General features: G+C 33.8%; 6 protein-coding genes and 1 pseudogene across 8 annotated transcripts in view; 5 read left to right on the top strand and 2 right to left on the bottom strand.

The window, feature by feature from the left end:
* The window catches only part of LOC108813310 (protein DOWNY MILDEW RESISTANCE 6), a 5,911-nt gene extending 5,764 nt beyond the window's left edge, over positions 1-147 (bottom strand). Inside the window, exon 1 of the mRNA XM_018585837.2 lies at positions 1-147. This exon is cut by the window's left edge and continues 151 nt beyond it. Coding sequence (XP_018441339.1) covers positions 1-47 — 47 coding nt within the window. The 5' untranslated portion in view covers positions 48-147.
* A 27,504-nt stretch (positions 148-27,651) lies between these two features.
* On the top strand, positions 27,652-29,127 carry LOC108806012 (uncharacterized). Its single transcript, XM_018578023.2, has 3 exons — positions 27,652-28,497; positions 28,768-28,841; positions 28,926-29,127. Exons 1-3 carry the CDS (start codon positions 27,784-27,786, stop codon positions 29,008-29,010), a joined length of 873 nt encoding a protein of 290 aa, XP_018433525.1. The 5' UTR covers positions 27,652-27,783; the 3' UTR covers positions 29,011-29,127.
* A 6,598-nt stretch (positions 29,128-35,725) lies between these two features.
* LOC108807301 (two-component response regulator-like APRR5) lies at positions 35,726-38,432 on the top strand (annotated as a pseudogene).
* Positions 38,433-42,761: 4,329 nt separating this feature from the next.
* On the top strand, positions 42,762-47,321 carry LOC130497023 (probable disease resistance protein At1g58390). Of its 2 annotated transcripts, none has more exons than XM_056989848.1 (5): positions 42,762-42,874; positions 43,251-44,131; positions 44,211-44,357; positions 44,475-46,943; positions 47,085-47,321. In XM_056989848.1, the coding sequence occupies exons 2-4, from the start codon at positions 43,258-43,260 to the stop codon at positions 46,898-46,900; spliced, it is 3,447 nt and encodes a 1,148-aa protein (XP_056845828.1). In that variant the 5' UTR covers positions 42,762-42,874; positions 43,251-43,257; the 3' UTR covers positions 46,901-46,943; positions 47,085-47,321. The 2 variants fall into 2 exon arrangements, with proteins under 2 accessions (XP_056845828.1, XP_056845829.1); XM_056989849.1 differs by lacking the exon at positions 47,085-47,321 and having other exon boundaries at positions 44,475-46,105; positions 46,218-46,882.
* A 144-nt stretch (positions 47,322-47,465) lies between these two features.
* Positions 47,466-48,415, top strand: LOC130497024 (two-component response regulator-like APRR5). Its single transcript, XM_056989850.1, has 2 exons — positions 47,466-47,758; positions 47,827-48,415. Exons 1-2 carry the CDS (start codon positions 47,742-47,744, stop codon positions 48,089-48,091), a joined length of 282 nt encoding a protein of 93 aa, XP_056845830.1. The 5' UTR covers positions 47,466-47,741; the 3' UTR covers positions 48,092-48,415.
* A 176-nt stretch (positions 48,416-48,591) lies between these two features.
* LOC130494404 (uncharacterized) lies at positions 48,592-52,641 on the bottom strand. 2 transcript variants are annotated; one of them, XM_056990003.1, is made up of 15 exons: positions 52,486-52,641; positions 52,140-52,298; positions 51,799-52,036; positions 51,602-51,691; positions 51,416-51,506; positions 51,124-51,190; positions 50,988-51,030; positions 50,694-50,865; positions 50,514-50,612; positions 50,255-50,323; positions 49,883-50,021; positions 49,481-49,682; positions 49,274-49,380; positions 49,140-49,182; positions 48,592-49,032 (listed from the first exon to the last, which is right to left on the bottom strand). In XM_056990003.1, the coding sequence occupies exons 2-15, from the start codon at positions 52,272-52,274 to the stop codon at positions 48,830-48,832; spliced, it is 1,698 nt and encodes a 565-aa protein (XP_056845983.1). In that variant the 5' UTR covers positions 52,275-52,298; positions 52,486-52,641; the 3' UTR covers positions 48,592-48,829. The 2 variants fall into 2 exon arrangements, with proteins under 2 accessions (XP_056845983.1, XP_056845984.1); XM_056990004.1 differs by having other exon boundaries at positions 52,140-52,317; positions 52,486-52,625.
* A 7,964-nt stretch (positions 52,642-60,605) lies between these two features.
* LOC108811601 (probable disease resistance protein RF9) lies at positions 60,606-66,392 on the top strand. The gene is given in 6 exon segments (XM_018583661.2): positions 60,606-60,756; positions 62,229-62,727; positions 62,729-63,119; positions 63,210-63,356; positions 63,465-65,972; positions 66,096-66,392. Coding segments are annotated over 4 exon segments (3,468 nt in total). The 5' UTR covers positions 60,606-60,756; positions 62,229-62,235; the 3' UTR covers positions 65,903-65,972; positions 66,096-66,392.
* The last annotated feature ends 5,697 nt before the right edge of the window (positions 66,393-72,089 follow it).

Below are 72,089 nucleotides of genomic sequence, written 5' to 3'. Positions count from 1 at the left end.
GGCAAAGTAGTATGACGGAAACCGGTGGATATTAGCTTTGCCGCCATGTTATGATATCGGAGATGAAAGAAGTTGTAAAGGGGTCTTATCAAAAAAAAATGTTGTAAAGGGAAAGAGATAAAGGAAGGCTTGCCTTTGAGTATGTATGTAATGTGTACATATATATATATAAATAACTCAAGAATTGGTGACTTTTTTTATTTCAATATGTATATTATTAAGTTATTAACATGTTATTTAGTGGGGTGTACGTGGTTTAACAGTTTAATAAGGGAATTTCGAAAATGACAAATGTTGTTTTAACCATAGAAAAGTATACGATAGAAATCTGTTTGCACGATATCTTTCGGTAAAGCTAACTTTAAAAGAGTAATTGTATCATCTTCAAACTGAAATTCTATTCTATCGTGATGTCTAGTAACATTTCTGCCAACTTCTTACATAGTAATATTTTATGAAAATATCAATTTTATATTCTATATAGGTTAAAATTGATTGAAATGCATTTCTATTTATTAACTAATATATCGCTAATAATATTTACATTTAATAATTTTATAATTAATATATTTTATAATTAGTACTAAACTTAAAATAAGTACAAATTATTAAAGAATTCTAAAATATACTCTTTATATTAGAAAAATATATTAAAATAAACTTATTTACAAAACAGAAAAAAATATTAGAAGCTGTTTGTATATAAGTATAAATACTAAATTATTTTCAACCGAGTATGTTTTAAAACAAATAAGGGATAAAATAGCCAAACTCTTACACCAGAGAAAATAAAAATAAAATAGCAAAACTCTATTGTTGGCGTCTTTGCGAATTGATTATATAATGACATGGCGTTATTCCAGCGTCATAGCAGTGACGTCATGAGTGATTTATTGCCTGAGCGCTGACATTACTACTCACTCTGAATTCCGGAAAAGTTCAAAAAAGAAATTATCGACTCTTGTAGGAGAAACTAGTGAAAATAGTTATTTCACAATTATTTACCTTTTATTTACCTTTTTAAATTATTTTGAAAATTTGACAAAAACTTTTGTTTCCAAATAGCTAGTTCATGATAGGTGAAGAACTAATAAGTTCCATTATTCCGATATTAACAAAACGTGTGATAGTCTAGTAATAGTAAAAGAGTGGTCTTTTGGTGCTTTGATTTCAAACTCCAAAAATATTATTTTAAATTATAATTTTCAAAAGTTAACTTCTTATTATTAGAGAGTGTTATAGGTTGAATGTCAGAAAATTTCCACATTTTAAAAATGCAGTATTCTTTTTAAGAAAGATAACACCCAGTACATAATAACTATCGGAGCTAATTTAGCAAAAAAAAAAAAAAAACAATCGGAGCTAGAGGAAGATCGTTTTCAAAAAGATTTAAATATGGATAAAACAATAAACAACGGTAACCAAATTAATTGCGAATCTTATCATAAAAAAACTAGAAAATAAATGTGGGGCTGGGGCAGGCTATAGGTGGCTTTCAAACGGCGTTTAATGACTTCATTTTTTGTATTTGCTTCGGCTATTCTTTTTCTTCTTTTTCGCCTAATAAGATTTTGGTCAGAATAATTTTTATTAGGCCAGAACAAAGGCAATTTAGCCTCTTGGTCTCTCTACCAAATATCAGGACCAGCATGAAAAAGTAAAGCGGTTGAAAAAAACCTGAATTAAAAAAACTTAAGAGCAAAAAAGTTATAAATTATGATTTAAAACTTAAAATTTTTAGATATACTACTTAATTTAAATTTTATAATTTCAAAACATCAAATATACAAAATTAAAGTTATAAATTTTTAAAACTACTTATATAATGAAATATACCACTAATTTTTCTTGAACAGCCCCGTAAATAGTTTGAGACGGTATTGCAAATATCAATTACCATACTTGAACCCAAAGGAAGAAGAAGAAAAGTCATCCCCGGATATATAAGAAAGAACTCATTGTCGATACCAGGGGCCAGTCACCCATTCTCTAAGGTTTATGCCACAAATTTATATATATATATTTTTTTTTTTTTGAATAATCAGGAGGTGATCCGGCGGCCGTGGCCAACCGACTAATCCCCCTGAGCCCGGAATCAGCCTGCGTCTGTACCCTCAAGGGACCTAAATCATTTCGTGGCCAGCGCGTATCGAATCCGGATCCGTATTGAACCACAAATTTATATTAGTTTTAAGGTTACAATTTTTTATGCTTTCTTAATACTAATGGTTGTGTAACGTTTTAATCTCTTAGCTATCTTAAACTTGATTTTTTCATCATCTAATTTCTATTTTTATTTACTTTTGATATCCTTTAAATGATTTTATATTTTGCTACCATGATTCCATAATAATTTTTTGATTAATGTATATTTTTTTTGTTTAAAACAGAGAGTTATGATTTATAATGGTTCGACCGTTCCCTACCCTTTTTATCGGTCCATGAGTACACCACTCGACTAATATTTTGTATGTAGAGCTTCCTAATATCTATTTACTTATCTTACAATTACAATATAGTTTTCTATTAATCAAATTTTCAAAAAAAAAAAATAGTTTTCTACTTGTTTTGATCTTACTTTTATGTTATTGTAAATCATCTAGCGATGATCACATATTCTCTGGTTATTTAACTTTAGAATTTTTTTCTGAATATGTAATTTAAAATAGAGAAATTAGGTCTAATAACCAAAAAAAAACTATAATTAACTAGCTAACCATAAACCCATTATTTCTCATACTTTCTCTTCCTATCTGTCTATTTTTTTCCAAAATCTAATTATCTTTCTATTCTCTCTCCCAAAATCTAAACCCTTTAAAATATAAGTAGTTTTTGATGAGACATATGGTCTTAGGATAAAGAATCAATGAAAACAGGTATTGTTTGGATTTAAACTGGAGAAAAGAATTATCACATGCCAAGGCACCGAAGTATAAGAATCAGTCGCCTTACCTCTGATGGCAGAGGCACTCGCTGTAAGATCAGCACTAATCGAGACAGTTTCACTGGAGATATCAAATATTCGGATGCTATCTGACTTTTCAACGCTCATCTGAGCTATTACCACGAAACGACAGAAAAAGAGATCTTCGGAATCATCTTGGATATTCAGCAAATCATCTTTGTGCTTCACTCTATCTCTTACGATTTTTTATAGGGTTCAGAACTTGCAAGCTGACCGCTTAGCAAAAGAAGTCCTCCGTTTGTCTTTCAATACTGTAACTGAACCTTATCGCCTGATTTTGTTCACTCTCCGGTGAAACAAATCCATTTTTCGTTTGTAACTATTTTCCCAGAATTTTATTTTTGAATCATTTTCAACATTAGGGTTCATACGCGTTTCATATTTTGTTCAAGCTCAGGTCTTGATTCAGTCTAAGAGACGAGATAACGTTGTTGCAAAGCACTATCGATCTTACGGGATACGTCCAGTCCCTCCAGACGGTCATGACCAGAGCCGCTCCTGCTCTTACTGAAGTTGCCAGGCATGACTCCACATCAGAGTTGGCTGGTGCTGAGGATGTTGATTTTTCACACATCCCCTTTGTCTGTCATTTTGGTTTGTAATTGCTGTCAAATAACCGTCTAATATACTTATTATCTTGTACGTTTATTTTCTTAGCCCTCTAATGTCCCCTTTAGTCGTCTAATATTTCTTTTTGCCGTCCAATATCTCTTTTAGTCGTCTAATGTTACAGATAGTCAACACACTCGTTATCAAATTCACCTATATAACATGTCTCTATATAACCAGAATCAAAATGTTTTATATTGTATAAAACAAGATTAGCCGGCCATTCTAACATATGTATTTTAAAACAGCTATCAGTATGCGACCAAATTCCTAAAAATAATATAATTATAACTTAGAGACTTCACTAATCTTCGCACAACGAATCGTAAGCAGCTGATAATTATTCACTAACTTCCTCATAACAACCTTCAACTTTTGTGGTTGGCGATGAACTCATTGGGTTAAGCAAGCCCACACAAGGACTTTGGATACATCTAACAATGTAAGTGTCTAAATATTCGCTAACTAGTTGGCATTTTTACTACCGGCTAACAATACCTATAGACATGAAATTTATTAAATATCCTGCTAACTATAAACATTATTTTTTTGTAGGTACATGTTACAACTGTTTAGGTAGCCACACATTTGTGTACTTTCGATATAATAGTTTAATTATCCGTATATTTTAAGATATATATACTAGAAAACTTAGCCATATTATGTATCTTAATTTCACATGAATAAATACATTAAGATTGAGTAATTTAAATCAAATAGCCGTATTAAACTGTTAAATATCCTGCTCTGTTGAAAATTAGCAACCTAACATATATATTACACTCATCAAATTCTAGGCATGGAAGTTAAGTATTTTAAATTTATGGCTATATACTCAGGTAGCCACACATTTGTGTAGATTACCGGATAATAACCAAAAAACGGTATAGGTAACTACAACTATTATAGACACACATGTGTTATCAATAAAGACACATGCATATTATATTAATGGAGACAAAAGATAACCGACCACTAATTTGAATAACCATTAACTATTAGAAATAACTGACCACTAATTTAAATAACCAGCGACTATTGTCTCTTAAATTATAGTATTTCAAATATAGATATCATCTAAAATATAAAATATCCATATAAATTATAAAATAACCGGCTAATTTACGAATGATCCAAGAAAATCACATTATAACCGGCTAACTTACATATCAACTATATGAATAGTACATATATATGTCAGTTTGTGTTACGGCTATTTGATCTATTGAAAAGAAATGTTTATTATTGTAACGGACAAGTGTTTTAAGTGATGGATATATGAAGCATTAGTGAGCTATATCTACTTCAACATCAAGATATAAGTTTGTTGACATTAAATTTGAAGTGTTGTTGTCGTTACTCATCATAACCGGCCGGTATGTCAGTTGTTGTCATAACGTTTATCAGTAGATATCTTATTCATAATGGACTAAGGATCCACGCTAACCCTACCCAAACTATAAGCAAATAAGATGAATTCGTAAACATATATCTGATAGCTGAATAAACTAAAAAATATACTGTGTGAAACGATTCGACTCAAATACATAAAAATATTTTTTTAGCCGACTAAACTTACTAATGTTAACAAATGTTAGCTGGCTAAACTAACAAATACGTAAACATTAATAATTCATGTTATCTGGATAATTATTATATTATCTTTGCGCGACGAACGGTCTCCATGAGAACTACAGTTTTTTTGTTGCGCAGTCGCTGTGAAGTTTCTGGTGTCGATGAGCTTTTTTTTGGGATGGTTGTTCTCCGGGACATCTCCCTCTTAGACGCTGAAGGGTTTGTGTGCGGTGCTGTAGGATGTGTGGGACGGCGAGGCAGCAACTGAACTTGGCGGAAGAAGTTTGAGGGTCGGATCTCTTGTAGATTCCGGTGGTCGGGGCCGCGGGGAAACTCTGGGGATGGCTCTTTTTGGTGAATATTAATCGTGGATGGATCGATGTCTGGTTTCGAACACACCAGTTACCGAGAAGGTGCGAGTTCATCCGATCCAATACCCATTCGCATTTGTTGAAGCTGTAAAAATAGCTCTTCTGTTTTCTCTCCCTCGTTAAAACTATAGAGATTTGAAAAGTGTGTGTGAATTTGTGGTAATGAATATAAGAATAATAAAAAATTTTAACATAAAGGATCAGTGATTTGTGAAAATAAGATGTATTTGTGGTTGACGGAGAAAACAGAGAAAGAGAATAGATGAGTGTATTTTTTTGATAGATGCATAATTTACAGCAAAAAATTTTCTTTTTTTTGATGCGTCGTGAGTGGTCAGAATTAATGGCTACTCGAACAACGAGATACACAAATATAAGTTTGATTGTGTGTATAGATTTTCTAATGATTACATGATGTACTTGTTACACAAATCTTTCAGCTTCTCACGTATTTGAAATAGAGAATAGGGTCTTCTCGGTCATTTACTTTCCTCAAAACTTAGGTTTCAGGGTTGGGCTTTCCTTTTTTCCACTGCCGCAAATTTCTCTATCTTTTTAGAATTTCCATGGAAATGGCCCAAAATTTAACACACATTAGGATATACATAAATTAAAATAATTATTTTATTTCGTATGATAAAACACATCCTTTTTGCTTTAGGCCACTAAAATGATCAAGACGGCACTTGTCGACACCAGACACCGACCAAAGGATTACTAACTGGTGATGACTATGAAAAAGGCCACAGGAATTACTATAAAAGTCACACACGTGCTTTTTAACGATCTGAATTGCATTTATATTAATACTAGATCATGACCCGCTCGACCAAGCGGGAATCAATTTTTTTTTTACTAAATGTTATACATACTCGCAATGTGTATTAATATAAAATTTTGATAAATAACAATGTGTATTAATGCGTTTAAATAAGCAATGTGTTTAATTACTAAATTTGATTTTTAAATTTTATGATAACGTAAAGTAATTTTTCTATATTATTTAAAATATATAGTGCTATATATTTTGTATTTTCAACATTTATCACACAAAACTTACATTGGAGTATTATTTATATGAAAATATGTGTAACATAATATATATTTATATATTATATAAACATATGCACACCCGCACGGATTTTATTTTTAAAATGTATTCTATATTGTTTAGTTTTATGTAGCATCGAGTTTGTATAATTCAATTTTATGTTTAAAGAACAATATCAAAACTGTCTTTCGTATGTAAAAATAACATTTTGCAAGCGCGAGTTGTGTCTTTTTATTGTAATACAAAATTTTATATAAAACTCATGTTTTTTGTACATTACGAAATTTAATTTTTAAATAATATTACGTAATTTCAAAGTGAATTTTATCTCTAAGGTCTAATATATTTTGTGTGTAATGGTTCAAAGCATTTTCGATATATATTATATTTCAGTTTGGTTTGTTTTTAGTATTAATGTATAAATATAATACTATACAATATTACTATATTCTATACAATATATGAAGCTATGTGTTATTTGTTTTAGAAAGTAGATTAGGCCCAATGTAGTTATAAGAATAGTCATATCTTTATGTATGCGGCTATGACTTATCTACCTAATGTTATTCGTACTAATAAAATTAATATGGCCAATGAAAGTATACTGATCAATTTAAAATGAATTGTATATGGTAATTATAGAACGATTAATATTTTTAGTATTCTTAGTATATATCTTATTTAAATCGACATGTAATAAATGTAAAAATCATATATGGAATATGGACAAAAAGAAGAACTGTATTTAAGGAAATACATCAATGCAAAGTTAGACTATGTTACATATTATATATAAAGAATAAGACATTTAATTTAAATATATGAAGTCCACTTTTAAAAATCTATCTAGAAGAAGTTGTAATGTTCCTGTTTTAATAAGATAGATAGAAGCTGAGTACAAACATGAATACTTCACTAAGGGGAGGTTATTTGCTTAAGAATTTTAAAGGAATTATAAAATTTTGAAAGTTTATTGTTATTGGTTTATAGATTTTAAAAGTTTTACCAAAATCCATTGTTATTGGTATGAAGACTTTTAAATTCTATTCAAATACTATTCTATTAAATTTTATTGTTACTGGAGGTGAATTTCTTATATTTTATAAGATTAGACTTTGATATTATCTATTCTCGTAAGATTTTGAAATCTGTATAATAACAAAAACATTCACATACTCAATATTCGTATACATGAACACACCAAACAAAACTCAATAAAGATGAAGCAACAAAACTCACATATGATCTGTAATTCATATAAATTATATGTTTTAGTTTCGTATTTGATAAAATAATAGTTTGATTTAACAATGGTAAAATAACCAAACTTACATGATAACAATCGTTTGATTTTAAAATATCTAGAATGGTGTTTAAAAAATCAGTAGAAACAAAATGATTATTATTGTATATGGTCAATAATGGTGGCTAAAAAAAAATCTTATGCAACTGAATATACAAAAAAACTATAAAATAATAGTAAAAAGAAGGTAGAGTACCTGTATGATGCTTGACGAGAAAATTTGTGTCTCAGTGACTTAACTAGATCTTGATCCGTGCGATCGCACGGGTATTAATTTTCAGTTTTAGTTTTTATTTATTTATACTAAATAGTATATTTATAATATTTGATCGTTTTATATTGACTAAGCTAGGAATAGGTATTTGAGTATCCACTCGAATCCGGTTAAAATTTATTCGGGTATGATATTTTCGAGTTTAAAGATTTTATCTCTATTCTGGTATTTAGAAACTTTGGTTCCTGTTTGATTTAGATCTTTGCCGGTTTGATAACTCGTTTAAATTATTTTTAAATTTTCCAAATTTATATATCTTTAAATATCCTTAAGTCTAAAAAATATAACATGCAAATTTGAATAATGTAAGCTAAAGTACCTAAATTAAAAATTAAAATAAATTTAACTTGAATATTTGGATGAAGAATAAATATATATATATTTTTGGTGTTTTGATTATTGTTTATCTACTTTAGATGTTTACTTTTGACTATTTTTTATATTTCAAATCAACTTAAAATAGCTTATATCTTGGATATTAACTCGAAAAATAGCTAACATATTGAAGTATATAAATATGATTTAAATACATTCGAATATCTGAAATATTTCGTTCGGATAAGATTTAGTTATTCTCTAGATACCAAAATGGTAAATCCGTTTGGATATTATCTAGTTTCGGTTTAAATTTGGTAATAATTTTTCGTTCAGATTTGTTCAATGAAGAATTGATATTATAATTTCGATGAATTGTTTGTCTAATAAAAATGTATTTTTTTGAATTTGACATTGATTTAATTGAAAAGTTAATGTAATTTTATAAAATACATTAATGTAAGTGAAAAAGATAAAGCATTAAAATAGAAAGTATTATTTAATTGTGTATTTAATTCAAATTTAATTTTGGAAAACACATTAATCAAAGTGAAAAAGACAACCTTAAAATAGGAAGTATTAGTTAATGTCAGTGGCATGGAAATGTAAATAACACTAAGAACTAAGGGATATTTTATATGTGTACTTCTCTTTTAATAATATAGATGTGTCAATTAGATGATCTTATATAAAATGAAGTGAAATATTACTTCTTATCGGAATTTTTATTATGTCTCATCGCGATTCTTTTTGAAAATTTTTGGAAAGATTTTTGTATATTACCATAGAAAGGGAAATTTTTTTGGAAAAAAATATATTGTGCAAATCTACAATATTCAATAACAATCTCTCGAAATCAATACAAAGTATCTGATTGAAATTTGGAGAATATTTGTTAAATCTATAAAACTTTTAAAAATCTGCCAACTTTTAAAATCACTAAACTCCTTCTAAATCCTGGTTTGAATAACTCCCATAAGACTATCTCTAATGGCAATTCATTTTTCACTTTTTATTTTATTTTTCAAAAAAATTTTGTTCCAATAATTTTTCATTTCTTGCTTTAAAATTAGGAGATGAACATTATTTCTTCATATTCGGATCTTCATTTGCTTATTTTTTTGCCAAAATAAATTATAAAACTACCCAATTAATTTTAAAGATTCAATTATTACTTTCATCTAGTTGAACATTTATATGCAAAAAATCGTAGAAATGTTTATTTCTAAAAACAATTAAATCAACTAAAAACATTCAAAGATATATAAACTTAGTTTTTGATTCAAATTACTTTTGTTAACCACTTACAGAAATATATATATATATATATATATATATATATATTATTTATAAGATATAATGTTTTTTTGTTTATATATGTTATTTAATAGTTTTACAATATGATTATGTTTAATTTATACTAAATAGTAATGGTTCGAGATTATTGTTAAAATAAAATAATTGAATAATATTAATAAAATAAAAAGTTGTTGTAAAAAAATAATGTTATTAATAATTAATGATAAAATATAGATAAAATATACAGTGAATATTTCTTTTACATAAAAATAAAGTAAATTAATAGAGAAATTATTGCTTCACTATTTTTCTTTTCTTCATTTTGAAGAGGTGGATTTTTGAAGATACAAGATGAAACTAACCACAGATGAAACCATACAAACTATCGACTGACGATCCACACCATAAAAAAAGAATCCAAAAAGCTTACTTTAAGAATAACTACGATGATATTATTTAGAGTAGATATTCTGAGGGGTTCGTAGGTTTCGATTTGGCTGATTTGGATTTTAGATATTATATTCATAATCTCATCCAGTTTCACTAAATATCGGATTATGTTTGGTTCGGTTCTTTTTGGATTCGGTTTGGATCGAATTATAACCGATGTATAAATTCGTCCAAAAATATATTTGTAACCTGAAAATTTGAAAATTTATTTTTCAAAATATATAAACAATTCACAAATATAGTTAAAATAAGTTAAGTTTTCTAAAATAACTAAAAGATATTCAAAATAACAAATAAATTAAATTATAAAAATCTTTAGAATACTATAAAATTTCTAAATTATCTTAATAAATACTAAATCTTAGTTTGGATTCGGTTCAAGTTATATCCAGATCTCAAAATACTAAGCTCATAAGTTTCGTTCAGATATTTTTATATAGTGGTTCAGATCCGGTTTTTGTTTTTTTTTTGGATAAATATACCCATACTTAATTTAGAACATTTCCTATTCTATATTTATTATAAAATGGAGTGTACAATAGAGTAATGAATAAGAAAAAAGATTATTATTCTTTTCGAGGAGTAATTATCTTTTTGTTTTTTATTAGTCTATTTCTATTTTCTATTCAATTTTATAGTAAAATATATAGTGAGGTTAGAGATGTTTTAGTATTTACCGCTATGCATGCCTATGTATTCAAAAACATTAACAAAGTTACACGATACAAAAGTTAGCAAGAAAAAGAAGTTATACACGTGTGGATAAAAGATTTCCGTGTATTTTGGTTTAAAAGATTGAGATTGAAAGAAAGAAAGACACGTGTCAAAACAGAGAACCATTGTTTATTATCAAAATAGTAGGCAATTGGGCACGATCCTGTATGGTTGTGACTTGCATGCAAGTCAATCTTGATAAGCACAATGATGAATCTTGTACCGTGTCAAACACTTCTAATTAATGGCTCGTTGTGACACTATCTGCAGTATTATACATATATACATATATGTTGATTTTAACTAAAATTACAACTAATGTGGTCGCGCGGTGGAAACCATGTCTTCCATCAGCATAATAATCAATTACCGATATCTAATCAAGATACCTTTTTTCTGGGAAAAAACATAACCTTTTGAACACACTGCAACCCATAACCTTGCCAAGAAAAAAACACATTCAAGATGCATGTATGTGTGATGTGTAATATATCCGTTTTCTTTTTTTTTATGAATCGTATTCCCCTCGTGATTCATGTGTTAACCTGATTTTTCTTTGCCTTCTCATGTGTTGTTAATTTATCTTATGATCTTCCTATTGATTTTAATATATTATATTTTGGTGTAGCAGTATACAACACTGTTACTTGAATAAACGAGAGAGAGTTTGTTACATGACGATGAACTTTTTTTCTCATTCAAGTTAAAAATGATTGTTACAATGTCTTTCTCTTTATATAACAGAGTAGTTACTTAACCGGAATAAGCCAAGTAGTAAACCAAACTAAACCAATACTCTAATAGTCCCTCTCAAGATGGCGAGAAGATTGAACTTAAAGACATCTTGCCAATGAGACTATGAAAGAGACCGGACTGTAAAGGTTTAGTAAATACATCAGCAACCTGCAAATCAGTACGAATATGCAGAGTCTTGATAAGACCATCATTGATCCTGTCACGGACTTTATGACAATCATTCTCCAAGTGCTTGGTTCGTTCATGAAACACAGCATTATTAGCAATGTGAATTGCTGCTGTTGAATCACAAAAGAAAGCCACAAGATAATTTTGTGGTGCATCAAACTCTCGAAGTAGCTTCACCAGCCATTCAACCTCACGAACCGCAAAGCCCATTGCTCGATATTCGGACTCAGCAGATGAGTGAGAGACAGTAGGTTGTTTAGTAGACTTCCAAGAGATCATATAGTTACCCAAGAACATACAGTAACCTGTAGTAGACCGCCTAGTATCTCTACAAGCACTCCAGTCCGCATCAGTAAACGTCGTTAAGGACAGATCATTGACGCTGGAGTAGAAAACACCACGACCAACAGTGCCCTTAAGATAGTGAACAACTCTGTAAGCAGCCTTTAGATGAGAATTCTTAGGAGCATTACAGAATTGACACAGCCTGTTCACTGCAAAAGTGATATCCGGTCTGGTGATGGTGAGATACATCAGTCTTCCTACAAGTCTTCGGTAAGGAGAAGAATCAGGTAAGACAGGTTCAGGACTATCTTGTACAAGCTTCACATTAGGATCCATAGGGATAGCAGACGGCTTGCAGGCTAGAAGTCCCATGTCTTCAATGATAAATAGAGTATATTTGCGTTGAGAAACAGATATACCAGCAGAAGTTCTTGCAATTTCCAAGCCCACGAAATAACGTAAGGGACCAAGATCACACAACTTGAAAGAACATTGAAGGTCTTTCTTCAGTTGAGTAACATCTGCATCATTATTAGAAGCAATAATGATGTCGTCAACATAAACAAGAACCGTGGTATAGATGCCATTGAATCTCCGAATAAACAGAGTATGATCCGAATGAGATTTCTGAAAGCCAAGTTTGAGAAGACTTTCACTAAACTTAAGAAACCATTGTCGTGAAGCTTGTTTCAAGCCATACAAAGATTTCTTCAGTTTACATACTGCATTAGGAGGTAGAGTAACACCAGGTTTAGGAGTATATCCAGGAGGCAGAGTCATATAAATTTCCTCTGTTAGATCTCCATTCAGAAAAGCATTTGAGACATCTAACTGTGTTAAACTCCATCGCTTGGCTGCAGCAACAACAAGAAGAGTTTTGACTGTAGTCATCTTTGCTACTGGAGAAAAGGTTTCTACAAAGTCAATACCTTCTTGTTGTGTATAGCCTTTGGCTACTAACCGTGCTTTGTATCTCTCAAGTGTACCATCAGCATTCAATTTAACTTTATAAACCCATTTGCAACCAATAGCTCGTTTGTCTGGTGGAAGAGTACAAATATCCCAAGTATGAGTACTTTCCAAGGCTAAGAGCTCATCATTCATTGCCTTAATCCAGACGTCAAATTTCTTGGCTTGAGCAAAGGAGGATGGTTCCGCATGGAGAGATACAGAACAGATATAATCATTGTAGCCTTTTGAAAGCTGATCATAAGAAACAAAAGAAGCCAACGGATAAGGTATTTCTGTTTCAGTCATGTTTACATAGTAATCATGAAGATAGCCTGGTGGCTTCGTTTGTCTCTTAGAAGGTTTATTCTCGGGATCTGCAGAAGAAGAGGCAGTTCTTACTGGAAGATTTTCCACAACTGTAGGACGTTCACTCACTACAGGGATATTCTTCTCAGTAGAAGGGTCACATACAACTGCAGAATCCAACATAGAGAAAAGATCTTTCAAAGCAGTGTCATCAACATAAGGAAATATGTCTTCGTGAAACACTACATTTCTTGAAATGTGTATAGATTGTGTCTCAAGATCAAGGAGTTTATATCCTTTGACGCCAGCAGGATAGCCAAGAAACACGCAAGGACGTGCTCTTGGTTGAAACTTATGGTGACCTTTAGATGATGTTGAACAATAGACAAGACAGCCAAACACGTGCATGTCTCCATAAGTAGGTTGCCTGTTAGTAAGGACCTGATAAAGAGAACGGTTGTTTAGAAGGGGTGTTGGAAGTCTATTGATCAAGAACACTGCAGTGAGAACACAATCTCCCCAGAACTCAAGAGAAAATGAGATTGAAACATCAAAGATCTTGCAACATTCAATATATATTGATGTTTCCGCTCCACTACTGAATTTTGTTGAGGAGTCTCTGGGCATGAATGATAAGATATGATGCCTTTCTTCTTGTATAAAGCATCAAAACGCAACTCAGGTGCATTATCAGCACGAACCACTTTGACTGAAGTCTTGTACTGCGTTTCAACCATAGTTAAGAAGTCAGGGAAGATTGTCAAGACTTCAGATTTGGTCTTCATGAGATAAACCCAGGTAGTTCGTGTGTGATCATCCACAATGGTGAGGAAATAACGATAACCTTCAACTGTGGGAACAGAGAAAGGCCCCCACACATCAATATGCTCAAAAGGGGTTGTCACACAGATTATTGTTAGAGATATAAGGGAGATTCTTTTGTTTGGCAAGAGGACAAATAATGAAATTTCTCTTTATTTCTCTGTTGAATACCAAGTACATCAGTAATGATATCAATCTTATTAAGGGACGGATGCCCAAGTCTGTTATGCCATAAACAAGTGTCAACAATGACATTGATAAAATGATCTTGCTGCGAGGTTCCAGGTTCATTGATCGAAGCTCCATCCATAACGTAGAGGTTAGATATCTGCTCACCCTGACCAATCATCAGCCCCTTGATAGGATCCTGAATCATACATGAAGTTTCATCAAATGTTACTCTGCATTTCAAATCCTTTGTCAGTTGACTGATACTCAGCAAATTTAATCGAAAGTCAGGTATATAAAGAACATTTGTGAGCAGAAGATATTGATTCAAACGAATCTGTCCAATGCCTGCAATTTTAATATTGAGACCAGTAGGGAGAGTAACAGATTTATCCAGAGAATCCGAGATGTTTTCAAATAGAGCTCGATCATGAGAGACATGATGTGTAGCACCACTGTCTACTACCCATGATTTTGAAGATAATGCGTTTCCTGTTACTCTGAGCATTCCAATAAAACCAATAGTAGAGGATGAAAGAGCCATACCCGGTAATGCTGTTATAGTGCCAGTAGAAGTAGAAGCAACCGCTGATTGGTTTTGGTTCAGATGAGTGTTGAAGTAATTGATCATCCCTTGTATCTGATCTTTAGAGAGAGGACTGATCATATCTGCAACACTCTGTGTGTCAGTTGCAGTCACTTGTGCAACAACAGGTTTAGTAGTCGGAGAAGCTTTCCCATCTTGCGGCTTCTTGTGTTTGAAGTTAAGAGGATAGCCATGTATCTTATAACACTTATCAATGGTGTGACCATTGTATCCACAGTGAGAGCATATAGGACGAGAAGGACGTGTGTTATAAGTGGCATTAACAACGGCATGAATGGTTTCTGTACTAGTCACTTGAAAGGCGCTTGCATTCTGTACATAAGTGATGCTTCTCTGATTATAGTCTTGATCAAGAAGGTTGTATACTTCAGATAAATCCGGAACGTGTTTCTTCATAATAATCTGACTTCGAACATGAGAATATGACTCATTTAAACCAGCCAGAAACTTGATAACCTTGGTATGTTCAATCTTTGTTGCAGTGGCTTTGCAACATTCACAAGAAAGACAAGTTTTCACACAATCTGCTCCATCAAGATCATCCCAAAGCGTTTTGAGCTTTGTAAAGTAAGTAGATAGATCAGAGGATCCTTGCTGGAGAGACCAGATTTGTTGTGTTAACTGATAAGACCTCGGTAAGTTGGTGATGTGGAAGCGAGCTGAGAGATCCTTCCATATCTCTGATGCATCGTTGAAGCGAAGAATGCTGCCATAGATCTGTTTTGATACAGAGTTCAATATCCAGGATTTAACCATACTGTTACATCTTGACTAGATCCGAAAATGAGGATGTGATTCAAGAGGTCTCGGTAGAGATCCATCAACAAACGCAATCTTATTCTTAGCATCTAACGCAATAGTGATAGCAATATTCCAGGTGTTATAGTTTGATCCATCCAATACTTCAGTAATCAATGATGTTCCTAGATTATCACCATGAGTTAAGAAATAAGGAGAATATTGAATACCAACGAAGTCAAATCCAAGAGTATTCGGAACAGAGAAGCTCGAGACTGGAGCGATCGGTGACGACGACGGAATAGCCGTTTGATTCTGGAACGAAATGTTTGATGACGACGGAATAGCCGTTGGATTTTGAATCGGAAGAGTAGATGATGACGGATTAGTCGATATGTTCACCGGAATAGGTTGAACAGTTGCAGATCTCGTCGGAGCTGACAATTTAGCTGCAGAAGAAGGACGACCAACACGACGAGTTGAGCGACGAAGAGTAACCATCGTGAAAAGAAGATTCGATCAATCGGAAGGTGATTCCGATCGAATCGGAGGTAGAAGAAGAAGATCGTAGCTCAGGATCGTGATTGTTGAACGTTAGATTCAACGCTCTGATACCATGTTACTTGAATAAACGAGAGAGAGTTTGTTACATGACGATGAAATTTTTTCTCATTCAAGTTAAAAATGATTGTCACAACGTCTTTCTCTTTATATAACAGAGTAGTTACTTAACCGGAATAAGCCAAGTAGTAAACCAAACTAAACCAATACTCTAATAAACACAATCGTACCTAGAGATGACCAAACTGTGATCCACTCTCATACTTGATTCATGTGTTAAACTGTTCTTTCCTATGGTCTACAAAAATAGTTTTTATTATTTTGGTAATTGGCCTAACTTTTTTTGGTAAAAGGTATTTTTACTTCTTTACCGCAAATCCAAACAATGTAAATAGTCGTTTCCAGTGCGAATCGAATTTTGGTGGCATAAATTACAGCTGCAACTCCTTTATCACTAGAGCTGACTCGTTCTCTTAATTGGCCTAACTTATACTCAAAAATTAGATTAGAAGATTAACACATCACTTGTATATTGCATAATAGCATTACTCTATATACGATAGGGTATTTTACAGTTTTAAGATGTGGATGAAAACAGCTCATCTCTAATATTTTGGAAATGCCACAAAAAATCATGTATATATGTTATTGGTAAGAAATATTTATCTGAGAAACTATATATTGGGAAAACCATATACTCTAATATTATATAAGTAATGAGTCTTATCCATACCTAAAAATTATTTTTAAATAAAAGATTGTTACATCACATATGTTGTCCAAAGATTATTATCGCACACAATGAAAGACTTTCTAATACATTAGTAATTGAAAATACTTTCTTTTATAACCTCTAAAACTAAGCTATGTCGACGATAAGATATGCAGTGTAGAATGATTTATACAGTCTGAAGTGGAGAGATTACATTTTAATATCTGATAATATAAAGACCGGCATGAAATTAGATAAGCACTAATTACCTATAATCTATCAGATACAGAAAGCATACAATTCCAAATTAAATTTCAGAACCTAAAATTTTTCAACACGTTCCTTTTAACCTGATCTGTTAACCTGGTGATTTGCTCACCTTGTCTATTTACAATACATATATTATTAATATAATTATTTAGTTATATCTATTTAAAAATGATCTCTAATAATAATATAACTTTTCAAAGTCCTAAAAGTATATGTTTGATTGGCTTGTATTCAGCGGATCTGAATGCTTATGTTAACAAATTCACTAATATGTTAATTTCAGTTTTTATGCTAAACTATAAATTACTTTTGACTATTATTATTTGTTCATAAATGCAGCGCCTATCTGCGGCTGCATATCCGCTAGGTGTGAAGTTTCCGTGGCAATTAAGGAGACACGAATTGTTTATCTCTGAATTTTTGGAAATATTCATAATCCGATGTGTTGTATATGAAATTCGTAACTATTTAGATATTTAGTGTACGATATCTAGAAAATTTTATTTCTTTAACTATATATACAATTTCATCTATGAAAATAAATATATAAAATAAATATCCAAAATAATCTAAAATAATAATATTTTATTGTAAAAATAAAAGTTATGTATTTTTAAAAAATTCTAATAAATGATTTAATAAATTTAGTAGATAAAATACTGTAAAACGTATATGCAATATAATATTTATATAACTTATATTTATATATATATATATATATATATAAATATAAGTTATATAAATGCATATAACAGACCATATTGGATATCCGTCTCTAAATATATTGATATTTGTAATTTTTTTTATTTTTAAGAATATTGTATATTAATATTTATTTGCTTCGTAGAATTACGAAAAATCTTGATTTTTTGTTTGAATCAAAATAGATAACAAATCAAATAAAAATTTATAGATATTTTGTATAGCCTTTGGTTATCAAAAAGTTAGAAACTTAGAATTACTCGATAAAAATAATTACTCGATATAACTTTTTATATTGAGCCGCGGGACCTGAATCTGAAATTGGAGTGAACGTGGGATTCGGGATGAAGAAAATAGAGGAATATCAATGTCAATATACTTACCGTCGTGTCCCTACTCTCTAATTTGGACCCAATGTCATGTCACCCATTTTGTTTCTTGTCGCATTTTTCTTTTGTTGTGTTTTGCTTACAATAAATAACTAGATTTTGACCCGCACATCCGTGCGGGTGTATATTTCAGAAATATATTACTATTTATTTTTCATGTCAATATCAAAGCTGGATAAAAAATTCAAATCTAAAGAATCGAACCGATCACGATCCAAAAAAGTAATACCAAACTCTAACCAAAATTGATTAAATATCTAAACTATCAAAATTTTAATATTTAGACAACCGAAACCATAACCAATACGAACCAAAGTATCTTGGATATTTGTTTTCTATCCGAAAAAAATTTATATACTTATATATATTAATTATTTTTAGTTTTAATGTATATAAAAAATATTCAGAATATATATGATAGTTTTAGGTTGGTTTAAATACTTGAAAATATATAAAAATAGTCAAATATAAATATCTAACATAGTGGAAGTACATTCAAAACAGCAAAAATATTTAAAATAATTTTTGATTTTTGATCCAAAATTTAAACTAAATCAATTTATATGTTAAGTTTAGGTATTCTGACATATGTTATTCAAATTTATATACAATATATTATTTTATTTATAGAATTTAAGAAATTCAAAATATATAGTGAATTTAAAAAAATAATTTAAATGGGTTATCTAAACCCGAACTGAATCCGCAAAGATCTGAATGTAATTCAAACTGAAATTTAAAAATATATGAATGGGACTGAAATTTTTGATCCGAGAAATCCAAAACCCAAACAGATCTGAAACGAACCCAAATGGATATCTGAACGCCCAGTCCTAGTGATAATTCGAACTGAAATTTAGAAATATATGAACGGGGTTGAAATCTTTGACCCCGGAAATCCGAAACTCAAACAGATTTGAAACGAACGGAATGGATACCTGAACGCCCAGCCCTAGTCACTATTATGTATCCTATATATGTCATCATATAATTAATTGTATTGGTCCATCATATAAATAATCATATAATTAATAGTATTTTATATGTATCATCTTATAAATAATCATATATATTATATTCTTCAAGTTTAATGTCAAATATAAAAACTATAATTTAAGTTAGTATATGAAATTAATCTTTTTGTTGTATTTTTCTTATATATATTGAAAACATTTTTTTAATAATGGTTATTGATTGTTTTGATTGTTTTTAATTTATAAAATCATTATAAATTTCTAAACCATTGGTAATTACTGTGTTTTATAAATGATTAAGTGGATCCTTATTGATGACAATTTTGAATCTATATATCAACCCAAATGTTAATCTATTTGTGCAAGTATTACATTGTATATATAAAATATTATGTAATGTAAATGCTATTATTAAAATTAAAAATACAAATGCGGTGACTCACTAACATTTGACAGGTGTTTTTTTAATGTCATGTGTATAATATATAAGATATAAAACTACAATGCACAGGATATTAAATGTACATTTTAAGTTTTTGGTAAGTGATGTCAGAAAAAAAAAAGTTTGGTAAGTAAATCATCCAGCTAAATCTGGCCAAATCATGTTAGATAATAATAGTAATTTAGATTAATTATTTGTTTTAAATGCAGTGGCAGTCTTTTGTAATATTTGAGCAACTTTAAGGGGACATAGTTAAGTGTACTTCAGCCTTAATAGTTTAGAAGGGAAATTGGATTGTACAACCATCAAACAAAAACAAATGTTAATTCACCTCATAGCTAAAATCCCTAGATCATCTATATATCAGCTCTACAATATAAAAAATAGCCATATTATCTCTTAGTTGTGACATGTGTAATCTGCTGAGAAATATATATTAAAATAAATATTAAATAAACAATATAATAAATTGTGGCTATTATTGATACACATCTCTTTTCTTCTTCTTCCTCTTTTCACTAAATCTTTGTTTTTTCTTGGTACGTACAAACACACACCATTTTATCTTAAAGAAAGGAAGAAACAAAGATTCATGACTTACGAAATTGAATTTGGAGGAGAAGATGACACCATAGAGAATGAGGTGACATCATACTTTTTACTATGTTTTTGTTTTTGCCTATACTATGTTTCTGTTTTTATTTTTATATTGTGTTTATGTTTCTGTTTTATACTCTGTTACTGTTACTGTTTCTGTTTTTTACTCTGTTTTTGTTTTTGTTTTTGTTTTAGTGTTCCAATGATGAAAAATAACGACGACGGACCGGTAGAAGAATCGTTGTGTCGGAAAAAAAGAAAGGAGACAAAGATGATCTTTACATGGTAGTGAAGAATAACGACGGTGAACAAAGTGGAGGTGTATCAGCACGTTTGAAAAAAGAAGAATTGAAGAAGATGAACTCGTCGTCTATACTATATTCAGTCAACGAAATAGTATATTATATATTCTTTAGTGAAGTTATTTATACAAGGGTACCATACTATTCGTGACATATTTCTATACTATTTCATAAACATGTAATAATCTGGTTATTATCAATATTTCTCAGCAGAAGAAAATTGTTTATATTTTGGATGTGGGTTGACATTTCCGGGTTAGGGTATAGTTTTATCATCTAAGTTGAGTTTCACTAACTCATCCTGAATTATTAAACGAGTCCGTACACTTTAAAACTACTATACTATATGCACCATGTAGTATAGTATTATGAACCTGGTGAATGTCATTATTCGAAAACGGGAAAAACTGTTTATATCTCGGATTTGGGTTGACTTTTCCAAGTTAGGGTTTAGTGTTATTATCTGGGTGGGGGTTTTACTAACTCACCCTCATTACTCTATTACTTGTATTAGCGATATGAACTCATTTATGTCTTCATGTCAGTCTATTCTATTCAATAATATAGCAGTACAACATCCATATAACCTTGCTACTAAAGTCCTCTGAATTGTTGAACGAGAACTAAAGTTTAGTTCTCCGTACCTCTAAAAATACTATACTATATCTACTATGTAGTATAGTATTATAAACCTGGTGAATGTCATTATTTGAAAACGGAGAAAACTGTTTATATCTCGGATGTGGGTTGATATTTCCAGGTTAGGGTTTAGTGTTATCATCTGGGTGGGGGTTTCACTAACTCACTCTTGTATACTATTTTGTTTATATGGAATAGAACACTCCGGTTGACTGTGTGAAGTATGAATAGTGTACGATAAATATTGGCCACATTTCATTTTGTTGACATCATATGTATGTGCTTAATTTACCATATATTATTTTGCTACATCATCTCCAATAACACAGAAGAGTTTAAGCAAAAAAAAAAGAAAAAAATGGGTTGACTTCATAAACCATCGTGTCACCTCTTTCTTCTTTTGGTACTGGCAACTTGCACATGTAGAAGGTATAACCGGATAACTAGATTTTGATCCGCGCTTTCAAAGCGCGGGTTATTTTCCTTTATTTTTTTTAAATTGACAAATATTTAGTAAATGTCATATTTTTATATTTTTGTTTTTTTTATAAAAGACTTAAGCTTTTTTTTTTATCGTGTTTTATTTTAAAAGAGTATAGGCCAGAACACAATATTCGGACCCAAAGAACCAACCCGAAACCGACCCAAAAATCAGGGTCCCGAACCCGATCAGACCCGGGTAAATATCCGAATGAGTTCTAAATTGCTATATCCGAAGAACCGGTCCCGAATCCGACCCGAACCAAGAACCAAATGAGTACCCAAAGATATCCGAATATATCTAAAAATATATGTTATAATTATATTTATAATTATTTTAATTTTTAAATTAATTTTATAAGTTAACTATAGTAGTTATTTTTGGTAATTTTGAGTATTTTGGATAAAATATGATAGTTTGGATAAAAGTTTACCCAAAAAAACTGTATAAAATGTATATTTTTGGTTACTATTGAATAATTTGGATACAAAAATTTGAACCGAATCAGATACTTTGATTACTTTAAGTACAAATAACCGAACCCGTTAGATACTTTGGTTATTTGGTTATTTTGCAGGTTCTTATGCATGAGAACCGAACCTACCCGGATCCGGAAAGACCCGATTCGAACCCAACCCGAAATTTTATAATACCCGAATGAGGTTTAATTTCAAAACCCGAATGAGGTTTAATTTTAAAACCCGAAAAACTCGATATCCGAAAGAACCAATCTGTACCAGAATGGGTATCCGAACGTCCAGGTCTAATGAGTATTTATGTTTAGAAAATTAAACTTTATTTTTTAATGAATTAAGTTGGTATAACTCTGATATATTAATTTTATTTGTGGTTAATTTTTTAATAAAAAATATATACTTTTAATAAAGATTTATACTTTTCAATGAAAAAATCAATTTTTTATGAATGCTTAAATTATATTAAAAATAAAAACATAATAATTAAGTTATTAATTTTGTTCACTACACAAAATATTAAGAATGGTTGAAAATTAATTATTTGAATTAGAGAAAAAAAATAAGAATTGGATCTGATTTCTTAATCAGCCCAAATGGCCTAAGAGAGATGATGTGGGCAGTGGGCTGGATCCAAAAAAAATGACCCAATAAAAATGTGTTATTAATATTACTTGATTGTCCTTAATAAAATAAGGAATGTGAGTTAAAGAAAGGGCATGTTTAGTAAAAAATCCAAATGTGCTTGTACTTTAATAGTATAGATATGAGACACAAATGATAGTTTCTTAATTATGTCAACATCAATGTCATGCATTTAATTTCCATTATGATTTTGATTATTAATCAAATAAGCCCATAAATAAAAGTAACTTTTTTGGAACATAAATAAAAGTAACTATAACTATTTTTCACACAGAATTTCATAGAATAAATAAATAAATAAGTGCTTTTTACAAAAATAAATAAATGTTGCAATTTCTTATCATATTTGTAGAAAAATAACACAAAAACTATTCAGTATTTTCCCAACTACAAATATATCATATTTATCCCAATAATCTAACTATTATATCTATTATAAATATAGTGTCCGTCCGTGGACATGCAGAGTCGATCCTAATAATCTAAGATGTTTTAACATAAAACTTATAAAATTCCACTCACAGGATTTGAAACTTACAGTTTGGCATTCATAACCAATATATTTAATTAATTAAAAATAGAAAAAATAAGAAAACAGTAAAATCAGGTAAAGAGAATATCTTATCTATAATATCCAGAAAAACTGTGAGATTTCATCTACACATGCTAAGTGAGAAATATTTTACTTCTTCTTCTGTTTCAAATTAATCCATATTTTGGATTTTGCATACTTATTAATAAAATACATTAAAATACTATGTATAGGTTTTTGTGATTAACATTTCCGTAATTTTCAACCAATCGAAATTTAGTAAATACAATTATTTTTTTGGAATCAATAATTTATCATTATTATCTATTAAAATTACATTGAAAAGGTAAAAAATACATATTTAAAAACATTTTTTTTCTAAAGCTTGGATTAATTAAAAACGGAGGGAATACCTTTTATCATTTAAAACATCTGTTTACCAACAAGGACCTTCGTCTAAAGATATGAGATTTTTAAAGACAGGGATTAAAGGCGGATTTTTCCAAAAAAAAATACAAATTATCTTTTTCTTACATTTTAGATTTTAATCCTCAGTCTTTGTAATAACTAATTATAAGCATTAAAATTTTATAAATAAATAATAACTGCACAATAAAAATGCAAAAACATAATATTTATAACACATATATAGATACTTTGGTTTCACTGTTTTAAAAAAACTTTTTAAAAATGCATCAAATAGAGGAAAACGTTACAAATAGTTAAACTACATACACATAATATTTCCATTCTAGCATATTTTATGTATTTTATGTATCAATAATAACATAAATGTAGTCAAAATATATTAATAAAGATTAAAAGTTACACAAAAATTGCTGACAAAAATGTTATACAAAAATTAATACTAATACAATTATATATAATTTACATAAGTAAGACGAAAAGTAAATAGTATTTTAAGAGTTTAAAAGTCTGTTGGAAAGTAAAAAAACTTCAAAATTGTAGGGTTTGAGGACATGTTGTAAATGCTTTAGAATTTAATTTAAAAATATTTATTTAAAATATTAGTTTTATATTTAAGTATATAAGACATCTTACTATTGAAAACTATATGGAAATTTCCAACCCGCTTTATTTTGTAGAACTTATAATAGAGATAATTTTTTTGCTCCAATTTATTTTTTTATAATAAAAAATATAATATTTTATATTATAAAAAATATTGGAGCAAAAATTCAATATACTTTTTTTTATTATAGAAATTTCTAAAGTGTAGATGGCTTGAAAATATTTTGAAAATAACTCTTCAATTTTGATAAACCTCTTCTTTTCCTGAAAAAAAAAAGAGAGAAGAAAAGAAATTGATATCCCCTTCTCAAATCCAATTCCATTGATAATAGCTTCAGTTGAGGGCTAGATCTGCGATTCTTTGTATCTGTAATTACTAATCACGGAAACAAAATTTCGCATGAATCCACACACCATTAGCTAAATGACTAGTATCCAAGAATGTCATTGACTTAAGTCAACTAAAAGAGTAGTACCAAAACATTGTACAACGTTTATACATTAAGTTGACTAAGTCAATGACAACATTCTTGGATTTCTTAGATACCACTAGAGAGATTAGTCTGCATAAATTGATAAAATGTTAGTTCACCATTCTCTTAAAATAGAATCCTATGTATAAAGTTTAATTAAATTAAAGAGGGTTAAATAAAATATGTTGAATATGCATTTGTGAAATTGAGTAAATAACTGTTATCAAGCTACAAAACAAATAAAATCTGTTGTGAATATACATTTTTGAGACTGAGTAAATAACTCTCATCAAGCTATAAAACGTATACAAAAATGATGCATTCCTTTTTCAAAAATGTCGACATAATAAAAGTTGATGAACAAGCATAGGTAGGACTGGACCCATACATTTAAAGGCGTAAAGCAAATTGATTAAATATTGCTTTCAATCATTGTGTGTTTTATGTTATTCCTAGTTTTGGTTATTATTATCCATTTTCATCATCATATCAACGTATTTAAAAATTCATAACTAGAGAATCTAAAAATTGTATACACCGAATTTTGGTTTTATATAAATATTATCTAACTATTAGTAATATTTTATTTTAGTGGTCATGGTTATTTAATCGTGATAGACGATCACTGGCTCACTGCTAAAGTTAATTAAGTCTTCGAATTGCATTTTCTCATATTTTATTTGTGTGTATGTGAGTGTGTCGATTTCCTTTCTTCGCTTTAGTAAAGTAAGTACTAATATGAACACTGATTGTATGGAAACATTAATTTTAAAAAGCTTCTTTTTCTTAAAGGTGCAATTAACAAATGTGATACTATACTATCGTGGTTTCATACACTACTCACTTTATTCCCTATTGCATGTTTATTTTACTCAATTTTATAATCAAGAATATATAAATAGCGGGATTATGGACTCATTGCTTTCGGCTCAGTGGGGTTAGCCTAATGGTACTTGAGAGAGTTTCGACCTTAATACGGTCCTGGATTCGATTTCTACTGGCCACACGGATATGGACCCATTACTTTCGGTTCATTTGAATGTCCAAGAAAAAATCTATCCGTGGGCTGTACCTCCACTCGGAGGTTAGGTTTTTGTCATTATTGACTCGGATTTAACTATTTTCTTTGTCAAAAAAAAGAATATATAAATAGTATAAACATTAGCTTGACCCAAATAATATAACTGAATTATATTTTAATATAAAAAATTTAGTAAAAATCTAAAAGAATGTCTGAACAAGTATTGCATAATATAATAGCTATAAAATATTAAACAAGTAATTCTAGATAGAAACTTTAACAACAAGTAAAATAATACAATTTTTAAAAAAATCTTACAAAAAGAAACAAAGAAAATAGTTAGACTCCATCAATTTCATGATCTATTAAGTTTCATTATCTACATAGTATACTAATACTATATGTATTATCATTGTCCTTATTTCCTCTAAGAGAGTGTACTCTCAGCAAGTTTTTCAATTAAATGAAGATTTCAAAAGATAAGAAATTGGGTTTAAAAGTAGAAAGTCCGTTTAGTATTAAAAAGGTCCACGATCGATACATACAAAGCCCAAACCTCGTAGAAAAGCCCCACGATCTAAAGCTACATCAAAGATAACTGATTAAACCAGAGGGTTTAGCCCAGATACGCACGCCGTCGCCATTGGTCGTACTGATACTTTACAACTTTCTGTCTGAAGAACGAGAAATGATGTGGTCGTGAGGAATCCAAAATCGAATCAAATCATTGACAACTTAGCTTCTGATTCTTTCTCCAGATAGGAAGCCGCTCTCACCTTTCTCTCCACGCCGGAGCCACCTCCAACCACCGCATCGCCGTCGGAAGCTTCCTCGAAAACCACAGCAACCGCATCGACATCCTCTCTTTCGACTCCGATTCCCATGACGATGAGCCCTCTACCTAATCTCTCCTTCGAACATCCTCACCCTCCCACGAAGCTAATGGTCAGCCCTCCCTCTCTCCGCCGCCCCTCCGGTGAATTCCTCCGTCTCTGGGAGATAAACGAAGACTTCTATAATGCTTGATAGATAGTTTGGTAACCAGGATATTGGTTTCTTACCTCTAAATGCATGTTTGATATAAACATCTCTGTATATATGGTTTTGGTAATCATAATAACTCATTTAAAGGATTTAGCTAACCATTTTACTTGATTTCAGACGCAAATGTGAAGTGATGGAAGTTGGATTTAGCTATAGACCCGTAGGTTTTTTTTGGTGCATGCGCATTCTCACTTCTTTGGTCCGCAATGCATCTCTGTATCTATCTCTGATTGTAACCAAAACTTGAATCATTTGATTAACCAAATGCTCTCTGCGTGTGTATAAACCCAAACCAGAATAATATTATTCCGGTTTCCGGTGTCTAGACTTTGTAATTGGAGATTAGTACAATCCACATCTGCTTTTTATATGTTTTCGTTGTTAGCAAAGAACTTCATGTGAAAACCAAATCACTGACAGCCAGTGTCTTATTTTTTTAACGTGAAGTTAAGGTGTCCTAATACGATTAGGGAACATAATTTTAATAATCTCTAACTAGGTTTGTGGATTGTAACACGTTTCCATTAAAATCATAACCAGTAGAAGTTTTCTGTTGCAATGGTCAACTAATTGGTTTTACTAAACCAATGGATAAGTCTCCCGCTTAGACAATTTCAGATTTGTAAACTAATGGGAGAGAAAAAAAAAAAGAACAAGAAGACGACGCGTAGTTGGAGTCGGAACGGCGCACTGTTTTAAATTCACACACCTAGCGAGCGCAAAGTCAAAAACATTTTTTTTTGTTGTTGTAAACATCGTCGACTCCGATGCTGAGCTCCGACAAGCCAATCGCCTCCACTTGGCTTGACCGTCTCCGCATAAGCAAAGGACTCTCCACCACCGAAGACGACGATGCTTCCGGCAATCCTCTCAGCCTCGACGACTTCCTCCGCCGCAACCACCGTACCGACACCTCCGATTCTCCTCCAACTCCCTCGGATCCGGAGCTAACGGATAGTCCGGCGGATCCGAATCCTGGAGAATGGTACGGCGTGATGAGCGATGTGCTCTCGGAGCTTTTCAACTACAGCGGCTCCTCCTCTCGCTCGGGGACGGGGAAGAAGCTTCCGAGGAAACAGTCAAACCCTAAGCATTGCTCTCCTCCTCAACTGGTGGTCTCGATTTTTCTCCCCAGATTCGTCACGGAGAAGAGGAGGAGAAGCGTCGAGGAAGATGATGACGTGGAGGAGGAGGAGGAAGGGGAGAAGGATCTGGTTGGGTTTTCGAGGAGCGAAGTGACGGTGATCGACACGAGCTTCAAGATCTGGAAGTCGGAGAAGGTTGTGTTCCGGAGGAGAAGCGTGTGGAAAGTGAGGGACAAGAAGGGTAACTCGCGTGGTGTTGTCTCGTCGAAGACGAAGAAGAAGAAGACGATCAAGTTGAAGAAGAAGAAGAAGAAGAAGAGGAAATGCGATGTGGATGATGTTGAAAACGTTAGGAAAAGCAAGAAGATGAAGCTTTCAAGATCAGTTTCAGACAACGTGAGTACTCTGTTTTCTTTTTGGTCTGATCTCTTTAGTGTTCGATTCTCCGACCGTAACTGAGCTTAACTAGTGACATTGAGTTTGGTCGAGCTCAACTAAGAGCAAGAGAATTAATTAGATTAGTTCTTTTAATGAAGTTATAGGTTTTGAAACTGAGCTAAGATCCTTGTAAGATTGAAAGTTGTTATTACAAGATCATTGTCTTAAAAACTGAGTTCAAGTAATAATATCCCATGCTTCATACTAAAATTCATACGTTCATTTCAGAGTCCACAATATTTGAGTGAAGAGATTCGTGATGATCCAGAGAGCAGCAATGCGAACCGAACCCTCTTGCGTAGGCAAGTTCAGTTAGCTGTGTTTCTTACGATTCTATGGTTCCTACTTTTTCACTCATTTGTCTCTTCTTCCTTTGTCTTATTCAGATTACCCTCTAAACCAAGAAGCGTACTACACACTAGCAAGAAGAACGGTGAACCAGAGGCTCGTGGACATAGGTCATTGGCTTGATATAGCCACTTATTGCGTTCAATGTATATGATGATTCTGCTGTATGATTATTATGTAACATTCTTGTTTATGAATTGCTATCATCTGAATTAAAGAGGATCAACTGATTAAGTCGTACTTCAGATTTTATTTCTTTTACCTCAAAAAGTGAAATAGAATCATCTACAAAGGGTCTTTTTACCTTTTTTGGTACGTACACTGTTTCCTGAGCCATAACAGAACCCTAGCTCAGTGGTGGCATCTAAAAAGTATATGGTACGGACAAATCCTGTGAAAAGAACGTAACAAATGCATCATCAAGAATCAGTTCTTGAAGATCAGTAAAAACCAATGATAAGGTAAAGTTTGGACCAACCTCTTTGATCAAATCATTTTCTTCTTGTTCTCCCAGACTGGAGTCAGAAACGTGCTCAGCATCTTTTTGCAACCAGCTCAATCACCGGTTCTCTTACCTTTCAGTCTGTTGAAACCTTTCATGTGCCTTCCGTCGTCAGAGTCCTCCTAAAGTACAACATCATGCTTATATGGAAACAATGTTACCTAAAGTACCATAGAAACTAATCAAACTATACGTTTGCTCCTAAGATTACAGTTTAATGGATTTGTACTTTAGATACATAGTTGATTCAATCATCAAATACCAGCAGTATATGGACGTGAAAGGAAGGGTCTGTATATAGAGTTCAAGACTCAATAAATCGACAAGAATGACATGTTTACCTTCCATCTACGGATCCTAGGTCCTTTAACAAACTCTCCTAGTCACCTCCTCTAACAGAGAGTCTTACATAAAGTTGTCTTACGAGATGACTGTGTGTCCGAATGGAACAGCGGGACAAGTGCGGTTCTCCCGACACATGCAGTTCTCCCTACTGCATTCACCATTTACCGTTTTCTGTTTGTAAAAGCAGTTCAAGCGGGAGATCTGTATAGAGTTCAATATTTTTTGTCTCATCCGCTAACATTTGGTGGTGTTGTTCTGCTTTTTTTTGTTTAGTCAATAAATAACTTTGTTACAATACATAACTTTAAAATATATTTATCTAGTCTTATGAATATAATATTTTTACTTTATCTTATTTACAACTTTAACAATACAAAATTATCATTCTCTACTTATTATTTTTTGTCATATAATTTTTACTTTTTAAAATAATCATTTTAATATAATACATATTTCAATATATTATGTATATCTATCGTAATATAGTTTAAATATGTATACTAATATAAGAGATGCGTATTTTGTATCACGCAAATATATAGTAATATAATTTAAATATGTATACTTATGAAGAGAGATGTATATTTCATTTATATATTTAATTATGATATGTATTATGAAAATATATAATAATATAATTGAAATATGAACAATAATGGAAGAGATATATCATTAAATTTTTATTTTAAAATTGTGACATTATGGATTTAGTGCAATAATTTTTGTTATTTATGTACTATATTTATATATTATATACTTTGATATATTTTATTATAATCTTTTAAACATTTAATCTACTTTATTTGGATTTTTCATTTAAAACTATAAGAACTGTTTGTTCTGATTGTTCTGTATTTTTCATGCATGTTCTGTAACTCTTCTGTTTGATCCGCTTGATCTGCACTTCTCCTGCTTGATCTGTTTGATCTGCACTTCTCCTGCTTGATCCGCTTGATCTGCACTGCTTGAACCGCTTTTACCATTCGAAGCCTGTGTCTCTGAACAGCTTTCCCTATTTTCTACTCAACATGCTTGCTTGATTGTCACTGATAACTGTCACAGCAAGATCTGTTGTTTAAATAATATTATTGTGAAATGAATACTTACTGAGAATTTTGTCCTTCTTTTACTAATCTTGTGATTCGTATAAAATAGACATATATAACTCACTTGATTGAGTTTACAACCGCAAAACAGCCACAAAACTGAACCGTTACATTAACTTTTGACACCATGTTCAAACTACTAACACTTGTCAAACTGAAATGATGATATATTATGGTGCATTATGCAGATTCAACATAGAAAAAATGAATGGTGACTAATTTAGAATTCTGGTACCATCTGAAAGCGAATTATGTGAAAACAAACTTTTTACTGGTTGAAATAACTTAAAAATAATATTTCTAAATGCTTCATGCTCTATTTTTAGTTGTATTGGTTCGTTTCACATTCATTTAAAAAGTGAATGAGAAGAAATCTCAGATAAAAGGGTATTTGCCTCGAAGTTCTTTATCCTAAAATTTTCTCAGAATTGGTTGATTAAAACACATATGAGTAGCACCTACATGATCATTTTTACAAAGACAGATGAAATGAAAGAATATAAGAAAGATGGGTATTTGATGTTGGAAATCTATCTATGTATATATATTAATAAACTAAAACATGCTCTCTTCGTGGTAAGCTATACCACCACTTTTCATTTTCAGCATGCCACCTTAACAAATTTTTAAAATATTTAGTAATCGTCCCACAATTATCATTTTTAACTTTTGAATCAACTATTTTAACCAATTCACTAAATAATCCAAATATCATTTTAAATCATCAATTCATTTTAATCCAACTAAAATTTTGACATCGATATGTCAAAGATAATAATTTAATGAAAACCATATAATATTATCCAAAATACATAACCTTCAAATACTTGTAAAGAAAAAATCAAAAGAACAAAACGAAAATGTGATATTATTATTTAACATTTCATCAAACTCAAACCAGCAAAAATGATTTTCACTGAATATCTTTTTGTGTTTCTGATCATAAAACTCAAATTTAAAGAAATGAACAAACAAAATAATTGAAAGCCATAACCGAAGATTAATACATAATATATATTATTCTAAGAAATCAGTTTGTAGAATAAATATAAATATATAAATAATACAATAAAAATTTAGCACACATGCATAATACAGCTTAAAATTGGTGAAAATAATAAACAAATAATTGTTGCCAAAAAAAAAAAAATTGTTGCCAAAACAAAAAGTAAACAAATAATTATTTAATAAAAATACACAAGATAATCCTATAATATATAAAATGTCCAGAATAAATATCTACATTTTATAAAAGATGAAATTTTATTATGATACTGATTTTTCAATTTTATCAAACTCAAGCTAAAAGAAAGTGAAGAAAATAATGGTTTTTCCTTTCATTAAACTCAGATATAGATATAGAGAAATTTAAAACAGACGGAAAACTACAATAAAAAATAGATACATAACTAAAAGATATTAAAAAAAGAAACGTAAAATTACAATATAAACAAATAAATAAATTTAAATTTAGAGAATGATATAATATAACCAAAATATATAAATACAAGTTACATAGTTTAAAAATACAATAATTTTTTTATAAGAATAGAAATTATGACAATTCATCAACAATATTGATTATTTCACGTTTCTTCAAAACAAAATCAACAGAAATTTTAAAAGGAGTGATATGACAGTGATTCTCCCTTTGGTCATTAAAGTCAAGGCAAGTAAGCCTAACAAAATATTAAGGAAAACCAAAACAAAGAACTAATAAATAATCAAAACCACAACAGTTGAATTATGTGATTTAATTATCACAACTGACATCAAACAACCTTTGAATTAGTGGATGCTAATCACGAAAACAATGACTGGCACATAATATATAACTAAACATTTAGAGAAAAATATATGTTAATCATAATTCACAAACTTTCCGCGTGAAGCGCAATCAACTTTTAGTATAGAATATGATTTTAGAAAAAAGTTACTAAATGATAATGTAACATATGAGTAGCACCTAAAACACATATGTATGTACTGCTAAGCTAATTTATGAATTTTCTTTTATGAGAAGTTACTACTATCCAAATTGTTACTGAACGTTGTGATCAAAACTTTAATAACAGATATTCAAAATCGGCTAATAACTTTTAGTCACTTTGACAAAAGTCTCCAACTCATCAGACTCGAACATACAATTCACTAAAAATAAATGAAAACGAATACTAGTTTGGAAAAATTGAACAGAAAAATAACTTCAAAACCTTTCAAAAATATATATACACACACAAGAATGTTTTATTTAATACTCAGTCGTGGATGTTGTCATATAGTTCATTGAGATGCAAAAAAGAATCCATAACTGCAAATAAAAACTAACTAATTTACTAGTGATTAGATAGAGTATGTAACAACTTTAGACAGTTACTTATGAATCTGAGCTTAGACAATTTTTAAAAAAATTCCATGTGATCTTGGATATTTACTCGAATTGTCACTTCTAATGAACCAAAAGTGAAAATGTTACGTTTCCAATCATCTCTTCTCACTAATTGTCAAATTTACATTTTTCATTGCAAATGAAAATATACTAATGGCTAAGTCTAAAACATTGTTAGTACATTAATCTTTACATAGGTCAGCTAGATAGATCTGTAGGTCATTTTTTCTATTTTGAAACAAGATTTGCAATCTTTTATCAACCACAACATCACTATCCCTCCAGCTACATATAAACTGAATCATCGATGACCAATGATTGGTCTCATCATTCATAAATCGTTTGATTAGGTACGCAGATTGTCTCAAGTGGATGTTAAACACACATACTAGTTTACTTTTTTGTAATGAACAATGCCAATGGCGGAGGGAGAAGTATTTTTCACAGAAGTCAAATTGATGATAAAAAAGCTTCACAAGAGTCATTAAACAAAATTCATCATACATTTCTATAAGAAATACATGCAAAATTTCAAAAAATCATATGGGTCCTTTGACCCATATGATCGGTCATATGCTAGCTCCACCACTGAACAAGGCAATGGCCATATGATGTGACTGAAAAAATATCTCAAGTAGCCTAAGTGAAAAAAGGAAAAATATCATACGGACCGTAAAGAAACAAGAAAAATACCAAAATTTAGTTGGCCACACACAAAAGAGAGGATGAAAACTATGGCACATACATAAAATATCTATCTGAAAAAGGATGGGGGCATGTTATTTTAGGTTAGGCCACAAAATATCTTTAGATTTTTATTCCTTAAACCAAAAGTCACCATTTCATCTATCCACCACACTTGTTCGCGTGCGTTGTCATCTAACGGAAGTCATAACACCTTCAAAAAGTGATAAATTCTATGCCATTAATTGTATTAAAAATAAAATAAACCAGCCTATTCCATAATTGATGGTTCAATATTTCAGTAACAGATTTCAACAACCAACGGATTTTTGGCAACCAAAACTGTTAGTTTGATAATCTATCTTTTTAGTTTGATAGTTTGATCTCAGACTTCTAACCTTTTTGTGTGTGTGTGTATAAGTGGCTTATGAGATTTCTAAGGGGTGTTCAAAATTTCTTATCTGAATTTTTTTTTCACTCTCTCATCATTTATTGTTTTTTCTAGATTTAATCATGATATTTTTATAAGTTATCTCTAATAGAGTGTTGTTAAAAAAGAGGGTTATCTCTAATAGAGATGATCTAAGCATTAGTCACTAATTAATTAAGAAAGAAAGTCGAAAGTCTTTTTAAGGAAAATGAGTGGACAACAAGAGAGCGAGTAGAAATTATCGATCAAACTCCTGGCGCGTGAAGAGACAGAAAAAAAGTTAAGACTTTTCGTCAGGTCTGACATATACCACCGAAGGTGAAAGGTTCTGTCAGATTTACCACCATACACGTGTCGCATTTTCATCCACCAAGACCACGAGGTTTAAACAAGTGTCTCGTTGCCTTATCCCTCCAAAATATCTAGCCGAGGAAAAAACTTTAAAACTCTTCACATGGTCCCTACCTTTAATATGTGTTCAGCATAAATTTCGGTTGAACCATGATCATTTGTTCAATATATTCCTTGTCTCTAATCAAAGTAAAATATTATTATTTTAAGACGAAAATAAAAATAGCAATAACAATGATATTTTTTTTTAAATTACATCGGTTTGTTGATTCTTATAAAACTCTGGTGTGTATTAAAAACGAAGGAAAAAAGAAACACTAATGTTATTTTGAAAAAAACACATATTGAAATCTATGTATTATTCTAGCCCTTTTAACTTCAACTAATACTAACCATCGAGATTACACGATCATAGATCTTACAAGAGATTTAGACCACAATTACATAGTTAGAACTGATATAATATACAGATGAACATTTGAGAACTACTTACACTACCTTAACGATATACTCGAAAGAAAGGCATTCTATTAGCCTTTTGTTGATAGAAAAAGTGATTGTTGAATAAAATACCTTTAATCGTTTGAAAAATTAAAAACATTTGTTTGTAAAGCAGTGAAGGTAAAATCATAACACACTAGTATCCCTAATTAAGCTGACAATGTAAGCAATTCACGAACAATTCTCATTACGAATCGACTGTTATGAAATAACTATTTTGGGTATATAAGAATAAAATCAAAATCCAACCTTAAATACGAACCACAAAAGTAATCAAACCCCCAAGTCACCACACCAATTTTCAAAGAATAAAAAGGCTATATGTCGTATCTGCTGACATGGCAGACGTGGGACACGTGAGCGAACCCTGTTAGATATTTTCGAATTTTTACTAATTTATGATCGTTGGATCAATATTAGTTTCCCGCACTATTCTAATCTCAGCCGTTGGAAACATTCGCTAGATTTTTTCAAGATATTTTTCTTTTTGAGAGAGAATAAGATTTTTTTCCCACTCTTTATGTTTCTTTCCACTCTCAAAATTTGTTTTATTTATTTGCAACTTCTTCTTCTTCTTCTAGAGCTTCTAAAAGGTTTCAAGATAGTGCTGTGAGATGCAATCAACGAGCGACGAAGTTGTTGAGGTTACGGTGATGAAGAAAGCAACCGAGGCTGACGGAGGAAAGTCAGCGCGGCGGAGGATGCGGAGGAAGGAGGGCGGCGATGGTTTGGCCAAGTGGGAGATGTTTCTCCCGAAAATTATCTCTTAGAGTTTTGCTCGTCGAAGCAGACGATTCCACCAGACAGATTATCTCTGCTCTCCTCAGGAAATGCAGTTACAGAGGTCAGTTTCTTGTTTCACTGTCGTGTTCCTTTGAGCTTACCTGATGAGATTGTTTTAGGGGGAATCTTTGTTGTCTGAAAAATCATTGTTCTTTTCCAAGTGTTGATCTGACTTATGTCTGAACTTGGACTGTTTAAAGTGAATAAAAAAAAAATAAAAAAAATAAAGTGAATCTCCTTGTCTGAAAAATCTGATTAAATGATTAGAAGCTTCCTCAGGAAATGCAGTTACAGAGGTCAGTTCTTGCCTGATGAGATTGTTTTAGAGGGAATCTTTGTTGTTTGAAAAATCTTTGTTCTTTTCGAAGTGTTGATCTGGTGTATGTCTGAACTTGGACTGTTTAAAGTGAATATCTTTGTCTGAAAAATCTGATTAAGTGAATAGAAGCTTCTTGGACATGTGGTAAACTTATTCTTTTAATCTCAGCTGAGTTTTTTTTTCCTTCCTATGTGTCTTCTCAGTTGCTGCTGTAGCTGATGGATTGAAAGCTTGGGAGATGCTAAAAGGAAAGCCTGAAAGTGTTGATCTGATATTAACAGAGGTTGATCTACCTTCAATCTCTGGATACGCTCTTCTAACACTTATCATGGAGCATGATACCTGCAAGAACATTCCTGTCATAAGTATGTTACATTTATATAACTCCTGCTTCTTTCTCTTCCATCGTTTGAAATGACTTTCTGCTAATTATCTTGTGTTTCTTTCTCAGTGATGTCGACAGAGGACTCGGTGAATACTGTGTATAAGTGTATGTTGAAAGGTGCGTCTGACTATCTTGTTAAGCCCTTGAGGAGGAACGAGCTGAGAAATCTCTGGCAACATGTCTGGAGAAGAAGACAAAGTGTATGTTCCATTCAATCTTTTTTAACCTCTTGTCTCTCCATTGAGCAATCTATAATTGAGTTCTTCTTGATCTTCTTGGCAGTCACTTGCTCCTGGTAGCTTTCCACTAGATGAGAGTGTTGGACAGCAGAAACGTGAGGGTGCGTCTGCTAACAATTCGACTAGTAACCACGAGAATGCATTTGAGAGAGACCAGCGGCGTCCTGTGATTGAGAATGGCGGTGATGACCAGGTTAGATATAGTTTCATTGCTGCAGCTAAGTTCCTCATTCTGTTTGTGTTTGTTTCTGAACTTTGTGGTTAATGTTTGTTCTTGTAGAGCTCATGTTCAAGACCAGAGATGCAAGGTGAGAGCGCAGACGTTGAAGACTCAAGTAAAGAAGCTATTGACTTCATGGGAGCTTCGTTTAGAAGAAACACACAACGCAACAGAGAAGAAAGTGTTGCTCGATACGAATCTATGATAGAGCTTGATCTCTCTCTGAGAAGACCTAACACTTGCGAGAACCAATCTTCTGGAGACAAGCCTTCTCTTCATCCTTCTAGTTCCTCTGCTTTCACACGGTTAGTTGTCTAATCTCTATTACCTTCTTACTATCAATCTTTCAACGGTTGTTGTTCTTTCTTCTGATTATGTGCTATGTTCTTGTTGCCAGGTACGTTCACAGGCCACTGCAGACACAATGTTCCGTGTCTCCCTTGGTTTTGGATCAAAGAAAGAATGTTGCAGCAAGGGAAGATGATAACAACAACCAATACAATTCATCTGAACCTCCTCCACGTGCTCCAAGAAGAAACGGAGCCAGCTTTAACAATAGAGCTGACTCATCTCAGATGATTTCTTGGCCAGGACAGGGTTCTTACCCAACACCAGTTCCCATCAACGGCATACAGTTCAACACAGCTTATGCATCCCCCATGGCTCCTACTTCACTGTCTCCAAGCCCGAGTTCAGTTAGCCCTCATGAGTACAGCTCCATGTTTCACTCTTTCAATGGTACGCAAGAGCGGGATGGTGGTTCCATGGATGCAGAAGACAGAAGACACGTCTCTTCTGCAACCGAACATAGTGGAATAGGCAATCACTGCAGTACTAACTCGTCGTCTGTGGGGAGAACTCGGCAGTCTCTTCAACGAGAAGCCGCTTTAAACAAGTTCCGGATGAAGCGCAAGGACAGGTGTTTTGACAAAAAGGTATATATAATCTTTGATGTATATAAACTCATGAGCACATAAGATGAATGATTCTAACCTTTTGGATGATGATACTTTGCACCAGGTTCGTTATGAGAGCCGGAAGAAACTGGCAGAGCAACGTCCGCGTATCAAAGGGCAGTTCGTTCGTCAAGTCCAATCCACTGAGAACTCAACACAAGAAGCTCCACAATGATCCAAACATATTGATGATGATATTTATAATATATTAGAGATTTCAATTTTGTTTTCACCGATACAGGAGGTGTTCTTGTGCTAACTCCCCACATACGTAGTTGTGTGTACATACAGCTTTGTTGTTGTTGAGTTTAGTTAGTTAAGCTACACTTACGTTATCTCCTTACATTACACATATATCAAAGGATAAAAACGCAAAGTTTGAAAATATCTTAACAAAACAAGAAACAAAATAAGAATTGACGGATATGCTTAACAATAATGTTAACTGTTGTTTCTCTGGTACACAAGGGACCTTCTTCTAAGCAATGTACTTTTTAAGATCATCATATATGTGTATTTTTTCAAAGAAAGTGTAACTATCTAACTGTTTTAATGCGCTACTAGATTGATCAATAAAAGTTATATGTGTGTTATATGTGCACCTCTTGGATCATCCAATAGATGTTCATATATCATAATTTAGTTTCTAACAGTTTATACTTTTAAGTATTTCTAATAATGTGTGAGATTTAGAAATGAAAACACCAATATGATGTGTGTTTTGATTGAATTCAAAGAAATTGTGAAATGAAAACACCAATATACCTACAATGGAATGATATTTTCATAAATACCACAAATCACTAATGGGTGAATTACTAAACTTACCCTAATCTATTCTTCTCAGCCATCGTCGTCTTCTCTGTAAACATAATTCGGCAACGAGAACAAAGCATCTTCTCTCTCACGTAGCCGGTGACAAGAGCTTACGGAGAATCGCGATTCAGAACCTCAAAGATGTCAGCGACAACTGGTATACTAATCTATGTAATTTTTGTTCGATTCAGATAAATTTTTTGGGTTTTTTTTTTATTATTAAAAATCTAAGAAGGTTGGTTTAGTCTCGACGAATCTGCGGTTTGGTCTTGGATATACAAACCTTCAAAATTTTGTTCAGTTTCGTGCACCACCATTGTTCATCGGAGTAGGAAGATTAGCTTCCTCTGTCAACTGTACAATTTATATAACTAATAAAATTGTATAATTTGTTTAACTATACAACTATACAACTTGTTATACAATTAGTATACCTGTGTAATTGTATAACTAAATAAAATTAATGTTAAATATTTAAAAAGTCAAATGAAATTGTGTCGGGTTCAAGCTGAGAGGAAACCCTAGTTAGAAGAGTAGTCGTCGGTCTTCTTTCTCTTGCTCCGGTGGTTGGTGGTTCTCACAGAGGCTCTCAAAGCTCTTTACCGCCGACTTTCTGTCTCTGGGAATGGATAATTCTTCTAACATCTCTATCGTCGGCTTTGTGTCTCTAGGAAGGATGATTTTTCTATCATCTCGATCACCGAAACTTATGTTCTTGTGTGGTGAATTAATATTAGTTTGAAGTCGCGGGAATACTGCTTTTGTTTGGTTCTTGTTGTTTCAGTCACTTCGTCGCATCCTAAGTTAGCTTTTTAGATTCGTTTTTTTGTGATTGATGTTCGCTGTGGAGGTATCTATTAGACCTTATCTTGGACCTTTGTGGTTTTGGGAGATGGTTTCCAGACAAAGCAGTTAACTTGACTTTCAGTTTTTCTCTTGCGAGGAGGTGGGCAGTCTTTGTTCTGTAGGTCACTTGGCTGCCTTGCGAGCGTCCGCGTGTAAGAGCTGGTGGTCTTCTTTGACGTTTTCCCAAGTAGCGTTTCAAGGTCTTTTGTCCTTGTATCTTAGTTTTAGTGGTGGTTTCTGGTCATGCAAGTTTCACATGGATAGCAGTTGCTGGAGTTGGTGTAGATTTGACCTCCCGATTGTTTCTGATGTTGCTGGTTCTAATATGGCTTGGTGATATTCCCTTAAGGGTTGAGACTGCTCAAGACATTTGTTCTTTAGGTCAGCTCCATTGATATCGAATTCTTCTCGAAAGGTGGAAGGAATAGATTTCTGGACATATATGGATTTTAGGCTCAGTTTATGTCTTTGTTTTATTTTGTTTGGTTTATGTTCTTTGTCTTTGGTTTTTTATCGACACTATGTATCTCAACTTTCTTCGAGTTAAAAAAAAAAGAAATTGTGTCGGGTTAAAAAAAAAGAATTGTGTCGGGTTTTAGGTTTATGGGTTTGGATTCGAATTTAACTGATTAGATTAGATGACAACCCGCTCCGTGTACGGGGTGAATTTTGTAAAAGTATATTGTACTTCAATATTACGAACAATTTACATTTTGTTATTAATAATTTTTTTTACATTTGATTAGAAGTGGGCAATCGAACACCATTTACTTTAGTTCACTTCGGATCCTTGCGGTTTTGGTTCGGTTTAGATTTTTGCAGATTTGGTTTGAGTTTGGATTCGGATTCAGATAACTTATTTAATTTTTTTTTTCAAAAATTAAAATTCGTATATACTTTATATTTTTCAAAATCTAAAAATGAATATAATATATAACATATAAATTTAAATAATATATGCCAAAATGCATAAACTAACATAAAAATTGGTTTAGCTTAAATATTTGGATAGGAAGTGAATATATATATATATATATATATTAAATATTTTAGGTATTTTAAGTACCATTTAGCTATTTTAAACATGTACTTATCACTATTTGTATATATATCCAAGTATTTTGGATAACTTAAAAATCTTATATATTTTGTATATTCTTTTAGATATTAAATTTATAAATAACTAACATATTTAAGTATATAAATCTTGTTTGGTATATTCGGATATCCAAAATATTTCGGTTCGATTCCGGTTCTCTAGACAACAAAATTGAACCCATTCGGATATCTAACAAATTTTGGTTAAAGTTCAATTCTATTCTTTGAATCAGCTTTAATTCAGTTTTTCGGATTCATATTTTTTTCCCATTCCTTTATTTTTATTGTAACAAAAATTTAAACAAAAATGATGATGGTTCATATTGATTTTGGGTATGCAAAATTTTTTAAACCAAAACACATTTTACCATGTACGTAACCCTTTTAGTTAATCATTAACCTATTTATGGAAAACAATGGGCTGAACTTAATAAACGTTACCATTTTAGATTGTCAGTCGACACTTTCAAATATTTTCTGTGGGTGTTGTGACGAATAGAAATGGGGTTAGGGTTAGGAAAACAAATTTGTTGTGCAATCCATATTCTCTTTAAATGATTTCAATAGCGTTTAAATAAAACTTCGTTGTATCAATCTCTTGTAAAATGTTCGAGCCATATTAATTAATAAAATCTTACACTTGCTAGAGTAATCAATTGTTTCTCAATTAATATAGATGAGACTAGAGTAATCACGTAAATAAAAGACTACCTCTTATTTATTTATAATATATTTATGGTAAATAAAATCAAAATATTCCTTTATTTATTTATATGGTATATGATTATATTTCAATGATATTGACATAAATATATAGTATATTTTAATATAAATATTTATTATTGAGACTTTCTACTCATATGATTTTATCAAAATTTGTCTATTGATGTAATAAAAAAGTATAAAAAGTAAATTTCAAATTTTTGATGTGATATTTTCGATGCAAATTCCAAAATTAACATATTAATGTATCTTTTAAACTGTATATAGTTTTAATTCAAAGATATTTATATATATATATATATATTGACATAAATATGTAGTATATTTTAATATAAACATTTATTATTGAGACTTCCTACTCATATGGTTTTATTAAAATTTGCCTATTGATGTAACAACAAAATTTAAACAGTAAATCAAAAATTATTTAAACAATATATATATTATTTAATATGAATATTTATTAAATAATTTTCATATTAATACGATTTTTTGATAATTTTTATCTTGTTATAACAAAAATAATTAAGCCATTGTTCACAAAATTTTCAAAGGGATTTAAAACATTTTTTAACTTAATTTCGTTTTAAAAATTTAAAATATAACATATAAGAAAAATATAATTATTAATATATGATTAATGTGATTGTTTAATTTTTTTAATATTTTTTTTTTAAATGAAGAAGGATACAAAAATTATTATCAAATTTTTATTATTCATAATAATTATTATATATATATATATGTTATTCATATTAGTTTTTTTTTGTCAAGGTTATTCATATTAGTTCACACCATAACTTTTATTTAAGAGAAAAATACACGCTTCTTATATTCTCTGTCAATAGAATGTTTTCTAGCAATTGGATTTTGGACCTATAAATTATCCGATTGATTCTTACACTGCTATGTAATCCAAATTTACATCCTAATTAAATGACATATCATCAAGTTTTTTTTGTAATTAGTACAAAATATAAGTCACAACTATTTAAATGATTTTCAATTAATATATAGGGTAGTGGTAAATAAGTTGAAAGTTTTGGTTTTATGGACCTTTATCTCTTTATTTTATTTAACTTTAATTCAAAAAAAAAAGAAAAAAAGAATATTAGGTTACTTTATAAAATTTGAAACCCGGCCAGTTGGGTCACTACAGAATTAGATTCGTTGCGTTCTAACTAAAAACACACATTCTCATATTTTCAGTATAAATTCGTAGCGTTCTAACTAAAACACACATTCTCATATTTTCTTTACACAGATCAGTTGGACGAAACGCGATTATCAAGAGGTGATTTTTTTTTTTTGTATTTTGCATAGTTATTTCATCTCAATTGTTCAGATCATTCATTAGATTACAAATAGTATTATCTAGACTAGAATTTGCAGAAAGAATATTATCAGGACTATGAACTCACCGATTTTCCTCTAGCGGTTATTGATTACTTATTTCATGTTTGCATATTTATTAATTTGCAAGAGGTGATTGTTTATTTTTTTTTGTATTTTGCATGTTTATTTCATCTCAATAGTTCATATCATTCGTAGATTACAAATTAGTATAATATTATCTAGACTAGAATTTTCAGAAATAAATATTATCAGGACTATGAACTCAAGGATCTGCTCTCTAGCGGTTATTGATTACTTATTTCATGTTTGAGCAGGAGACTTATGGCTGAGGTGGCAGTGGCACTTTTACCGTTTGCAGTCGAGAGGCTTTGGAACCTCCTTGTCCGAGAAGCTGAGCGATTTCAAGGAGTTGAAGAGCAGTTCGAGGGATTAAAAAAAGATGTGGATATGTTAAGGTGCTTTTTGAAAGATGCAGAGGCCAAGAAACATGCAAGTGAAATGGTGAAAAAAACTATCAAAGACATCAAAGAAATTGTTTATGATGCAGAAGATGTCGTGGAAACCTTTCTTCTGAAGAAAGAACTCAAAGAATCAAGCAGCAGCAGCGTGAAAAGATTTGCATGCGTTACTATAACACGCATGGGGCTTGGGTCTGATATGAGAACCATATGTAAGAGGATCTCTGAGGTGATCCGTGATATGCAGAATCTTGGCGTACAAAAGGTCATTGTCGATGACGAACATATGCAGGCTCTACAGGTAAGAGAAAGAGAAATGCGACAAACATTTTCTAGAGATGATGAAGAGCAACCTTTTGTTGGGATAGAGAGAAATGTTGAGAAATTGGTTGGCTATTTGGTGGAGGAGGATAGCAGTCAAGTGGTTTCTATAACTGGGATGGGCGGTCTTGGTAAAACTACACTCGCAAGACAAGTTTTCAACCATAAGAAAATAAAAAGTCATTTTCCAGCATTGGCGTGGGTGTGTGTTTCACAACAGTTTGAAAGGAAGTGTGTCTGGCAGACAATCTTGCGACAACTCAGGCCAGAATGCGATGTGTCAAAGATGATGGAAGACGAACTTCTGGAGAAGATTGTTAGAGTGTTGGAAACACAAAAGGCTTTGATCGTCATTGATGATATTTGGAGAGAAGGAGACTGGGACCTAATTAAGCCTGTGTTTCTGCCCAAAAAAGGTGAATCTCTTAACACTGGGCCGTCTTTAAAAAAAAACTGATTTGATCATGAAAATAGAAAAAATTTAAATGTTTGCAGGATGTAAGGTTTTACTTACTTCTCGCAATGAGGAAGTGGCATTACATGCAGGCGAACAATGTGACCCCATCAAACTAGAATGCCTAACTTTTGACGAAAGTTGGGATCTTTTTCAAAGGATAGCATTTCCTATTAAAGACACATCTGGTATGTTTAAAGGACGGCCTGCTTGGACTTTTTTATATTCTAGTAAATTTTTAAAAATGACTACAATATCTGCAAGACCATATGATCATTTCGAATTTTCTTGTAAATGATGTGCAGAATTTAAGATTGAAGAAGACATGAACGAACTCGGTATAGAGATGCTTAAACATTGTGGAGGCCTACCATTGGCTATTAAGGTGTTAGGCGGGATGTTACGCAAGAAGTACACATTGCAACAGTGGAAAACGATACGTGAGAATATCAAAGCTCCCATCTTTAGAGGAAGTGGCACTGACGAAAGAAATATCAATAAGGAGGTTTACGATGTTTTGTATCTGAGTTTCGAAGAGCTGCCTGCTTATTTGAAGTATTGCTTCCTTTACCTTGCTAGTTTTCCAGAAGATTATGCAATACCTGTGGAAAATTTGTCATATTACTGGGCTGCAGAAGGAATGCTAAGGCCAATGGATTTCGATGGAGCGAGCATTCGAGAGGTTGCAGATATATGCATAGAAGAATTGGTGAAGCGAAACATGGTTATTTCTAAAAGAGACATTGATACTTCAAGATTTGAAACACTTCAGTTGCATGACATGATGAGAGAAGTTTGTTTACGCAAAGCCGAAGAAGAGAATTTCGTACAAACCATTGATACATCAATTGCAAATTCGAAATCTCCTTGTAAATCTCGCAGACTTGCTCTTACAGGTTGGCATCAGGAACCACCATTTAATGTCGATATGGAGGTGAAGAATCCAAGCCTTAGAACTCTCTTGCTTATCGGGAATGGAGAATGGAAGGTAACAAGTTTATTCTTCCCAAGGCATAAGCTGATGAGAGTGTTAGATCTTCCTTGGGTCGAGTTTGAAGGAGGGAAGGTACCCTCTAGCATCGGGAAACTCATCCACTTGAGATATCTTAGTTTAAAGAGGTCACATGCAACTCGACTGCCCTCTTCTATGCGGAATCTGAAGAAGCTGCTCTATTTAAACTTGGATGTGATTGGTGAAGTCTACATGCCCAATATCTTGAAAGAAATGCGAGAACTGACATTCTTGTCTTTGCCCCAGATATTACATGATAAGACAAATTTGGAATTGGGAAATCTAGTCAAGCTGGAGACCTTAAAGTATTTCTGCACAAAACATGGAAGAGTGACGGATCTACATGGTATGACACGGCTCAGATCTCTCTTTATCTATATTATGGACGAGAGGTATACTATGGAAACTCTATCTTCATCTCTAAGTAAACTTTCACACTTGGAGAGTCTTACCATAGACAGCAGGGGCAGGTTTTATAGACCCACGAATGATGATGAAAAAGGATTTGTTTGGGATTTTGTTAATCTCAAGCAGCTGAAGTTGGAGATATATATGCCAAGGTTACCTGATGCCCAACGCTTTCCTTCTCACCTTACAACCATATCTCTACGCCAGTGCCGTTTGAAGGAGGATCCAATGCCGATTCTAGAGAAATTGCTTCACTTGAAAGAGATTGAATTGTGGAATGCTTCTTTCATTGGGAGGAGAATGGATTGCTCAAGGCACGGATTTCCTCAATTGCAGAAGCTACTTTTTAAGGGATTAGATGAGTGGGAAGAGTGGATATTAGAAGAAGGCTCCATGCCCCTTCTCCATACTCTCAATATTACCTTTTGTCCAAACTTAAAGGAGCTTCCTGATGGGCTGCGATTCATCACTTCCTTGAAGAATCTTACTGTTGAATACTCAAGTGCTAAATTGTCGGTAAGATACTTTCCTTTTCGCCTTACAACCATATCTCTAACTAAGTGCTGTTTGGAGGAGAATCTGATGCCAGTTTTAGAGAGGTTGCTTCACCTAAAAATTATGTATTTAGGGAAAGGATCTTTATATGGGAAGAGATTGGTTTGTTCGCGGGATGGGTTTCCTCAACTGGAAAATCTTGATTTTAAGGGAATAGATGAGTGGGAAGAGTGGATAGTAGAAGAAGGCTCCATGCCCCTTCTTCATACTCTCGATATTAAAGGTTGTCCAAATTTAAAGGAGCTTCCTGATGGGCTGCGATTCATCACTAACTTGGAGCATCTGAGTGTTGATGATATGGGAGATGAATTCAATTTGAGATTGTCGGAAGGATACTTGCCTTCTCACCTTACAACCATATCTCTAAGTGGTTGTCCTTTTACAGAGGACCCAATGCCGATTCTAGAGAAGTTGTTTCACTTGAAAAAGATTACTTTAGGAGATAGATCTTTCTGTGGGAGGAGAATGATTTGCTCCAAGGATGGGTTTCCTCAATTGCAGAAGTTAACATTTTCGGGATTAGAGGATTGGGAAGAGTGGATAGTAGAAGAAGGCTCCATGCCCCTTCTCCATACTCTTGATATTTTGGTTTGTCCAAAGTTAAAGGAGCTTCCTGATGGGCTGCAATTCATCGCTTCTTTGAAGAGCGTGACCTGTTATGGTATGGAAAAGAGATGGGAGAAGAGACTGTGGAAAGGAGGAAAAGATTACTACAAAGTCCAACACATCCCTTCTGTTAAATTCATTAGTGAGTGAAACAGCAGCTGAAGGAGACTCCCAGCAATTACGGAACTATCAGGTATTATATATAATATAGGAAAGAACTTCTTGGCAACTTCTTTGGATTTGCACAAACTACACAATTTAGTTAAGACTATTTCGTTGCAATGTCTCTGATGATATGTGTTTTACCAATTGCTTTTAATATATTGGCAAACAGAGGAGTGGATGATGCGGTGAAGCTGTTCGATGAAGTGTCTTACTGAGGACACTTGATCTCCTGTACTGCTTTTAGTTTTTCTAGAGAGAAAAAGATATGTATTTAGGGAATTGAAGCTGTTCCACGAAGGTTCTCTTGTTGACTGAGAGATGGATATATGTTAAGATTCTTATATTTATTAGTATGTATTCTCTTTATTTTGCTCAAAAAAAAAAAAATTAGTACTCTCTTTACATTTTTTTCTCAAGCGACTAGGCTTTGAAAATTTCCGTATAGAACCGCGTTGAAACTCTTCAGTTCGACTACTTGAAATGAAAAGGGGATATTGAGAGATGTATTTAGAGAAGTGAGCACCTCTCAGCCTCGTTTGGTAGGAACCGAACAATATGTCCACCCTATCACACCAACTTGTTTCATTTAAACTAATTGTTTATTTTATCACTTTTGATGAATTTTATAATGAAAAGGGACTGATTAGGGATTGTGCTGATGAAAAGGATCCTATCAAATACATGATTAGTACCCTATTTTGCAAAACTGTTACAAGGAGTTACTTGCTCCCGGTAGCTTTCCACTAGGTGCTGCGTGCGTCTGCAAACAATTCGACGAGTAACCTTGGGGATGCATTGGAGAGAGGCCAACGTCCTATAATAGGGAATGGTGGTGATGACCAGGTTAGATATGGTTTCCTTATTCTGTTTGTATTTGTTTCTAAACTTTGTAGTTGATTTGGTTCTTGTAGAGCTCATGTTCAAGACCAGAGATGCAAGGTGAGAGCGCAGACGTGGAGGACTCAACTAAAGAAGCCATTTGACTTCATGGGAGCGTCGTTTAGAAGAAACGCACAACGCAACAGAGAAAAAAGTGTTGCTAGATACGAATCTATGATAGAGCTTGATCTCTCCCTGAGAAGACCTAACACTTGCGAGAACCAATCTTCTGCAGAAAAGCCCTCTCTTCATCCTTCTAGTGCATCTGTCCTTGCGCTTCATCCGGAACTTGTTTAAAGCGGCTTCCCGTGGAAGCGGTTCAGAGGTATTGTATTGGTTGACGTTATCATCTTCACTTGCTGCAACATTCTTTCTTTGATTAGAAACCAAGGGAGAAACCGAACATTGTGGCCTGTGAACGTACCTGGCAACAAGAACATACAATCAGCAGAAAGAACAACACATGTTGAAAGACTGAGACTGATAGTCAAAGTGCGACAAAGATTTCAAGCTCACACAAAACTCTCTCATTATTTTAGTTATTTATTTTTTGTTTCTCATTATTATTGTTGTATATGTATTTTTATGTAATATATGTATTTATATGTAATTTGTTTACAGTCTAACCAATAAATAATTTTCAATTGTTTAAAAAAAAAGATTTTTATTTTTACTTGGACAGTTCGCATTCATATTGAAATACATTGGAAGAAACTGGCAGAGCAACGTCCGCGTATCAAAGGGCAGTTCGTTCGTCAAGTCCATTCCACTGAGACCTCAACACAAGAAGCTCTACAATGATCCAAACATATCGATGATGATATTTATTTATACATAAGAGAGTTCAATTTTTGTTTTCACTGATACGAGATAACTCCCCACATGCGTAGTTGTGTGTACATACAACTTTGTTGTTGTTGAGATTAATTAGTTAATCTACACTTACGTTATCTCCTTACATTACACATACCTGATTACATCTTCTACTAGTCTCCTAATTACAATGAAAATACACATTCTTATGTTCAAAGTTCTTCATTCATCATCATCCTCGTCACCACCACCACCATCGTAGTCATCATCATCATCATCGTCATCATCCAAAGCGTTGGATTCTTGCTCGTAGATCTGATACTCTCCATCGCTATCAGCACCATCCGAGGCTGGTTTGCTGCTTGGAAATCTATCGAACAAGCCTTGGAGATACGTTCTCGAGTTGTTGTTCTCCATCTCCCCATCTTATCATCGTTATTAAAGAATAACTAAGATTAAGCTCCTAATCGTCTTATCAACTTTTCTATGTATGTATTATCATTCACTAAAAGTTTATGAATTTGAAGGATACATCCATGAGAACTTAATGACATCTCATCATCGTCCTCTGCAGCCTGCAAAAGAACACATTAAGAGGAAAAAAATAATGATGAAAATGGATTTTGGGGGAAACTATAGAAAGTGAAGTAAATAAAAAAGGGTTACCACATCGAGTTCCTCGTATTCATCATCATCCACGTCTTCAGCATCTTCATCCGCTGACACCTCTTTCTCTTTGTTTGTGTTTTTATGCTTCTTCAGCTCTTCCCTATCTGCGAATTATGTTACATTAGTACATGTTACTTCCATATCTTCTAAGGAGAAGACAGAACGTGTTCGATGGCATGATTGAAGTTATGTTATTGATCTTACCTTTAACTTTTTCCAGGTGATCTGGTTTGCAAGATGTCAGTGAATCTTTTTGAATTCTCGTCTTCTCTGACCTCTCAAACTCATCTTGAATAGATTTAAAAACATCTTCAAAACCTGGCTCAGGAAACACAGACACAAACCTCACAGCTACTCGGAGTCTCAGATTATCAAGCAGCGCTTCTGAGAACCATCCTGTTTTATACTGCCAACAAAACATAAAATCAGATAACTAAAACATCAAATCAGATAACCAAAACATCATATGGAACAAAGGACTTGTCAAAGTTTTATGTATTAAAGTTATACATTATTTTGTGTGTGATTGGTGAGACGTGTTTTGGTAGTGGGACTTTAGCATGTCACATGTCTATCCAGGGACAGACTAGTTCGCTGAGAACTTACATTACAAGTAGTTTGCTTGGGAGGCTTTCTTATCTCTCGCTGAATGTACTCGTCTTCAAGTTCGAATAGCTGTAGAAATGTTTGGCATTTGAAAGGGAAAACTTTAAAAGCACAAATGTCTTCCCAGCTTCGCTTTGACCTGTCACAAAGAGGAACTTAATTATCATATTATATTAAAAGCACAAATGTCTGGAAAATTTGGATACACATCCATTCTTCTACACTTCACCACGGATCAATACATTTTTTTATTTTTATGAATGAATGTAAAGGATCAATACTTTCAAGTAAATGTTATATGGTTTTCTCCTTTTCTGTCCCGTTTTAAGTAGAGAATAGACTTCAGTTTATAAGAAAATAGGAAACGCTTACTTGTTACTTGCATTGGCATCACAATAACCCCTTAATTCAGGTGGAACCCTAAACTCCATTCTCTGGTATCTGAAAATAAATTACACAAAGTAAATAGTGGTAAAATAGCTTGACTACACACTGGATGCCAAAAAAAGAGGCTGGACATACTGTTTCGGTCCTAGTTTGATTTTTGAGGTGAACAAAATGAGAATTCTACATTACCATATCATAGACCATTCATTTGTAATATGAATGTATATAGAGGGAGAGAACTCACACACGAGATTCAGGATCTTTCCGTGGATCATAGCCTCTTTTAATCCAGAACCTAAGAAATGGACCACCCGAGAAATAATATGCAGACCGAAGAAGAAACCTGTAGAGAAAACTCCAGGATGTTGGTTACTGCAGTACTAAGACAACTAATACACATAAGAAAAGCTGAGAATCTGTTCACCTGTTGAGCATGTGATGTGTGCATTTAAGACCTTTATCAAGTAGTCGTTGGACTATGGAGTCTCTTGTCCACACAGGTCGCTCGTCAAACAATGCAGAAACTGCTACTTGCCATTGCCATTGTTCGGAGCTGGGATCAATGAAGTCTTCCCAGTTTAATACCTTTGGGATCTGTATGAATGTTAAGGAGCGATCATGGATTATCCAAAATGACAGAATGCAGAGAAAACAAACATGGCTTCATCCTAAGCAATAATAAGATTTAGAAGATAAAAAAGAACAGAGAAAAGGATATCTTTGACACTGAAATCAATTGCAAATACTGGGCCAATGTCGTCCTGCATCATAAGTAAACCAATTAGAAAATGGAGAAATAGTAACAACATAAAAACTATCATGCGACCATTAATGGCGAAGTAGTAACCACATACCTCACAAAGGTTCTGAGTTGGTGCCTCTTCTTTCTTTTTTGGGCCCGATGTTCCTGGAAGTTTCAGTCTGTGCTCAAACAACAGAAGTGAAATTAGAAAAATAGAACTTCAAACACTTTAACCAACTATGTTTTTCTTCATCGTTCACCTATAACTAACATACTCCAGACTACCAATCGGGTTCTCCTTACTAAGATTCAGATGAAAACAGATAGCTTCATGTGGACATAATTTGTGTTACCAGGTAAGCATAGTAAAATTGTCGGGAACAATGAAGACAGTGTGATCTTACACCAAGTTGTCTGGCATGTCTTTGGGTGCAAAGAACTGTGGCAATAACATCATTACATCTTCATCAGCCATGTCCATTAGATCATCGTTTCCTGTATGACAGTAGAGAGTACTTACCTTAAACTACGGTACAAAACCTTGAGATTGCAATATAATGAAATACACCAAATGAACGGAGAAGAAGCACCTGTAAGCGGATTCACCTCCATCCATTTCCTCTTCCTCTGCTGTGCAACATCCGCGTGAATAGGGATAACATGCTGGTAGTCAGCCATCCCTTTGCAATACCCACATGAATAAGAGTGAATACAATGAGAAACTTTAAGCCAAAGGCTAACTATATAAGACACATTTAGAAGCCCAAAACTCCAAACCAATGCTTACCATCGAAGCAATACGACTCAGACACACGAGCTACAATATCAGCACAGAGAGCTGGGCAAGCATCGCTAGTGGCAAGAACAGGTTGAGTTTCACGCAGAGAAGAAACTCTCTTAACATCCTCCTTATAAATTCTCAACAGAAAACCACTACAAGGACGTCTCTCTCCCCAAGCAGGATGTGCATAAGGATCCTCAGGGCGGAAATGTAGCTCAAGCTTGTTTGACGTTGACTCTCTTGCCTTAACCAAAGTGAATAAACCGTCAATCACTTATCTACAAATTCGATACTAATCAACTTTAATGTCTTTCTTAAGAATACAATGTAGGCATGCAAAAGCTTACCGTTGTGATCCCTTGGATTCCCCCGAGAGTCTCTAGGGCTCGAGAGATAGAAGATGGATAACCAGGGTAGTGTACTACAAACGTCTCCTTGCTCGGCAAGTTACCTGATACAGTTCCAGTTTCTATGATTCCCATCCTTTCTCTCCAAATCTCACCTCCCTGTAGATGCAAAAGATACCTACAATTAGCTTATCTATCGTTACTATGTGTCGATGTTCGCAGTGAACTCAAGCTCAAATTACAATGAACCTATTGACTGAAACCTAGAGCTTCGAAACCATGGAAGAAAGTGAGACTTTAGTCAAATTAGGCAGAGGCTAGACAGAGAGAGATAGCGATGGTGTACCAGAAGTGGCGGTTACGGATCGGAATGGATCTCGAAATTGAGACGGATCAGACGGATCACCGGAGCAGGAAGTAGTTGGAGAGCGCCGGGAGGAGAAGGAATCACCGGAGCTTTTTTGCCTCCAGCCTTTATGGCGAATTGATTAAAACGGCTGCGTTTTAGTGTTTATATGTGAATTTCGATATCTGATCTCATGCTGGTTAGTCCAGACCGGATTGACCGGTTTGATCATTTTTAATCTTCTTTCTATAAGTCTAAGGTGTGGGTTAATTGGTGGTTGGATTTTACCTGATTTAGAAACTTTTTGTTATTGGTTTATGAATTTTAAAAATCTTATTAGAGTCTTTTGTTATTGGATTTATGAAATTTTAAATTCCACGTAAAATCTCTTGTTATTTAAAAAGTTTAGTTTTCATTGATTTTGTAATTCTATTTAAATCTCTTGTTATCGGGACAATTTTTTTTAGTTTTAATCATAATACTCAACTTTGAAAATACCATGTGAAAATATGCAAATTTTCATGGTGAATTACCTAATTTCAATAGTCTATACCACATGTATCAGATTTTTGATGCAAAGAGTATGGATATGTATATTCAAGAGTTTTCAATATGTGAAAAAGGATCAATGAAAAATATGTGTATCTCTTGGATTATCCAATCGATGTTTATATATCACAACTTCTAACAGTTTATAGTTTTAGTAGAGTATTGTTGATACTATATGTGAGATTTAACAACGAAAACACCAATATGATATGTGTTTTGGTTGAATTCAAAAAGGGTTTGAGAAATATTGATGATTATATTTAACAATATACTCATGAAATAAACATGGAATTACATAAGATTTTATTTATTTATATACGTTTTGGCAACAGAGATCGCAACCAAGATGACATTCTTATCCGGGTGATTTTCCATGAGATGTGATTTTCCATTCAAAGATAAAACTATAACTTAGTACATGACTTGTACACTCTTTGTTGGTACACATAAATCAGACAGAGTTTAATAATTAAGTGTAATGTTAACATTCCATTACTCGAACTGCTGATATGGTTTCACCGCCTCTTGGAGATTTTAGCGCAATTGCTAGGCCTACCAGATATACCTTGATGTCAATAACTCTTAGTGCTTCCACTAGCTCAACGAAATTGGCATCACCAGTTATTAAGAGAACATTTAGAGGACGTCCAAAGAAGCGAGCTGTATTGTATACCAAGTGCTTTATAATAGAATATCCGCTATATCAACTTTTTCTTTCATAGTTAACCATAAGACATTAACAAAACATTAATATACAGAGAGATAAAGTTTTATCATACGCTGACATTTGAAATGCCATTATGTGGAGCACGATTGCTATGAGCGAGTAGATATATTGTTTGACATTTGCAACAAGTCCTAATATTTGCAACAAGTTCTCTCACGCGCTAAGGCATGGGCGTATTTGAACTTGTTTTTCAACTTCAAACTGTTAAAGGTACCCATTCTCTAACTATGACTGAAAAATAGTCTCAACAATCAACAATCGTTTTATCGATCACAAAGAAGTTAATCCATTCAAACCAATGATCCATGAAATATGAAGCAATATGGATAATTTGAAACACATCAAAATTAATGCATGCCACTTTTGCTTCATCCACATCTAGTTTTATGTTTTCAAGATCGACAAACGATCTAAACCAATATTTCCTTTGATGAGCCGTTTCCAACCACAATTGTTTCTCACTTTCTTTAAGAAGCCTCAACACACCATACTTTGGAGGGGATATTTTATGGGGTCATAAATATCGCTTGCACCAACGAGAATACATTTCATACGTTGCTTTCTATTTTGTTTCCCTAAGAAGTAACAACAAGATCATTTGATCAACTTAACACACATTTTTCACACACGTTCAACACAATCAAAGAATAAAAAGAATAAGAAGAGAGATTGTAAACACAGAAAAAATAAAAGATGTATTCTTACTATGTGTAGTATTTAGCCTATTAGTCTTCTGCTTACGATCATGTTGATCCTGTGTTGATAACTATTGAAAACGTTATTTCTTTTTATTAAGACATGCTCTTCATAAAGTTCGAATGGAAATGTGGATTAAAAGGTGTTTCTCCTACCAAATTTAAGAGAATTTACAAATAATTTATATAACTCTTGAAAAATTTAAAATTGTTATAAAATGTTGATAAATTCAGCTAAACATATACTCCAAGCTGAACATCTTTCACTCACCGATCTATAATCTCAACTGGCTGACAAGGTGCAAAAATTTTTTTTTACCACGATGACTTGTTGACTACTGCAAAATGAGCTTTGGCTCTCTCCCGACTTCCCTCAAAACCGATACATGAAACACATCATGGAAGTCTGACAACTCTGCTGATAAATGCAATCTATAAGCTACTGCTCCAATCCTCTCCAAATGGGGTACCGTCCCATATATCTCGGCTTAAGTTTCCTTCGCTTCCGATTTTTAGATCCACCTAAAATATCCTCATTTTCAGGTATACTAAATCTCCTACCTGAAACTCCAAATCCTTATGACACTTATCTGCATAACTCTTCTGGCGGTCATGGGTTTCCTTAAGCTGAGTCTTGAGCTTTTCAACTTGCTCTACTGTCTCCTGAACCATTGTTGGTTCTAAGTCTCGTCGCTCCCCCACTTATATCCAAAAAAGTGGTGTACGACGAGACAAACCATAAAGAGCCTCATATGGCGCTATCTCAATACTCAAATGAGAGTTGTTGTGAAAAACTCTGCTAAAGGTAAATATTTTTCCCCAGTTCTGTTATCATTCTAAAACACAAGTCCTGAAGATATCTTCTAAAGTATGAATAGTCCTTTCTGAATATCCATTTTTCTGGGGATGATAGGTTGTACTCCTGTAAACATTTATCCCAAGTGCCTTCTGAAAGAGTCTCAAGATTCTCTGTTTCGTGAGCCCCATATACCAAATCCTGCAATATAGGTTCAAGTGCGCTCACACAAAAGATGTGGAAGATCCTGCAAAGATGTTGATAAATCTGACTAGACATCATAAGATGGCACGAATCCGCAACCATAGAAAGATCATAGCTCTGCAGAAGTTGAAAATTTTAGTGGTGTTGATCACCAAGCAAGATAGACCTAAGATAGACAAGTATTGTATCCCAAGCCTGACTTGGAGACAGACTATTGTTGGACCCAATTTTCGACCTAGATTAAATGGTGCAAGATTTAAATAGATGAGCCATGAAAGAGAAGGCCCATGACGACGTCGATGATGTGAGGAAGAGGTCGCCGCAATCCCGGAGATCGCGGAGCTCGTTACAAGGAAGGCAGAGTCGACATTATAAAAGGAAGGAGTAGATTAACATTAAGTGGAGGCGCAAACCCTAGAGAGAGAGCAGTACACACATTTTACCTTTCTCACTTTGTCTTAGATCCCGATTTAGATCGATCTCCTTGTTATAGTCAATCTCTTAGTTATTTCTTGTATCGACCTCTTAATCAATAAAAATCCATTATTGTCAACCGAATTCCGATTACATCGTTGTGTTCTAATGATATTGATGCATACATCTTTTATCATTCCCTAGTTTACTTTACAAACACTGCAAAATACTGAGTGTAGATTTTAGGTTCTACAACTATCATCCGGTAAGACAACTATTAATGCATTCAGGTCTTAAGATAAGATCCTCAGAAGATGACAGAGGTTAACAAGGTTCATATTAGAAATATATTCGGTCCAACATATCTCTAATATATCTTTTGGTCCAACATATCTCTAATAGTTCACATGTATGAAACCGAAACAATGCTTCAAATAAACACAGATTCAGTAGCTCAATTGTAGAACATTCCGAATAAGAACAATCCTCTCTAACAATGAACCTGGAAAATTACAGTTTTTTACAGGTCTAAGAAGAATCACATTTTGTGAATGAATCTAAAATTGCATGACTCTGTTTCTCTATACTCTGTTCTAACGACTCTAACAAACTGTTACTTCGATCGATCAACTGTTAACACGTGTCCTTCCTTGTTTCCGTTGAAAGTCAACTCTAAAAACCTACTCTTGCCACGTGGCCTTTGCGACTCTCCTCTTTATACCTGTATCAGAAGAGTTTAACTTCCTGCATCTCATCGGCTAACCTTGTCCAAAATTTAATCAGTAAGATTAGGCATTCTTGCCATGTATTGTTTGTAGACTTCTTGCCAGGAAATGAGACCTTTGAGTGAATTTTTTTTGGTAAAACATTGAGTGAATTCTCCATGAAGAAGAATATCCTTTTATTTTTGTTTAGAAGAATTGTTTCAACTTTGGGCATACTGATCCTACTCAGCTTGATTTTGGTTTTGAATAATATCTCATTATCTCGGAATCATGTTGCCCCTGGCTTGCAGGGCACTGAGTTTTATTGAATCAGCAGGCAAGAACTTATGGGTGATGAAAGAGAAAAGAAATCAGCTGCAGTTTCATTCTAGCTGGAGACTTGCTTGGTCTCATGAACTCTGAGATAATGAAAAAGAACAGTTGCTTGCTTTCCAGATAGAATATATAAAGACAAATCTTGGTTACAATATATCTCACCTGCTTATGGACGCACTTGTGCTTAAGTTTGTTTCTTGTATATCTTTGAGATAAGCAAATCAAAAAAGAGGAACTGATGAAAGCTAAAGAGTCATTGGTTTCTCAACTTGCCGAGGAACGCTGCTCCCCAAATTAGAGTCTGAAGCAAAATGTCTAGTTTCAACAAATGCTGAGACAGAAGCAGACCTGCATACATCTTGTCCAAAAAATAGGGTGAGAGATATCTTGGTTACACATAACCTAGTGAAGACTTGTAGAGACTAGATTTTGTGACTAGTTCAAGTTTTTCGTGTAGCTCAAGTCATTAGTTGACCTCTTCAGCATTTATCAAAGGCATAAACACAAACACATCCCTCCTGCTACAGCCCAGTAGTCTCTGTTTCCTCCTCAAAACAGCAAAGCATATATGCCTGCTCATGTTGTAACTTGGAAGTGGATATCTCAGACATGTAACCAGCCATTCTTTAATCCATGAGTCCTCAGACATGTAATCCATTAATCATCTCCTCCTCTTGCACACATCCATGAACTTCTAGACTGCGTTATGATACTGAGTTCCCTGTAACCATGCAACAAACATTAAGCTTCTCCTCCTCTTTTTCTCATTCTACAGTGAATTAGAAAGCCAAATAACAGACCAAAGCTAAAAAAAAAACATGCATCTTGTTTAAGACCTTTATCAAGTAGTCGTTGGACTATGGAATCTCTTGTCCACACAGGTCGCTCGTCAAACAATACAGACACTGCTACTTGCCAGTGGTCGGAGCTGGGAACAATGAATTTAAGATGATATCAGCACACAATGTAAGGGAGGCATACCGTTGTGATCCCTTGGATACCCCGAGAGCCTCTAGGGCTCGGGAGATAGACCATGGATATCCAGGGTAGTGTACTACAAACGTCTCCACACCAAATCCAAATTGTCCAAACCAAATTGCCATTTCGAAATGGGCATTCCGCATAAGCCCAAATGCAAAATCAGTTTTAACATTTAAAAATTTATTTTTAACATAATTTACTATGTTTTGTAGAATTCAAAAGCATATATACGATTTTGGTGGGAAAACTCGATTTTACGGTTTTGGCGGAAAACTCGATTTTACGGTTTTGACGGGAAAACTCGATTTTACGGTTTTGACGGAAAATCTTGATTTTACAGTTTTGGCAGGAAATCTCGATTTTATAGCTTTGGCAGAAAAACTAGATTTTACGGTTTTAGCGAGAAAACTCAATTAGTGGTTTTGGCGAGAAATCTCGATTTTACGGTTTTGGCGGGAAATTTCGATTTTATAGCTTTGGCAGGAAAACTTGATTTTACGGTTTTGGCGAAGAAATTCAATTAGTGGTTTTGCGAAAAAACTCGATTTTACGGTTTTGGCGGAAAAACTTGATTCTAAGGTTTTGGCGGAAAAACTCGATTTTACGGTTTTGACGGGAAAATCCGAAAATTCGACTTTACGATTTGGGCACGAAAACTCGATTTTACGGTTTTGGAGGGAAATCCGAAAACTCGATTTTACAATTTTGGCGGGAAATCTCGATTTTACGGTTTTGGCGAGAAATCTTGATTTAACGGTTTTGGCGGGAAAAATCGAAAACTTGATTTTACAATTTTGACGGGAAATCTCAAATTTATGATTTTTGCGGGAAATCTCGATTTTACGGTTTTGGCGGGAAATCTCGATATACGGTTTTGGAAGGAAAATTTGATTTTTTCCTCAAAATATAAACCCTATGATTTTTATATCATTGGACAGTTCATGTCCACTTGGGTCTAATACTCTAATTGGTTAAATCCAATTGAACATTTTATTTGTTAGTGTAATTTGGTTTAATCCAAATGCGTTTGGACATGGGTAAACCATAGACATCTCTACTTGCTGGTGATGCAAGAAACACATAGAGATACAAGTTATTAGCTAAAACCGCTAGAGATGTTTGTTCCTATTGTCTGTTTCCTATGTGTTTTCTAGACACTATAATATGCATGTGAATGTGATCCATTGACTAACCGTTTCGACAACAAAAGTTAAAGCTCTTAAATTTTATTTACTAATCTTCCTTTTGTTTTTCCTATTTTACTTCTTTCATAAGCTCTTAAACGCTATGTTTCATGATATTTTCAATGATACTTACTACATTTAACAACAATAATTTTTCCCTTTGTTTTAACAAGATTATAACCTTTCCACAGCGTTTAAAGAAAATGTTACAACTTTTATTTCATTAGAAAGAAGATCAAATCATTGTAAATTTGTAATACAAACTCGTACCATTAGGCCCCACGTACTACCCCCTTTTCTTTTCAGACAAAACGTAAGTCGCCACAAGAGATTCACTCCTTTATCGTGAATACAGCTGGTTCGTGTCGGTTGGTGTTGACTGAGAATAATCAACCCTCTGTAATAAATTTATAATAGGTCTTCAGCTTCGTTCTAACGAAAAGTCTAAAACACTTTTCGCATATTTTCTTTATACGGATCAGTTGAACGAAAAGCGATTTTCAACAGGTGATTTTTAGTTTTTGTATTTTGCATATTTATATCATCTCAATTGCTCATAATCTTTCATAGATTATATTATCCAGATTAGAATGCTTCGGGTCTTAAGATAGGAGTCTCAGAAGATGACAGAGGTTGAATCCATAGTATTGTAAATAACTAACTATTAGCACACATATTTGTTAAAAAGGTAAAATTTATTTTTATTTGTTTGATAAAAATAAAACAAAACTTTTAAATTTAAATAAATAAAATAATAAATTACTAAAATAAATATTTTGAATATGAAGATCATATCAATAAAATAAATTATGTAATATTCTTAACTATCTTATATAATTTACATATAATTATACTACTATATTTTAACTGATCAGTCTATTCAGTTTAATCGGTTTATATACCAAACAATATTCATATATTGCGATTTGTTTTTAAATGACATTCGGTATGTTTGGTATTATCGAATTAAAATCAATTTCTCTATTTCGGTTTTAGTTTGGTTTTACCATATTGAACACCCCTATCACGGATTCATTTAAAAGTTTAAGTTAAGTTTGAAATTTCTTTAAATCTTAGGGTAGTTACGGATAAGATTACATTCAATGGAGAGAGTATACCAAATTCAGTTAAATAAATTTCAACACATTTTATTTATTACATATCTTATAACATTTTTTATCTTGAGTTTCTTTTAGTCTGTTAAGCATTTTATTTCCATAACATAATATGTTCATTTATAATATATCTTGCAAATTTTGTATATGATAAAATAAATTAACAAATGTTTGAGGTAAACACAAATAAAAATAAAATAATAAATAAGTGAAAATAAAATAAAATAATCAGTTTATTAATATTTTAAGCAATTTGATTGTTATTAAAAAAACTTATATGCCCGCGCGAATAAGCTGATTCGTTTCCTAGTAATTGTAATAGAAACTTGTACTATTAGGCCCTACGTATTGTACCCTTATTTTCTCAGCCAAAATGTAAGTGGCTACAATAGATTCACTCCTTAACGTGAATAAATGGTTATACGTGTATACAGCTGGTTTGTGTCGGTCTTGACCGAGAATAATCAACTCTTTGTAACAGGTCTTCTGCTGAATTCTAACTAAAACACATTCGCATATTTTCTCTATACAGATCAGTTGGACCAAAAGCGATCGAGTTTCAACAGGTGATTTTTATTTTTTTGTATTTTGCATATTTATTTCATCTCAGTTGTTCATATCTTTCATAGATTAAGTTGATGATTGTTTGTTCGGTTTTTAGATTTTGGATTTTAGTTTTTGGTTTTTAGTTTTTGGTTTTTGTATTTTAGATTTTGATTTTTGGTTTTTGATTTTGCAGTAGATTTTACCTTTTTGAAAAACACGATTGATGATTTTGGTTTTTAGTTTTTGATTTTTGGTTTTTGTCTTTTTGGTTTTTTACTTTTAAAATAATAAAATATAAAATATCATTACCAAAACATACATAAACTTATTTTGAAATTATAAAAAAGAGAGAACACAAAATAATAAAATTCCATGTTTAAACATAAATTTAAAATTTTAATCTTATGTTTAAACATAAATTTAAAATTTTAATTCAATGTTTTAAACATAAACTTATATATATATATACAAAAATTATTTTATAAACTTGTATACATAATATATGTAGAAAGCCGTACATGTAAAATTTAAGTAAAATGTGTAGACATATTTTTTAAATAAAACTTTATCGTAACTATAATCTATATATATTCATTAATGGTTAGCTTCAAAATTTTAATTATATGGGTAGAATTTAACTGTATATGCAATACTTTTATATTAAAATTTAGAATTAAATAGTTGTTGATAATAATATTTACAAATTTAAATAAAAAATTTAACACAAATTAACAAAGACTTTTAAAATTGTGGCAAATATAAGTCTACACATATGGTATAGTACATAATAATATTTATATTATTTGAATAAACTAAAATTTTATAATATTATAAAAAATGGAAAACAATAAATTTACATAAAAATTAATAGATTTTTTTAAAATACAAAAGTAATTAAAATGTAACAAAATTATTATACTTTTAATTTAAAGCTTTAATTAATTTGGTATAAAACTTATGGTACAAAAATATTGATTAAAAATAAATAAATTTACGTTAATTAATTGTTTCAATAAGTAGTAAAGATATAACTCTAGTTACTTAAAAAAAGTAATGTTGTTTCACGTTTGTTTTGTATGTTTTGTAGACTGAGAAGTGTACTTATTATATACTCTTTATTTATCTAAATTTAGTGATATTTTTAAAAAATAAAAAAAAAGTTTTTTGGCTTTTGGTCGTGAGAAACAAAGAAAAGGGAGATTTTGGTTTCTATGTAGAAAAAGGTAAAAGCAAGTAAAAACTAGTTTCCCTAAAAAATAGGAAAACTACTTTTGTCAAAATCATGACTGGGTAAAAAATGGATTTTGGATAATCAAAAACCAAAAACTAGTTTTAAAAGTATATATTATCATGACTAGAATTTGCAGAAAAATAATTATCAGGACTATGAACTCAAGGATCTGCTCTTTTTTTTTTTTTTTTTTTTTTTTGTAACACATCTCAAGGATCTGCTCTCTAGCGGTTATTGATTACTAATTTCATGTTTGAACAGGAGACCTATGGCTGAGTTGGCAGTGGGAGTGGCACTTTTACCATTTGCTGTCGAGAGGCTTTGGAACCTACTTGTCCAAGAAACTGGGCAATTTGAAGGAGTTGAAGAGCAGTTCGAGGGATTGAAAAATGATGTGGATATGTTAAGGTGCTTTCTGAAAGATGCAGAGGCCAAGAAACATGCAAGTGAAATGGTGAGGAAAACTATCAAAGACATCAAAGAAATTGTTTTCGATGCAGAAGATATCATCGAAACCTTTATTCTGAAGAAAGAAATCGGAGAATCAAGCAGTAGCAGGGTGAAAAGATTTGCATATGTTACTGTGAAAAGCATGGTGCTTGGGTTTGATATGAAAACCATAAGCAAGAGGATCTCTACAGTGATCAGTGATATGCAGAAACTTGACGTACAAAAGGTCATTGTCGATGACGACCATATGAAGTCTCTACAGGTAAAAGAAAGAGAAATGAGACAAACGTTTTATATCAGTCAAGTAGTTTCAATAACCTATTGTTGGGATGGAGAGAAATATTGGGATATTGGTTGGCTATTTGGTGGAGGAGGATAGCAGTCAAGTAGTTTCAATAACCGGGATGGGCGGTCTTGGTAAAACCACACTCGCAAGAAAAGTTTTTAATCATGAGACAATAAAAAGTCATTTTCCAGGATTAGCATGGGTTTGTGTTTCGCAACAGTTTGAAAGGAAGCGTGTCTGGCAGACAGTCTTGCGACAATTCAGGCCTGAATGCGACGTGTCAAAGATGATGGAAGACGAACTTCTGGAGAAGATTGTTCGAGTGTTGGAAACACAAAAGGCTTTGATCGTCATTGATGATATATGGAAAGAAGGAGACTGGGACCTAATCAAGCATGTGTTTCTGCCGAAAAAAGGTGAACATCCTTATGTGACATATGTTAGGCTGTGTTTTCAAAACTCAAAATTGGATCATGGAAAAATTATGAAATATGAATGTTTTGCAGGATGGAAGGTATTACTTACTTCCCGCAATGAGGAAGTGGGATTACATGCAGATAGACAATGTGTTAACTTCAGACCAGAATGCCTAACTTTTGAAGAAAGTTGGGATCTTTTTCAAAGGATAGCATTTCCTATTAAAGACACAGATGGTAAGTTTTCAAAGACGACCTACTTGGATTTTCTTTTGTTATAGTAAATTAATAAAAAAGTGACTACAATATATGATACTTTCGAACTTTCTTGTCACTGATGCGCAGAATTGAAGATTGACGAAGTCAACATGAAAGAAATCGGAATGGAGATGCTTAAACATTGTGGAGGTCTACCACTGGCTATTAAGGTTTTGGGGGGATTGTTATGTAAGAAGTACACATTGCATCAGTGGAAAATGATACAAGAGAACATCAAAGCTCGCATCGTTACAGGGAGTGGCTCTGAGGACAGAAATGTCAATACGAAGGTTTACGATGTTTTGAATCTGAGTTTCGAGGAGCTGCCTGCTTATTTAAAGCATTGCTTCCTTTACCTTGCTAGTTTTCCAGAAGATTATGATATAGATGTGGAGACACTTTCCTATTACTGGGCTGCAGAAGGAATACTGAGCTCAATGGATGGAGCGAGCATTCGAGAGGTTGCAGATGGATACATAGAAGAACTGGTGAAGAGGAACATGGTTATTTCTAAAAGAGATGTTAAAACTTTAAGATTTGAAACATGTCAGTTGCATGACATGATGAGAGAAGTTTGTTTGCGCAAAGCTGAAGAAGAGAATTTCGTACAAACCATTGACGCATCAACTGCAAATTTGAAATATCCTTGTAAGTCTCGCAGACTTTCTGTCGTAAGTTGGCATGCTGATACATTGAATGTCGATACAGAGGTGAAGAATCCAAGCCTTAGAAATCTCTTATTTATCAAGTGCAGAGGATGGAAGGCAACAAATTTACTGTTTACAAGGCATAAGCTGATGAGAGTGTTAGATCTCTCTTATGTGGGGTTTGAAGGAGGAAATGTACCCTCTAGCATCGGGAAGCTCATCCACTTGAGATATCTTAGTTTCAAGGGGTCATATGTAACTCAACTGCCTTCTTCTATGCGGAATCTGAAGAAGCTTCTCTATTTAAACCTATGTGTAGAATGGAGATATCCAGTCTACATGCCCAGTATATTGAAAGAGATGCGAGAATTGACATTCTTGTGTTTGCCAGAGAGCTTACATGATGAGACAAAGTTGGAATTGGAAAATCTGGTGAAGCTGGAAACGTTGGAGAGTTTCTCCACAAAACATGGGAGAGTGACGGATCTACAAGGTATGACACGGCTCAGATCTCTCACTATCTTTATCAGAGACGAGAGTTATGCTATCGAAACTCTATCTTCATCTCTAAAAACTCTATCTTCATCTCTAAGTAAACTTTCACACTTGGAGAGTCTTATCATAAAGAACAAAAGACGTTATACTCCCACCAATGATGATGAAGAAGGATTTGTTTGGAATTTTGTTCATCTCAGACAGCTGGAGTTGGCAATATATATGCCAAGGTTACCTGATGCTCAGCACTTTCCTTCTCACCTTACAACCATATCTCTAAAGGAGTGTTGTTTGAAGGAGGATCCAATGCCGATTCTAGAGAAGTTGCTTCACTTGAAAGAGATTAGTTTACATGGTCGATCTTTCAGTGGGAGGAGAATGGTTTGTTCGAGAGGTGGGTTTCCTCAGTTGGAGAAGCTAAAATTTAAGAGATTAGAGGAGTGGGAAGAGTGGATAGTAGAAGAAGGCTCTATGCCCCTTCTCCAGACTCTCGATATTACATGTTGTTCAAAGCTAAAGGAGCTTCCTGATGCAGTCCGATTCATCACTAACTTGGAGGATCTGAGTGTTGATAATATGGGAGACGAATTCAGTTTGAGATTGTTAGAAGAATACTTGCCTTCTCAACTTACAACCATATCACTAACTGATTGTTGTTTTACAGATGATCCGATGCCGATTCTAGAGAAGTTGCTTCACTTGAAATTGGTTAAATTATCGAGTAAGTCTTTCAGTGGGAGGAGAATGAGTTGCTCAAGGAATGGATTTCCTCAATTGCAGAATCTAGTTTTTTATGGATTAGAGGAGTGGGAAGAATGGGTAGTAGAAGAAGGCTCTATGCCCCTTCTCCATACTCTCGATATTAGTAGCTGCAATAAATTAAATGAGCTTCCTGATGGGCTGCGATTCATCACTTCCTTAAATCATCTTACTGTTGAATACTCAATTATTAGATTGTCGGAAAGATACTTGCCTCCTCACCTTACAACTATATCTATAACTGGGTGTTGTTTGGAGGAGAGTCCGATGCCAGTTTTAGAGAAGCTGCTTCACCTAAAAGAGGTGTATTTAGGGGAAATATCTTTTTATGGAAGGAGAATGGTTTGCTCCAATGGTGGGTTTCCTCAACTGCAGAAGCTAAGATTTGATGGATTATATGAGTGGGAAGAGTGGATAGTAGAAGAAGGCTCCATGCCCCTTCTCCATACTCTCGATATTCACTATTGTCCAAAGTTAAAGGAGCTTCCTGATAGACTGCGATTCATCACTTCTTTGAAGAAGCTGACCTGTTATGATATGGGAAAGGGATGGGAAAAGAGACTGTCGAAAGGAAGAGAGGATTATTACAAAATCCAACACATCCCTTCTGTTACAATTCGTTGATTGATCTGGGAAATAGATAGTGGAGTCAGACAGCAGCTGAAGGAGACTCTCAGCAATTATGGACTATCAGGTATATATTTATCTAGGACTGAACTTCTCGGCAACTTATTTGTATTTGCATAAACTACACTTTAGTTGAGACTATTTTGTAGGAATTAATGTATATTTGTTTTTACCAATGATTTGATATTAGTGGCAAACAGAGAATTTACAAGTGAAACATACTGGCACACTGACGCGGTGAAGCTGTTCGACGAACTGAGACACTTGATCTCCTGCAATGCTTTAAGTTTGCCTATAGAGAGATAGAGAGATGTATTAAGGGCGGGAAGTGAATCTGTTCCTCGAAGGTTCTCATGTACGTACCTTTGTTGACTGAGAGAGATGTGAAATATGTTAAGATTCTTATATTTTATTTGTATTCTCTTTACATTTTCTTCTCAAGCGACTAGGCTTTTGAAAATTTCCGTATAAAACTGCTTTAAAACTCTTCAGCTAGAGTCTAGGGCTGGGCAAAAATTTGCATGCATGCCTCTGTATAAAGATTTTATGGATTTGATGCCTCAGAATCGTTGATCTTAGTCGTTGAATTTTTCAGTAAATATTATTTGAATTATGAACTCATGAATCCTCCTCTGGTGTTCCCCAAAACATGACAAAGACTGTCTCTCAGAACTTGTATTAGATAACAGAGGAAAGAGAAGACTGAGCCATAGCTCGAATTTGAGATTGATTGTTGAGAGAGTCTCAGAATGTATAACTGTGAAAAACTTTTTGATTGACTCAATAGCTCTGGAAGGCCTTGTTGCTTTAACTTTTCTTTAACAACACTTAGGCACTGAGATCTTTGATTCTTTCGTAGGGTAACAACAGAGAAATATTAAGTGCGAGAAACAGGTCAGACTCTCTTCAAGAAAGACCTCTTCTGGTTTCTCAAGCGATCTATCTATAAGTTGCAGAACGTTTTCAGGCATGCCCAAAGCAATGTAAAGATTTGAGCTGGGACTACATATTGTTCTAAGTCCTGAAGTGTTTCCCATCCATCATTCCAATCATCATCATCTCCCCACTCATTTTCCTCATTACACGGCACTAGTTCGGCTTTTTTTAGCTTCAAACAGTTCTTCCCATCTTTCTAAAATCGTTTGAAGAGAATCAGTTTGTTGAAGCTGTGGTAACAGAAGCAGAGAGTTTATAAAAACAGGAAACATATTTTTCAACACTCGATAGATCCTCTGGAGAGATGTCTAACCCTGTAGAACTGGACGCCACAGCGATATGTGATGATTTAAGTGTGACAAGAGTGTTTCTGACTCTGAGTGAGCCATCAGCCACCTGGTCAGGAAACGTTTGGTTAACATGATAGTAACTCAGCCAAGCCATCCCATGGCATAACATTTGAAATGTAGCTCAGAGGATGAGCCCTTGATATTCTTACCCGAGATGAACTGCATAAGCTCTAAGGAGTAGACGCGAACCTGACTTAGCAACTACAGATTCTCAGAGAATATTACGAGTTTTTTGCAAACCACAAGCCTCAAATAAAGACGTGGAATATAAGAATGACATCATAAAATGGGCCCGAAACCGCAACCAGAGAAGATGATAGCTCTGCAGAAGTTGAAAATTTCAGTGGCGTGATCACCAAGCAAGCCAGACCTAAGGTAGACAAGTATTGTAGCCCAAGCCTGACTTGGGGAGAGACAATCGTCCGATAAGACAGCTAATTAATGCATTCGGGTCTTAGGATAGGAGTCTCAGAAGATGACAGAGGTTGAATCCGAAACACAGATTCGATAGCTCAATGGTAGAAGATTCCGAATAAGAACAATCCTCTCCAACAATGAACCTCGAGAATTACAGATTTTTACAGGTCTAAGAAGAATCACAATCACACTTTCTGAATGAATCTAAAAATTGCATGACTCTGTTACCTTTATACTCTGTTCTAACGACTCTTAACAAACTGTTACTTCCATCAATCAAATGTTAACACGTGTCATTCCTTGTTTCCGTTGAAAGTCAACTCTAACAACCTCCTCTTGCCACGAGGCCTTTGCAACTGATCTCCTTTTTATACTTGTATCAAAAGAGTTTAACTTCCTGCATCTCATCGGCTGACCTTGTCCAAAATTTAATCGGTAAGATTATAATATCTTGTTTGTAGACATCTTGCCAGGAAATGAGACCTTTGAGTGATTTCTTTTGGTAAAACATTGAGTGAAATCTCAATGAAGAAGAATATCTTTTTATTTTTGTTTAGAAGAATTATTTTAACTTTGGGCACACCGATCCTACTCAGCTTGATTTTGGTTTTGAATAATATCTCATTATCTCTGAATCACGTTGCTCCTGGCTTGCAGGGCACTGAGTTTTATGGAAACAGCAGGCAAGAACTTATGGGTAATGAAAGAGAAAAGAAAGCAAGTGCAGTTTCATTCTAGCAGGCAAGAACTTATGGGTAAGGTCTAGCAAGTTGTCTGAGTTTGCACAAAGATTGCCAAATCCAACTCTGAGATCTAGATGCATCCAAAACCCAGAAGTTTTCATCCCCAATCCGGTGTAGCCTTGACCACGAAACCCATAAGGAGCCAGAAGAGGTGAAGAGCATCCAGATCAGTTTCAATCCCATCACTCTGTTCCAAGAGCTCAATTTTCTAAGCCCCAGACCTCCCGATTTTGTTGAAGTACAGACGATATCCCAAGCAACTTTAGCTCCTCTCGCTCCTGAAGGGGCACCTTTCCAGAGAAAACTACTACACATTTGTTCCAAAGCTCTGAGACAGCCATTCGGGAGAAAACTGTAGAGGATTAATGTATAAGGGTGTTTATGTAAATATAGAATCCCTAATTAGTCTTGTGTATACTGTATAAATACCGTACTCTGTTATTCTAATAAACTCATTCAGCTCACTAATTCTATATGGTATCAGAGCTTGATACCTAGGGATCCTAAAAATATCAAACAGCCGCCAAACACAAAATTTTCAAAACTCTCATCTCTTTTCTTCTACAAGAGATCGAAGATGTCTGTCTCATCAACTCCTTCTCATGAGACCATTGTTGTTCCCGGATCCCCGAATCTCCTTAACGTCAACATGACGAATGTCACGAAGCTCACGGCCTCCAACTTCCTCATGTGGAGCCGTCAAGTCCATGCTCTTCTCGACGGTTATGCTCTAGCCGGATATATCACCGGCGAATCCGTAGCACCACCTGTGATGACAACCACCGATGGTGTCTCTACCCCAAACCCAGCCTACACGTTGTGGGCGCGACAAGATAAGCTGGTATACAGCTCTTTGCTTGGTGCGATCACGGTTTCAATCCAACCGATTCTCTCCACCACGACTACTTCTGCTCAGATTTGGGAAACCTTATCTGCAACCTATGCGAAGCCTAGCAGAGGTCATGTCCAACAGCTGCGTCAACAAGTCAAAACTTGGAAGAAAGGAACCATGACAATCGATTCCTACATTCAAGGTTTTACGACTCGATTCGATCAGCTCTCACTACTTGGCAAGCCCTTTGACATTGAGGACCAGCTTGAGTTCGTCCTTGACGGTCTACCAGATGACTACAAGTCGATTGTGGACCAGATACAGGGACGTGATTTGCCTCCCTCCCTCACTGAAGTCCATGAAAAGTTGCTTAATCATGAAGTTAAGTTACAGTCTCAGACCGTGACTGCTCCGGCTCTACCCATTACTGCGAATGCTGTTCAGTACCGTGGCTCTTCTCAGAACACAAATCGCAACTCTCAGCAAGGCCAGCACCGCAACAACAACAGAGGACATCAAACCTGGCAGCAACAACAGCAGCAGTTCTCTTCTCGTCCTAGTCAACAGCTCCGCGGGTACCAAGGACGATGCCAATTGTGCGGCACTCATGGTCACAGTGCGAGACGCTGCTCGCAACTCCAGAGCTCTGCCTATGCTCCGCCTCCGAACGCTGGTTATGCTCCGCCTCCGAGCTCTCCATCGCCAACCTCATGGCACCCGCGTGTCAATATGGCTATGGCGCAGTCCTACAATCCAAACAATTGGATTCTTGACAGTGGCGCAACCCACCATCTCACCACCGACTTGAACAATCTCTCTCTGCATCATCCTTACACTGGTGGCGAGGAGGTCACTATAGCCGATGGTTCGAGCCTTCCCATCTCGCATACTGGTTTCACTTCCCTTAAAACTCCAACTCGTTCTTATGCCTTACACAATATCCTTTATATTCCAAACCTACAGAAAAATGTTATCTCTGTGTTTCGTTTGTGTAATTCTAACAATGTGTCGGTTGAATTCTTTCCTGCTCATTTTCAGGTGAAGGATCTCAGCACGGGGGTCCGATTACTCCAAGGCAAAACTAAAGACGAGTTGTACGAGTGGCCAGTCACATCCCAAAATACCATTTCCCTCTTTGCCTCACCCACACCAAAAACGTCTCTGTCCTCTTGGCACTCAAGATTGGGACATCCTTCTTCTTCTACTTTACAAAATGTTGTCTCGCAATTTGCTTTACCGCTTTCTGATTCTTCTCAAAAACTTTTACCCTGTTCTCATTGTCTTATTAATAAAAGCCATAAGCTTCCTTTTTACTCAAACACAATCACATCCTCTCATCCTTTACAATATGTTTACACTGATGTGTGGACTTCTCCTATTCTTTCTGTTGATCACTACAAATACTACCTTATTTTTGTTGATCATTTCACCCGTTACACATGGCTTTATCCATTAAAACGAAAATCTGAAGTGCGAGCCACATTTCTTCAGTACAGGCGACTTGTTGAGAAGCATTTTGGCTATCAAATCCGGAACTTATACTCTGATAATGGCGGTGAATTTGTGGCTCTGCGACATGATCTTGCTCAATCTGGCATCTCCCACTACACCTCTCCTCCTCATACACCAGAACATAATGGGCTTGCCGAGCGGAAACACCGACATATTGTCGAAACAGGGTTCACACTTCTCCATCAAGCCTTCATCCCTACGAGTTACTGGACTTACGCATGTGCTGTTGCTGTGTACCTGATAAACCGCCAGCCTTCTTCAGTCTTGAACCAACAGTCTCCTTATGCCAAGTTATTCAAGAAATCACCAAACTATTTGAAACTCCGAGTTTTTGGCTCTGAGTGCTTCCCTTGGCTCAGACCTTACGCGCAACACAAGTTGGATTCACGTTCGATGTCGTGTGTGTTCATTGGATACTCCCTCACTCAGAGCGCGTATCTTTGCCTGGATCGTCAGAGTGGTCGCATTTATGTCTCCAGACACGTGACTTTTATCGAGACAAGCTTCCCTTTTGCCACTCCTCTGCGATCTGACAAACCTCAAGAAGCCCAAGCTCAGCCATCCTTTGATCCCCCAACTCTCATCCCAACCGGACAGTCGCCACTCGTACAACCGCCGTTAGTGCCTCCCCCGGGCCAGGATCCTCACCTGCCTGCAACGTCTCCGACTGCAGTAACAGACTCTGCTTCTTCGGCACAGAGTCCACATATGAGTGATGGAGTTAATTCAGCCGACACATCTCAGGATACGACACAAACGTCACAGCCGCAACCCATACCCTCTGTTTCACCATCTCCGTCTCCATCACCCTCTGCTTCCCCTGATCTTCCGATACCACCAGCCTCTGTTTCACCAGAACCCATAAACCAAGAACCAGAAAACCCAAATATTCATCCTATGAGAACCCGAGCCAAAAACAACATCATCAAACCCACTAAAAAGCTCACTCTCGTTGCCACCACCACCACAAAATCACCTATCTCTATTCCCACCACCCTAGCCCAGGCTATGCGAGATGAGAATTGGCGACGATCTATGGCTGCTGAGTACAAAGCTCAGATCGCCAATGAAACGTTTGAATTGGTCCCACCAGCTCCGACTCAAAATGTTATTAGTACTAAATGGGTACATACACTAAAATATTTACCTGATGGAACTCTTGACAGGTACAAATCCAGATGGGTCGCTCGTGGAGATAAGCAAGCATATGGGATTGACTATGCTGAGACGTTTAGCCCGGTCGTCAAGTCGGTGACCATCCGTCTGGTACTTCATCTTGCTGTCACTCGCTCTTGGCCGCTAAAACAACTAGACGTCAACAATGCATTCCTCCAAGGAACCTTACAAGATGAGGTGTATGTCTCCCAACCTCCGGGCTTCGTTGATCCCGATCG

The sequence above is a fragment of the Raphanus sativus genome, chromosome 6 (genome assembly GCF_000801105.2).
Source record: "Raphanus sativus cultivar WK10039 chromosome 6, ASM80110v3, whole genome shotgun sequence".
NCBI lineage: Eukaryota > Viridiplantae > Streptophyta > Magnoliopsida > Brassicales > Brassicaceae > Raphanus > Raphanus sativus.
Note: the sequence above shows the minus strand (reverse complement) of the source record. Positions and strands in the feature narration are given on the sequence as shown.

Bases quoted from the DNA above. Each gene is read 5' to 3' on its own strand.
- LOC108806012 (XM_018578023.2), top strand. From the start codon at position 27,784: ATGCTGAGCTCCGACAAGCCAATCGCCTCCACTTGGCTTGACCGTCTC. The intron at 28,498-28,767 runs GTGAGTACTCTG...CGTTCATTTCAG, and splicing joins CAAGATCAGTTTCAGACAAC to AGTCCACAATATTTGAGTGA. The intron at 28,842-28,925 runs GCAAGTTCAGTT...TGTCTTATTCAG, and splicing joins AACCGAACCCTCTTGCGTAG to ATTACCCTCTAAACCAAGAA.
- LOC130497023 (XM_056989848.1), top strand. From the start codon at position 43,258: ATGGCTGAGGTGGCAGTGGCACTTTTACCGTTTGCAGTCGAGAGGCTT. The intron at 44,132-44,210 runs GTGAATCTCTTA...AAATGTTTGCAG, and splicing joins TGTGTTTCTGCCCAAAAAAG to GATGTAAGGTTTTACTTACT. The intron at 44,358-44,474 runs GTATGTTTAAAG...AATGATGTGCAG, and splicing joins TCCTATTAAAGACACATCTG to AATTTAAGATTGAAGAAGAC.
- LOC130494404 (XM_056990003.1), bottom strand. From the start codon at position 52,274: ATGGGAATCATAGAAACTGGAACTGTATCAGGTAACTTGCCGAGCAAG. The intron at 51,692-51,798 runs GTAAGCATTGGT...GGTATTGCAAAG, and splicing joins TGAGTCGTATTGCTTCGATG to GGATGGCTGACTACCAGCAT. The intron at 50,324-50,513 runs GTGAGTTCTCTC...ATTTATTTTCAG, and splicing joins AAAGATCCTGAATCTCGTGT to ATACCAGAGAATGGAGTTTA.